Consider the following 72089-nt stretch of genomic DNA (forward strand, 5'->3'; position numbering starts at 1 on the left):
ATGCTCCAATTCTTTCTATTAATTTTAAATTTTGAAGTCAAATTTAGAATGAAAAAAGTCAAAGGTTTTATTCATCGTGAAATTAGAATTCGTTTTGAAGTTTCTGGATCAATTGATGATACAGAAAGTTTATATGAATGAATTAAAACACAATTCATTTTGTAATAATAAACTAAAACGCTTCAAAATTTAAAATTTGATTTAGTGTTCATAACTTCCTTGACTGTGATGAGCATTAGATCGAAATCGAATGAATCTTTAAAATGTAAAAATACAGATACATTAGGAATCTTTTAGTGAAACTTTCTGCAAAATTGCAAGTTCCAATTCCTCAAAACGAATTCGAATTTCGAAGTCAAAGTTTTAGTTTTTAAAAGTCAACTAAAGTTCTTCAATCAAATTCGTGTTATGTGTTATGATTCCAGTTAAATTGGCAATTGAGAAAGTTTCTAGGAGTAATTTTAAACACAATTCGTTTTATAACCTTTGTCTAAAACATTCACAAAATGGAATTCATTATTTATTTTTTTATATATAGCAGCGAACTGCAACAGTGTTCTTTTTTCTTTATATTTTTTTTTGATTATTTAATTTAACAAAAGTAAATAACACTGATTAATTTTAATTTAAGGATAAGTCCTAATTCGAAATTTTAATTAATAGTAATGATTTTGATTCGTTTATGTTTATAAGAAGAAGATGAAGAATCTGAAACAGAAACGTTTTATAAGAAATTTGGGTTAGATTAATCTCACAAAAACAAGGCAGATGGGTGGGTTAAGGCGTTGACAGTTTAGCGAGGGGTCTCGGGTTCAATCCCCATCTCCACCATTTTCTTTGGAAAAACTAATTAAGGTAGTTTTTCTTTCTATTTTATTTACTATCATCATCATCATTATTATTATTATTATTGTTATTATTATTATTATTATTATTATTATTATTATTATTATTATTATTATTATTATTATTATTATTATTATTATTATTATTATTATTATTCTTATTATATTTATTAATGTTATCCTTATTAGAATTATAATTATTATTATTATTATTATTATTATTATTATTATTATTATTTTTATTTTTATTATTATCATTTTCATAATTGTTATTATGATTATTATTATTAATTATTGTTATTAAATACTATTATTATGTTAGTTATTAGCATTAATTATATGATTATTATTATTATTAATGTAACTTATGATATTATCATAATTATTACTAGTATTATCACTTAAGAATTATTAGTATTATCATTACAAAATTTATTAATATTAGTGCTATTATCATTGTATTATTATTGATAGTATTATTATTATTATAAATATTATCATTTATATTTAACATGAGTTTTCAATATTAGTATTGTTACTACTAAAAGTATTATCATTAATATTAATTTTTACTAAAGTTATCTTTTTGTAATTCTTAAAAACTATCATTTTTATTATTATCAATAATATATATGTTATTATTATTAAGATAATTATAATTATGAGAATAAAAGTTTAAAAGACATGGTTAAGACTATAAGTATAACAATTGAAGGTTATATATATATATATATATATATATATATATATATATATATATATATATATATATATATATATATATATATATATATTATATATATATATATATATATATATATATATATATATATATATATATATATAATGATATATTTAATATATGCAACTTAATTATATTAATATTATTATGTACAAAAAATAAAAATATATAATTAAATAATGAAACCTACAAATTAATAAATATAACAATTGCAACATTAATAATAATATATAGATTTATAAGAGTACAAGAATATATTTTAATATATATACAAATGATATAGGTTCGTGAATCCAAGGCCAACCATACATTGTTCAATGTCGTCATATGTATTTTTACTACAAAATACAGTATTGTGAGTTTCATTTGCTCCCTTTTTAAATGCTTTTGCAATATATATTTTTGGGACTGAGAATACATGCGCTACTTTTATAACTGTTTTACGAAATAGACACAAGTAATCGAAACTACATTCTATGGTTGAATTATTAAACCGAATATGCCCCTTTTTAGTCTGGTAATCTAAGAATTAGGGAACAGACACCCTAATTGACGCGAATCCTAAAGATAGATCTATTGGGCCCAACAAGCCCCATCCAAAGTACCGGATGCTTTAGTACTTCGAATTTATCATGTCCGAAGGGAGTCCCGGAATGATGGGGATATTCTATATGCATCTTGTTAAGGTCGGTTACCAGGTGTTCACCATATGAATGATTTTTATCTCTATGCAGTTTGCGAAATGCCTAATATGAGAATGATGTTTATGAAAATGAAATCATGAGGTCTATTAAAATGATGGAAATGATTGTTTATGATAAACTAATGAACTCACCAACCTTTTGGTTGACACTTTAAAGCATGTTTATTCTCAGGTATGAAAGAAATCTTTCGCTGTGCATTTGCTCATTTTAGAGATATTAATTGGAGTCATTCATGACATATTTCAAAAGACGTTGCATTCGAGTCGTTGAGTTCATCAAGATTATTATTAAGTCAATTATAGTTGGATATATTATGAAATGGTATGCATGCTGCCAACTTTTGATGTAATGAAAGTTTGTCTTTTAAAAACGAATGCAATGTTTGTAATATGTATCATATAGAGGTCAAGTACCTCGCGATGTAACCAGATGTAATGTATTCGTCCAGGTGGATTAGGACGAGTCACTTTATGTGGTATCAGAGCAGTGGTCTTAGCAAATCAGGTCTTGCATTAATGTGTCTAACTGATAGTTGTTTAGATGCATTAGTGAGTCTGGACTTCGACCGTGTCTGCATGTCAAAAGTTTTGCTTATCATTTAGTGTCGAAAATTATTTGCTTATCATCCTTAAAGTCTAGACACGTCTTACTGCCTCTATTGCATAGATAGTGTATAGATAAATTCATATCTTAGAGCATTTGTTATTGTTACCTTTGCCTGACAGCTTCCGTAGATTCCTCCGTAACTTATGGGATTTTAGTATTATATATGCATATGTAAATTATGTATTGCAGGGTACTAATCTACATCCTATAATCTATTTCTTATCGAAAATCCTTCATCTGATCGTACAAGATGAATCCCTCAACCAGTTCGAGTCCCTCAGATTCCGATAGCTATTCCGATAGTTATTCCGACAGCTATTTCGACATGGATATTCACCTAAGCTCCAAAAGCAGTGTAAATGAAATGGATCAACCAACTAGTCATCTTCAATTCTGGATGAATTGAGGATGGGTTCGTAGTCAACTTAACCGATGGAGATGAGAAGAAGGCGATCCCTTCCACCCACCAACCTGCACTCTTGGCCAAAAACCCAAAACACTTACCGGCGAACCTGTTCGGAACACCATTTTCTCTCTCATTTCCAGAGTATCTCACCACGATTATATCATAAATCAGAATCTAAACCTTATTCATTCGCTCGTTTCTACCAACAATCATCCCGTAGTAATAAGTTAACGAGCTTCGCGCCCTAGTTGTAGCCCTGGAAAATATGGTGCAAAACGTACCAGCTTCAGCAACATCACCGGCACCAACATCAATACCAGTACCATCAACAACCACATCCACATCACACACCTCAACATCACAATCTATACCTCAAGCATAATCATCGTTATACATGACGTTCTACATCATTTATCTTCGTTCGACATGGCAATTATGTAATCACTAATGTTTTAGAGATTATATATTCTTGTTCTAACGGTATATCAAATGAGTTTAATATCATATTGACTCATTAAATCCATTATTACATCTGAAGAAAATATATATGTATATATATTTTCATAAAGATTGTAATTAAAAATTCTTTCGTACAAACTGTTAATGGTGAACATATTTTAACGGGTAGGTAATACCCGAGGAATATTTAGTTTTCACATTAGTAAGTTACACTGTACATTCTTCGAATCTGATTCGACAATCATTTACTATCCTACTTACACCCACAGCTATACGAATCCGTTCACCACAGAATAACCATTTTCATTCAATTTCATATTTGGATTTTGACCTATCAGAATCCAACAAGTGGCATAATGAAGAAAACATTGGACAAAATAAAATTTGTTAGAAATAAACAAATTAATTATGAGAAATTTTGTTAAGAATCCACGCTAACAAAATCCTAGCTAACTGTTCCTAGCTAACTGTTAATTCCCTATTACATTATCGCAACTTTAATTATCGCAATTTAATTATCGCAATTTATATTCTCGCAATTTTATTTATCGTCATTTAATTTCTTTTATTTATTTTACGCACTTTAAATATCGGGACACGTATACAAGGTTTTGACATATCATATCGACGCATCTATATATATTATTTGGAATAACCATAGACACTCTATATGCAGTAATGTTTGAGTTAGCTATACAGGGTTGAGGTTGATTCTACAATAATATATATACTTTGAGTTGTGATCAAGTCTGAGACATGTACACGGGTCACGATCCGTATTAATTAATTCGAATATTATATATTAAGCTATATATGAATTATTGGACTGTTAACTGTGGACTATCAACTGTGGACTACTAACATTGGACAATTAAAATGAATTAAAATACTGATTATAACATATGAAACTAAACAATTTTTCAAGTTTGCCACTTGATTTCATCTTAAACCTCGTTTGTATCTTGACGATTACAATTTGCGTTCAAACCTTTCATGATTCTTGAAAACACCTCAATCGAGAGGATGAACCAACCGCACTTCATCTACGGAAGAAAAGATTAATGCATATAGTTATGCACCTAAAAATACTCGGAACCTGAGTAAACGTTTAACACGTAGCTATGCTAATTCCTTTAGCGTTATTATTACCGAAAATAACTTTACAACCCCTTTTCAAGGTAGCAAATTTTGTCACAGCTCCAACAAGTCAACCTCGACTCTTCAGTCGGATTAGCCTTATTATAACCTTGTTATATAAGTTGCCTTTCGTCATCGTTACCAAAGAACCGTTTATATTCCACCACATTAGCAGTAAACTTACCAACAACTTCATTGATCTTTGACTTTCCAAAAAATCATTATATTCATTGAAACCCTATCATATACTTATCCGTATCTTGGAACGAGAATTTCCATACCAATTGCTGGTAATCAGCAATCAGCATTTTAAATCTCGCAGTGTTTCTACATCAACATTTATATGTATACATATAACATTTATCTCTTAGAATTATGATCTTCCATTCGAAAATTCTGAAGAGCACCCAGTCTACGTATCAATACTTCAAATTTTGAAAATTTCTGATGAAGCAGCAAAAACTGTAAACGATCTTAACAGTCGAAAGTTTGATGATAAAGAATGGTGGCTGAAGAAGCTCTAAAGATGAGAAAATTGGTACCGAAAAACGGATTAAGCAAACCATGAAGGAGGCTGTGGACAAATCACAAATACTAAACATGCCTTCAAAGAATCCAAATGATTCAGTGTCTTTTGAAGTCATTAACGAATACCTTACTTCTGACTCTAAACTCTTACGGACAAATCTTCTTCAACATGTTTCGATCTTAGAAATTCTAAGATATCATCGTATCTTTCATTATAAATATCCTTGATATTTTTGAAGATATTTTCATAACTATTCTTATCCGAAATCATTTATCATCTCGCGTTATCAGTGTTACATCAGAAAGGAAACTGTTTTAGGTTCTAAATTCTGAAAAAGTCAAATTTAAAATATGAATGATATTGAAGTAGTGTTGGGGACTGAAGCATAAGTTAGTATAATATAATGACACTTGATCAACGTGATTATATTACAGTAAGTCATGTTGAGTTTCTAATGAAATGTGATGATTCACAGACCATAACATCATCATGTGCCATGTTACATGACTCTTACATTCTATCTAATCTATAAACATATTAAGAACATATCATCATGATAGTTCTATCTTTCTGGTAATTTAACCAATCAAAATCGTGCGATTAAAATCTCTCTCTTAGAACATTAGTCATGTTCATTAGAGACTTCGTACTTACGAATTCTGGGCCATTATTCATTTGACTCAAAGTCGGGAAGAGAAAACAAAAGTATGGAACTCTAAAATATAAAGGAAACGAAGAGAATAGATTTATAGTGAAATATCCGACAAGGCAATCGAGACACATTATCGCATTTAACTGAAGAAAATCCTAATTTCCTTACTTACCGAAGAACCAAATCTTATTACGAAGATTTCCTCTAAATCTCTTAAACTCTGAAAATCAACCGTGACTACGTCACCGGTTAAGACGAACCTGCATTTAATCATTTCACTCTTTTGTGATAGCTTCACTTGTACTCTTCACATAAATGAATAGTTTTATCCATATTACTTACTACTGATAAAAACTCTAATTTCTAGCTCGTATGCATCACGAAAACATACTTATTGTCAGTCATGACCATCCTAATCAAATTTCGGGACGAAATTTCTTTAACGGGTAGGTACTGTGACGACCCGGAAATTTCTGACCAAATTTAAACTTAATCTTTATATAGTTTCGACACGATAAGAAAGTCTGTAATGTTGAATCTCAAAATTTTGAACTGTTTTCATACATTCATTTAATCTCAGACTATTCGTGACGATTCACAAAAATTGTTAATATATATATATATATATATATATATATATATATATATATATATATATATATATATATATACATATATATATATATAGGTTTATATTATAATTTGAAATAATAAAAGACAAATTAATCATCAAAGTTATATATATATATATATATATATATATATATATATATATATATATATATATATATATATATATATATATATATACAAGATAAAATGTTGTTAATAAAATAAATCTATATAAATATATATGATTTTTATACATGAGTAATATTATATGTATATTGTAATATATGTAAAATATATAGAAATATAATAATCAATATATATTATTATATATATTAGATAGTTAATAAATATTACATAGTTAATAATATCAATATATTAAACTTACTTACAAGATAAATTATAATTGCTATATTAATAATTACTTTTATTAAAATCAATTTAAATATCAACATCATTATTAATAACATTACTATATATAATAAATAGATATGAAATTTGATGCATTTGATTTGTCATATTTATTAATATTATTGTTATCATTATTAATACCATTATTGTTGTTATTAATATCATCATAATACTATTATCATTATTTTTTTATGTACTATTATTATTACCTTATAAATAATATTATGATTTTAATTATTAATATTATTATTAATATAATTATTATTAATTAGTATTATTATTATTATTATTATTAATATATTTATATTATTTATAAATTATAAAAGAAAGGAAATAGGAAATAAGTACGATTCTGTTTAACAACCAATCTTTACTGTAACTAATTTTTGTATTTGTCGAATTTGTTACAAGTAATTCTCAATCACGATTAAAAGCAGTAATTCTTCTTTATATACATCATACCCTGCAAATTATAGGTAAATTAAACCAAAAACAATTACAAACGAACACCACTGCCCTGTTCTTCATTACTCTTAAACAACAGCTCAATTTCAAACGAAATTTCAAAATGTAACAATGAGGTTCTGTTAGGAATGATCTAATAAAACTATCTGTAAGTTTTCATGCTCCAATTCTTTCTATTAATTTTAAATTTTGAAGTCAAAGTTAGAATGCAAAAAGTCAAAGGTTTTGTTCATCGTGAAATTAGAATTCGTTTTGAAGTTTCTGGATCAATTGATAATACAGAAAGTTTATATGAATGAATTAAAACACAATTCATGTTGTAATTATAAACTAAAACGCTTTAAAATTTAAAATTTGATCTAGTGTTCATAACTTCCTTGACTGTGATGAGCATTAGATCGAAATCGAATTAATCTTCAAAATGTAAAAATACAGATACATTAGGAAACTTTTAATGAAACTTTCTGCAAAATTGCAAGTTCCAATTCCTCAAAACGAATTCGAATTTCGAAGTCAAAGTTTTGGTTTTTAAAAGTCAACTAAAGTTCTTCAATCAAATTCGTGTTATGTGTTATGATTCCAGTTAAATTGGCAATTGAGAAAATTTCTAAGAGTAATTTTAAACTCAATTCGTTTTATAACCTTTGTCTAAAACATTCACAAAATGGAATTCATTATTTATTTTTTTATATATAGCAGCGAACTGCAACAGTGTTCTTTTTTCTTTATATTTTTTTTTGATTATTTAATTTAACAAAAGTAAATAACACTGATTAATTTTAATTTAAGGATAAGTCCTAATTTGAAATTTTAATTAATAGTAATGATTTTGATTCGTTTATGTTTATAAGAAGAAGATGAAGAACCTGAAACAGAAACGTTTTATAAGAAATTTGGGTTAGATTAATCTCACAAAAACAAGGCAGATGGGTGGGTTAAGGCGTTGGCAGTTTAGCGAGGAGTCTCGAGTTCAATCCCCATCTCCACCATTTTCTTTGGAAAAACTAATTAAGGTAGCTTTTTCTCTCTATTTTATTTACTATCATCATCATCATCATCATCATCATCATCATCATCATCATCATTATTATTATTATTATTATTATTATTATTATTATTATTATTATTATTATTATTATTAATGTTTTCCTTATTAGAATTATAATAATAATTATTATTATCATTTTCATAATTGTTATTATGATTATTATTATTAATTATTATTATTAAATACTATTATTATGTTAGTTATTAGCATTAATTATATCATTATTATTATTATTATTATTAATGTAACTTATGATATTATCATAATTATTACTAGTATTATCACTTAAGAATTATTAGTATTATCATTACAAAATTTTTTAATATTAGTGCTATTATCATTGTATTATTATTGATAGAATTATTATTATTATAAATATTGTCATTTATATTTAACATGAGTTTTCAATATTAGTATTGTTACTACTAAAAGTATTATCATTAATATTAATTTTTACTAAAGTTATCTTTTTGTAATTCTTAAAAACTATCATTTTTATTATTATCAATAATATATATGTTATTATTATTAAGATAATTATAATTATGAGAATAAAAGTTTAAAAGACATGGTTAAGATTATAAGTATAACAATTGAAGGTTATATATATATATATATATATATATATATATATATATATATATATATATATATATATATATATATATATATATATATATATATATATATATATATATATAAAAATATATTTAATATATGCAACTTAATTATATTAATATTATTATGTACAAAAAATGAAAATATATAATTAAATAATGAAATCTACAAATTAATAAATATAACAATTGCATCATTAATAATAATATATAGATTTATAAGAGTACAAGAATATGTTTTAATATATATACAAATGATATAGGTTCGTGAATCCAAGGCCAACCCTGCATTGTTCAATGTCGTCATATGTATTTTTACTATAAAATACAGTATTGTGAGTTTCATTTGCTCCCTTTTTAAATGCTTTTGCAATATATATTTTTAGGACTGAGAATACATGCGCTACTTTTATAACTGTTTTAAAAAATAGACACAAGTAATTGAAACTACATTCTATGATTGAATTATTAAACCGAATATGTCCCTTTTTAGTCTGGTAATCTAAGAATTAGGGAACAGACACCCTAATTGACGCGAATCCTAAAGATAGATCTATTGGGCCCAACAAGCCCCATCCAAAGTATCGGATGCTTTAGTACTTCAAATTTATCATGTCCGAAGGGAGTCCCGGAATGATGGGGATATTCTATATGCATCTTGTTAAGGTCGGTTACCAGGTGTTCACCATATGAATGATTTTTATCTCTATGCAGTTTGCGAAATGTCTGATATGAGAATGATGTTTATGAAAATGAAATCTTGTAGCCTATTAAAATGATGGAAATGATTGTTTACGATAAACTAATGAACTCACCAACCTTTTGGTTGACACTTTAAAGCATGTTTATTCTCAGGTATGAAAGAAATCTTCCATTGTGCATTTGCTCATTTTAGAGATATTACTTGGAGTCATTCATGACATATTTCAAAAGACGTTGCATTCGAGTCGTTGAGTTCATCAAGATTATTATTAAGTCAATTATAGTTGGATATATTATGAAATGGTATGCATGCCGTCAACTTTCGATGTAATGAAATTTTGTCTTTTAATAACGAATGCAATGTTTGTAAAATGTATCATATAGAGGTCAAGTACCTCGCGATGTAACCAAATGTAATGTATTCGTCCAGGTGGATTAGGACGGGTCATTTCATAAGAATACTTAGATGATCTGAAATCTTTGAACCCCCATCCATACGCAGAGTATGTAATTGTTCTTTAAGACACAATCGATTTGAGATGCCCTTGCCCTGGTACAACTGCTCTAGTTTAACCCAAAGCTCATTTGCCGTTGATAACCCGTGCACATTTGCAAGCACGTTCTTTGCAAGACACAAATGAATCGCACTTGCTGCCCTCAAATCCATATCATCCCATTCTCTTTCATCGAACTTACTGCTAGAATCACTGCCGGGAACAAAGGTGGGTTTACCTTTCAATGCCTTGTGTAACCCGGACTGAATCAACACATCCTTGACTTGAACCTGCCATAAGCCAAAATTGATCCTCACATCAAATTTCTCTACATCAAACCTCATTAGACTGAACTTCGACATCATATCCGTATCCTATAAACAATACTTTCTCTGATTTTACTCACGTTTCGACTGGCCGACAGATGTAGTGGAGTGGCGCACAGGATCCGTTAAATTGGAAAATCCAACACCCGGTCCACTACAAATTCTAGACACCACTTACTCCGAATCATAAAAAATATTGTCTAACCAGATACCCTATACGATCAATAGAACTCGTTTCTGATGTGGACGATCCACTCCCGTGGCAACCACAGAGCATACTTCGACTCCTATAACCGAGACCCTTGTCAAACCTGACGCTCTGATACCAGTTGTTGGGAAATTAAGGCCTCACTAATCCCCAACAAGCGCCCAATAAAAAACAGTAAAGAAATAAGAACAATACACAACACAAGATTTAACGTGGAAACTCCAAAACAGGAGAAAAACCACCGGCCCTCAAAGAGAGAAATACACTATATCACAAATTGTTACAATGATATAGACGACTCTCTTAAGCCAACTACACACTCCAAAATATTTAACTAATACAACTTTCAAACAAGGGTAAGAAAGAAAGAAAGAAATAATCAAATACTTAAAGTGTATTGATTGGTGCAATTTGGAATGAAGACTTAACCCCTCTTTTATAACCAAGCAAGTCCCCTCTAACTTTTTCCTCCCACCTATGTGGGATAACATCCTTCACAAATACTATGCAACCATATCCAATTCTTCTAACCAAAACTATATCCAACAATTTGAAGGCAAGCACAACGATTAACACTTATATTGATGACTACACAAATAAGTGATTGATCTTATATTACTTAACTTACTGATTAACGGAATTGAATTAACGAACAGAATTATCACCAATATAGCTGACATGGAAGTATACCAGGAAGGAATGAGGAAGGCATAACAATAATAATAGGCGCTAGTGTTTTTAGTATTTTCTATTAAGTATTTTTTTTATTATAACGAAAATATGATATATATATATATATATATATATATATATATATATATATATATATATATATATCAATGGGGAAGTAACCAATCGGGGAGAAGCGGGAGGAAGCAAATTTTTTTTTTTTCGTTTTTTTTTGGATTTTTTTTTCGGCATTAAGATCACACGAAAATATGAACATTTAGAAAAGACACTTCGTGATGAATGTTATTATTTAGGCGGGAAAACGATCGACAAAAATAACATTCAAGATAATATTGTTCGTGAAGAATATGAACGTTTTTTTCATGTTTTGTGAAGTAAAATTTAGCCCGATTTAGAGTTTAGGGTTTGGTGTTTTGGGTTTATTCCATAAACCCAAAACACCAACACTAAACCCTAAACCCTAAATTCTAAACCATTCGTGCTAAAAAGTCAATCTAAATCCTAAATCTAAACCCTAAACCCTAAATTTCTAAACCCTAATATCTAAACTCTATAAACCCTAATATCTAAACCCTAATATCTAAACCCTAATATCTAAACCCTAATAGCTAAAACCTCAACATACGCTCGAAAAACACGGTAATTGTTATATATTACTTCTTCGAGCGTTTTTCCACCAAAATAAAAACATTTATCACAAAGTGTCTTTATTAAATGTTCATATTTTCATCCCATCTATAATGTTCGTGAACAAAGTTTTTTCAAAAAACGAAAGAAAAAAAGTTTTTGCTTCCCCCCGATTGGTTACTTCCCTCTTGATCCTACCACTATATATATATATATATATATATATATATATATATATATATATATATATATATATATATATATATATATATATATATATATATATATATATATATATATATATATATAGGAGCAGGATCAATGGGGAAGTAACCAATCGGGGGGAAGCGGTGGAAGTAAAAAAAAAAATTTCGTTTTTTTGGAATTTTTTTCAGGCATCAAGATCATACGAAAATATGAACATTTAGAAAAGACACTTCGTGATGAATGTTATTATTTAGGCGGGAAAACGATCAACAAAAATAACATTCAAGATAATATTATTCGTGAAGAATGTTAACGTTTTTTTTCTTCATGTTTTGTGAAGTAAAATTTAGCCCGATTTAGAGTTTAGGGTTTAGGGTTTGGTGTTTTGAGTTTATTCCATAAACCTAAAACAACAAACCCTAAACCCTAAACTCTAAACCGTTCGTGTTAAAAACTCAATCTAAATTCTGAATCTAAACCCTAAACTCTAAATTTCTAAACCCTAATATCTAAACCCTATAAACCCTAATATCTAAACCCTAATATCTAAAACCTCAACATACGCTCGAAAAACACGATAATTGTTATATATTAGTTCTTCGAGCGTTTTCCCGCCAAAATAAAAACATTTATCACAAAGTTTCTTTATTAAATATTCATATTTTCATCCAATCTATAATATTCATGAACAAAATTTTTTCAAAAAACGGAAAAAAAAGATTTTGCTTCCTCCCGCTTCCCCCCGATAGGTTACTTCCCTCTTGATCCTACCACTATATATATATATATATATATATATATATATATATATATATATATATATATATATATATATATATATATACCATTCCCATTCATGACACCATTCTTCATATTAACACATTGTCACATCAACACCACATCATCATTTTCACTCCATTTCCTTCCTATCACTAACCTATCACATTTCACTCCCAATTATGACATACCATTAAATTGACTCACTTTTATTAATTTAATACTAAAATTATTATTCTTGTTATTAATTACTACGTATTAATTATTAATTATTAGTTTTGCTTATATTAAAATACTAGTGAACTGACCCGTGAAATCACGGGTTTGTTTAAATAAAACAATTTAATATCATGTTTTAGGTATTAAGTGAATGTAAATGCTAAAGTCATTTATTTTAAGGACCCGTTTGATTAAGAAACTTGTCGTTGTTTTTACAAATATATAGAGACATGTATTTTCGCATACATATGTAACGTAATTAATTTCGTAAAAAGAATCCATATTTGAATATTAATAATATAATAATTATAATTATAATTATTATATTAAAAGTAAATAATAATTATATATTTATATTTTTAGTAATAATAATAATTATTAGTAATAATAAATGACTTTTAATTTTTTTTAGAATATTAAAACTACAATTTAGGAGAGATTAGTATTTCCTTTTATAAAAGATTTCATATTATTTTTTTAATTAAATCAATATATAATTATGACATCATCATTATGAAAATTAAGCTTAATGATGACATCATCATTTTATAAATTTATATATAGATAGATAGATTATAAATAATACTCCATATATCTATACTCGTATTACTCCTATTATGTATTACTAGTTTATAACCCGCGAATTCGCGGGACTTTAGCATAAATGAATATAAAAATGCTTATTAGTTTAAAAAGCAATGTATATGAAAGAAGGTACACACTTCTTTGGTGTGACGATCGCTCCAAATCCATATGGACGAATACGTCATTCATCGATTTTATTGCGAGGTATTTGACCTCTATATGATATTTTTTATAAACATTGCATTCTTTGGAAAAGGTATACCATAATGAATATTTAAATCTAAGGTTTTTGACATCTGATGATTTCTACATATAGACAATCACCGTAAATAATAGTTTACAATAATACTTCCGTTGACAATGCAGTCAAAATAGATACATGATGATGATTTTGTGAATGCAACGTTTTCTTGAATAAAGCATGTATAACTCCATGCACAAAGCTTGTCTAACATATAAGCAAACAGCGGAAGACTTCTAGGGAACCTGAGAATAAACATGCTAACAAGTGTCAACACAAAGGTTGGTGAGTTCATAGTTTTAATGTATCATATAATCTGTATATAAAGGTGGATCACAAGATTTCAGTTGTTTCATCCAGAAACGTTTATCAAAATATTCTACGAAATTGAGCACCCTGGTAACTAAACTTAACGTATATATAATTTGTACCCTTTGTATAATCATCTTAATAATACACGCAAACCAACGTGTACGCTTCTCAAATAGCATACGTCCATTAAAAGGCTAGCGCTCTAGCTCGGACGGGCATATCAAGCCCTATGGATCCATATACTACTACTCGCGCCCACCAGTTCTTATAACCGGCAGTTACTAGTTACCAAAGCTAAGGGATTTTCGGTTCAAACTCAGTATAGAATTTAGTATGTACTTGTATCCATTATTTTTAACATAAAGTGCATGTATTCTCAGCCCAAAAATATATATTACAAAATCATTTAAAAAGGGAGCAAATGAAACTCACCTTAGCAGCACATAAAGTCGTTCACCGAAATGTGACCGAAACTCGGAATACCAAATAACTGTAGATCTCAACCTAGAGAACATATGTTGGTCAATAAATGTCTATCAAGCTAGGTCAGGTCATAGTGTATCACAATCCTAATGCTCGAGACCGACATGCAAAAGTTAACAAAAGTCATCTCAAAAGTCAACCTGACCCAATATGATCTTTAAATCTATACATGTTTATTATATTAACATAGTATAAGTCTTGATAGTTGAACGAATTTATAGTTTATCAAACTCAAAACATTATTTATTTCAAGAGTTATATTGTATTTGAATGATCATGGCAATTGAATATATATATATATATATATATATATATATATATATATATATATATATATATATATATATATATATATATTAACATTTCATATCGTTTTCCAATACTTATAAAACCAGATTATAATATTTATAAAGCTTTAAAACATGATAAGACAGTCAACTTGACAATTGGTCAACAAAACAAAACATACCTTATTTAGAAATTCATTTACTCGATTAGTAATATCTAAAAATTCACTTTATCAATCTCATAGACAAGTTGTTTAAATATTAATTTATAGTTTTAAACACAATTTCAATTAATATTAATCATAATTCAGTTGATCATAACTTCTAATCTGTTCATCGAAACCATTTGATTTCTAAATGAAAAGTTATTGATTTTTCAACAGCTTTCCAACGACATGCATATCATATACCTTTTATCAATAACATATGTACCAAATTCGTGTTTCATCATAAACTATCTAACGACAAAATTAAAGCATACAATCATGCATAAACATATATACTCGAGTACTAGACATGGATACACTACTAAATATATAAAAGATAAGATATGAATGCTCACGTATCAATATTGTGATTCAATATTGCAGGAAAGTACGTAGACGCGACGGATATGACAAACACTAGTTTGACTCACGAGCAATACCTCTGAACCATACCCATAACCTCCATAGCTATAACCCATAATTTTCTTAGCTCTATCCCGCTCGAAAAACCATTTTGAAATCATTTGAACATAACCTCGTCGTAGTGTTTTATGTATAGTACTAATAATGCTCCTAACTATAAGATTAATAATAATAATAATAATAATAATAATAATAATAATAATAATAATAATAATAATAATAATAATAATAATAATAATAATAATAATAAATTAATATGCATGTAGATAGAGCAGAGATTGAGAGAGATTGAATTTGTGAAAGAAGTGAACTGAAATTGATCGAGTTTTATAGCATATTTCCTGACTTTGTTGGCCATGCGATCGCATGGCTTCTCCATGCATTTCCCATGCGATCGCATGGGAGAACTTTACAGCCCATCTTCTTTTGATCTTATTCTGCCGACACATTTGATACATATAAGATATATATATATATATATATATATATATATATATATATATATATATATATATATATATATATATATATATATATATATATTATTTAATATATAATATATTTAATCTTTAGAATTAATTAAATATTATATTATATTCTCGTGCATAGTTGATTTGTAATTTTTACACCGATGTATAGTACGTTGACCCTCGACTTAAGTACCGGTTCCGGTTTTTCGAACGCCCTTTCGTACGCTTAGAAAACTTGTACTTTACGTTTCGCGACACGTACCTTTATCAATATTTAGACTTATATCACCAATAATTATACTAATTGAAATGTAACTTATTCATTTGAGTGTTATGGTCATTTGCTTCTTAAAATCATCGTCCTAATATATATAAAATAATATTATTTTAAATCTAAACGTTTTATGACTAAGTTATTATTATATTTTATCACATTATAAAATACATATATTTATATATATTTTTATTCATGTCAAGTTACAAATATTTGTTCGTGAATCGTCGGTCAAAATCATATAAATTTTAAATTTAAATTTGGTCAGAAATTTCTGGGTCGTCACATTTGGATTATGAGAAATATTCTTGTGAGTTACGAATTAGAAATGTTATAAAATGACACGGAAAGTAAAACATGTAAATTTTTAGACGAAGTCGCGAAAAATGTAACAAATCATTGTTTGTTTTTTACATTTTTTGCATCTTATCTAAAGTTTTTTTAAGTAATTGATTAATTGGTGCTAATACAAAAGTGGTTGCACATGTGGTAAACTAAACCCATATCTCATAGTTACTGCCCAAACGCATACACACAATTTTTTATTTTCTAGTTTAGTTTCACACACAGGTGGAAACCCAAAGGCATATACTTGATTTTGTGAATATACGAGTGGCAAACCAAACCTAGGTATGTTTTTATTTCAGCTGCACACACACAAATGAATCCTTTTAGAAGTAAAAAATGCTATACTCTTATTTTCAATTGTATTAAACTGATACACAATCTTTATGAAATAGATATCATAATGCATACATTAATTTTATCCGTAGTAACACAGTCAACTATTTCTGTTCACTTGTCAACTTCAACAAGAACCCCTTTAGATTGATTGGATGTCTTCATTCCTGTAAATGATGATTTCAGAAAAGGAAAAGAAATCGTAATCATTCTCGTTTAAAAAGACTAACGGGTAAATTGATGCATTCTAGCTTCTAACTGACCTAAAACTGTATGATTCCTATAGCAAAGGATGCACTTCATTCTGAAGGCTAAAGCTTTTAGTTAATGCAACAACATCTGTTGGACATAACACATGTTATAAGTGTGCACCATAAGTAGGTAAAAGATTCAGGGCTTGAGAATTTATCTCTATAAAGTCCAAAGAGAATTAAATGATGTGTGCAAACAACTAACAATTATAAGAGCTAAATAACCAAAAAATATGGTGTACCTGTGTATTCACGACAACCCCTTAGAACATATATGTTTCTTGAATAGAAGGAAAAAATTCGACATTTGAATAAGGAAAAACAATTCAATGTATCCAATTATGCAAGAGGTTCAATATCAAAATAAATTCTTCTCATGACCTATCTTTCTAGTTCAACATGTTGCAACCAACCATGATTCCTAAGCCAGTTCAATCATTAATTAATGTTTTATACAACATTACTACAATTTATAACAAAAACTTTGAAACATGAAAGTAGTGGGACAGCTAGTAATCCATTGCATATAAGTAGATAATGCTTCAGAAAAATAAAAAGGATAGTACTTCAATTTGGATGCAGTAAATTTAACATAAAATTTGTTAACATCTAAGGAGGTTTTCATAGTGAACCCTTAATATTGTTATTGTTATCCCAGATAAACTAAAGATAAAAACTTTTACTATAAATTCACCATTTTTAAGTTCAAAGTATTGAGTCAACTAAGAACAACATTTCTATAAACATTGATGGTGTAAACTTTATAATCTAAACTGAATTGAAGTTACATAAAAGTAATATAAATGGGTACTTTTGTGTAAATTTATGAAAAGGGAAAGCTCACCTGATTGCATTCATGTGTTGTAGTTACTAATATGAACCATGGACAAGACGGTGTAGATCTTGTTGATGTGGTAATCTCCAATGAAACACCTAAGTAAAGTGTTTTTGCTTTTTAACTATAGCACCATAACACTGTTGCATATATGTAAGTCTTCAACTGCACATAAATACTCAAAAATTCAATGAATTAGAAATATAATGGGTATGGAAAGTAGGGGTATGCAATAAGGAGCTTACAAAAATTAATAAGTTCAATTATCACATCCTAGCTGCATATATGTATATTTATCTGTAAATCAAAAACTCTAAAATAATAACCATATCGATATCTAAACACACGATAACATTTAGATGCTGATTAGCATCGATAAATTAAAATGGGTTAAATAAAAGCCCATTTCATATAAGGATCAGGATCAAGATTAAACTTTAAGCACCCAATTTTGCAATCTTTCTATACCAAAAAAGTATTTCTCCTCAAAAACTTATAAAACAAACTAATTTTTTTTATCAAGTGAAAAAAGTAGCAAACATCATTTAAAAGATAATCCAATTCACATATCAGTTATAACTCTTTATACTCTCACAAGTCACAACCATATATAAGCAAACACACATCTTTTATTAAGTTTTGATGTTTAGCTCAATTCAGACACCAAAAATGCATTGATTAGTCTGTTATGTCAACAAACCAATGTACAAAGTCAATATAGAATCTAAGAGCAAACACAAGATTTCGGCAACATCTTCAGACATCTCCAAAGTGATGTTCACGTAGAAATATACCAGCAAAAGATTGAGATTACATACCCAAATTTGAAAACAAAAAGACCAACCTTAATGAAGTCAAGATATAGGTCACTAATGGCTTTGTCTTCTGAAGCTCTCTTTTTCCTAGGTGCAACTACCAGTTTTTCAAATGACTCCATTGGGGATGGTGGGAATTCTGACAACGTTTCAATTTCGCAGCTACACGTTTCTGCAAGACCTCCTTCTGATTCTAATTTCCAAGTTGTTAGTAAAATTAATATAGCCAAGCCGTAAAATTAAATTGAGTAAAAGTATTATAATTGCTATTCATGAACACCTATATGACAAATAAAGAACATAATAACACAACAACAAAACCCTATGCTAAAAAAGGTTGTATGAAAGCTTTAACTTACAGCAAGTGATAATAACCCTTAATAGCCGTCTAAATCAGAATCAAATCGTAAAGTTATCTGCAAATTCATAACCCCAAAATTTTAGTATCGACTATTACAACAATTGAAACGAAACCTATACTAAAAATATTATATTATGATTCCCAAAATTGAGTTCTTAAGAATTATACACAACACAAGTGAATCTACGGTTTCTTCTTCAACACGATAAATGACGGTAAAGTATTAAACTTGTTGATTTGAGAATCGATTTCATCGTGATTTTCCAATGAACACCATTTTTGTAATTTAATGGTTTCATCGCCAACGTTTCAGGGTTTTTTCATCAAGGGTTCCGGGATTCGTGATGATCAATCAATTTTTTAACAAAAAATCATAGAAAGGAACAAACAAATCAAACAGAAATAGATTTTTACAACATAGAACAATTTTTGTAGACCTTATTTAAGATACGGTGGATATGAGAAGACTTGATTTGTTATGAAGAAGTGGAAGAAAATTGCAGAGGTGAAGGAAACCTCGTATGGTTATGGCATTTTTTAGGGATCCACCTTCGACTTATTAAGCAGTTGAAACCTTCAATTCAAACCGACGTGGGCACTATTGTAATTAGGAAGCGTAACTGACTATTAGAAAGCTAAATGATGCCATCAATAATTTAAATGGCTGTGATTAAAATTTAAAAACTCATATAATGGATGAAATTTTGCCAGGTAGATTTTTAACAAAAAAAAATGTCATCATAATATTTTCTTATTAAGGATAAGAGAGATCTCTAGAAGAAATTAATAAAAATAAAATCATATTTACATGATATGGAGTTATGGACCCATTTGGAAAAACCAAGTCCCCATCTTCTTTCTTTCCTGTATGCTATCTATACATATACATCTATATTGTTATAAAATATCTAGATTGTGTTATAAAATATCTAGATTGGATGTTAATTTTATTATTATTATATTTCTTGCATAGTAATATTTTATACTATAAATAGACATGTATGGTAACCATTTAAGGTGTACCATTTCTCTTGAAATATCAATATCAATATTTCTTCTCTCCTTCTTCTCTCTTTTCTCTCTTTGTTCTTATAACCATTAAAGGTAGTTATAAGCCTACTGAATTATAACACGTTATCAGCACGAAGAGCTTAGTGTAATCAAAGGATATCTCAAACGATCACGAGTCACTGATCAAGGTATGAAATTATTAATAATTTTCAGACTCGAATATATCAAACTTTGGACTACTAACATTTTGAACTACTAATTTTTATTAAGTTCTTATTGTTCTTATTATATGGTTGGCTCTGCCACCTAAATTATATATGGTCGACACTGTCGCCTAACTATCATTTATGTTTACTAACTTTTATTAACTTCACTAACATTTATATTTATGTTATTTAAGTTATATATGGCCGGTTATACCGCCTGAATTATATTTTCTGTAATCTAACTCTTATTAACTTCACTAACATTTATATTTATGTTATTTAAGTTATATATGGCCGGTTATACCGCCTGAATTATATTTTCTGTAATCTAACTCTTATTAACTTCACTAATATTTATATTTATGTTAATAAGACCTCATGATTGTACGCAACACGTCATTTGACAACATGGTACTTTATGTACGCAACACGTCATTTGACAACACGGTACCATGGGTCGAGATTAATTCCGATCAATACGAATACGATGGGGTCTTTATATGTTATCTAACATTTAAGAATAAGAGACGAATAAACTTAAATATAAAAATATATATAACTATATAAATGTCCAGGGTCTCCTAAAGTCTATATAAATGCTTACAACTATTTAAATTAATATTAGTAATAATATGATTTAAATTACGTATATAACTACTAAACTTTACATTTACAGAAAAAATATAAATTGCTGTTGAAGTTGAAGTATTACGCACCCGTTTTATTAGACTAGAAATATAAATATCACTTGGTTTTGACCCTAACTAATAAAGATCACTTACCTACCTGCCCAATCAACCCATTATCCTACCTCTATTTAACAAAGATTAATTCCTTATAAATGTAAGCCTTCGATGGAGAAGGTATGTAAATTAAATACTATTAAAATATTTTTCAAGCCAATTTTAGTTAACTAGGCTTCCAAATTAGGTATCGGCTCATCTTAAAGGAAACAACGTCAGTTTGACTTAAAAGGTATGGAGTACTAAATAAAATATACTTTTCTACCCAAATTTGGAGATAATGTTTCAAATGTTTCAAGGAAAAACTGATATAGTTACCTAACATTAATTAAATAAAGAAACATGGAGCTAATTCCAAAGTTAAGTAAGCTACTGAAATAGTCCCTCCGGCCCATATTGATAGTTCAATATTCCATTTTGGGTTGTCCCAAATTAAGTCCATTCACATAATTAGACAATAATTGTAAAGTAAAGTTTCTTAATACCCTTAACCTTTGCATATAAGAAAAAAAAAGATAGGGAACTGTAAAGTAAATAAAAAGAAACGTGTCCTGATGAGATTTCTTAAACTGTGTATCGGGACTGTTAATATGGGACGGAAAGAGTAGCAATCAAGTCAAACGAGACACGCCAATTGACTTTGAGGTCCAAAGAACCTACTCTCAAATTTTCAAATTGTCAATTAGTTCTTCAAGTTTCAAGGTTACTGGACAGTTGCCATTAATTTGATTATAAAGCTCTTAAATTCCATTTGAAAGTTTAAAACAAGAGTAATTGACCTCGATGGTCAAATAGTGCTTTACGAACATACAAAATAGCTAATGACTTTGTATACTAATGTTTATTTATTTCATGCATACTAATGTTTATTCTTAAATTTATAATCTTAAAAGTTAAAATAAGAAAAAGTAGTTTGTATTTTTATTAAAAGTAAATCTTAAAAGTTAAAATAAAAAATAAAAGAATGGTAAAATGGAGTAGCTTTTTGTCAAAAATGAAGTATTGAAAATGAAGTGGTCTCCTTCTATAATTAAAAAAAAAAATACTTTCATCAAATGAATTTTTTTTTGTGGCCGACAATTCCAAACACGAGTCAATGTTTAGTTTATCAAGAATATCTCTTGCTTTGGTGAAAGGTCACGATCACGATATAGGGTGTTGTGAAAGAATTAAAAAATTGGTCAAGTGGCCTTTTTTTAAAAAAAAACTAGAAAGTTTTTTTTTTTTTTTAAACAAAAAGTTTTTTTATATATATTTATAATTTACGGGTAACGTAAAAAAAAAGGAAAATTATGGTATCAAAAAAAAAAAAACAAATTCGCGGGTACGGGTGATGGTTCCAATGGATCCGCATCCACGACCCGCGGGTGTTACCCCTAATTGTGACAAGTACAAATCAACTAAAAGTCTAAAAGATAAATGCTCTTATAGGGACCAAATGTTCACAATATTTTCCTAAGCTAGATATGAAACAAATAGTTCATCAAGAAAAAAAAATATGCATCTAAAGCTTCTACTAAAAATTAATATGCAAGGTACAACATATAACTATATGGTCAAATTCATTTGAGCCTTCGGAGTCACAAGTATATGATGTATATATATTACTCAATTAACAAAATAGTAAATCGAAATTAATTCATATGAATAGTAAAACGAAATTAATTAATTTACTATTTACATAAAAAGCGCATATTATAAAAGCGCATATGATGAAAAACGCATATGATGAAAAGCGCATATGATGAAAAACGCAGCGCATATGATAAGCGCATATGATAAAAAGCGCATATGATGAAAAGCACAGCGCATATGATTAAAAGCGCATATGATTAAAAGCGCATATGGTGAAAAACACAGCGCATATGATTAAAAGCGTATATGGTGAAAAGGATATATGATGAAAAAGTACATATGGTGGTTTATGAAAAAAAAAAACACATATGGTGATTAATGGAAAGCACATATGGTGATTAATGAAAAGTATATTGTGAAAAAGAATCACAAATATTCCTTGAAAGAATTCAAGGTAAGATATATGAACCAATTCATCCATCATGTGAACCATTTTGATATTTCATGGTTCTAATAGACGCATCTAGCGGATGGTCTCATATTTGTATGTTATCAAGCCGTAATATGGCATTTGCAAAGTTTCTTGCACAAATTATTAAATTGAGAATACATTATTTTGATTACACCATTAAAAGGATGAGACTTGATAATGCTAGTGAGTTAACATCTCAAGCATTTAATGATCATTATATATCTACAGGGATTGTTGTTGAACATCCAGTTGCTCAAGTGCATACACAAAATTAGTTTAGCTGAATCAATAGATAAACGCTTGCAGCTAATAACTAGACAATTGATAATGAGTACAAATCTCTCAATATTTATATGTGGACATGTAAATTTACATGCTGCGACATTAATTCGCATTATACCATGTGGAAGTCATAAATATTTTCACTCAATACTTGATTTTGGCCAAGAGCCAAATATTTTCCACCTTAGAACATTGGTTCCAATTGTATCACCACAACACAATAAAATGGTTCTTCAAAGAAAGATGGTAATATATTTTGGATATAAAACATCTTCAATCATAAGATATATTGAACCCATGATGGGTGATGGTTTTACAGCACGTTTTGCTGATTGTCATTTTAATAAAACATTGTTCCCTAGATTAGGGGGAGAAATAAAAATAAAAAATAAAATGATGCTTCATGATGTGAACATCAATTAAGGTATATTGAACTCGCACAAAAGAATGTGAAACGAAAGTTCAAAAATAATGCATATGCAAGAACTTGCAAATTAATTACTTTATGCATTTACAGATATAAAAAAAAAGTGACTAAATCATATATACCAGCGATAAATGCTCCAGCTCGAACTGAAATTCCAAAAAGCTGGTAATAATGTCACTGTTGAGTCTTTGCCACGCATCAAACGTGGAAGATCAATTGGTTCCGAAGATAAAAATCCTCGAAAAAGAAAATCAGCTGATAATGAGGTAAAAGAAAGTGTTCAAGAAGAACCACAAATCAATATTCCTTCTGCAGAGGATATTGATAAATGTAAATACTAAAATTGCGATAAATTATGCAATATTATGGAACCGAAATGAAATTAAAATCTCTATGAGATATTTTCATATAATGTTACAATGACATCATGAATAAAGATGATGATCTGGAACTAAAATCTGTCATTGAATATACAAAATGGACATGATTGAGCTCAATGGAAAGGAGCAATACGAGCTGAATTAGAATCGCTCGATAAAAGAAAAGTTTTCGGATCAATCGTTATCACTTTTAAAGATGTGAAACGTATGGGATACAAATGAATTTTTATCTGAAAAGAAATGTGCAAATGAAGTTACAAGGCAAAACTAGACTTGTAACTCAATATTTCCCACAAAGACCAGAAATGAATTAGGAGGAAAACTTATCCTCCTGTAATGAATACAATTACTTATTAGATACTTAATCAACCTGGTAGTTATTTAAATGCATCTCATGAATGTTGTTACTACTTATCTGTATGGATCACTTAATAGTGATATATATGAATATACCTAAAGGGTTAAGGTATCATAAGCATCTAATGTAAAACCTAAGAGAATATATTCCATTAAATCACAAAGATTTCTAAATGGGTTTATACAAACGGGACGTATGTGGTATAACCGATTAAATGACTACTTGATAAAAAAGGGTATAAATATAAACTTATTTTGCACGTATGTTTTATAAAAACAATGTTCGGATATGAGATCGTAGTTGTTTATGTCAATGTTCTTAACATCATATGAACAAATAAAGAGATCTATGAAATCATTCAACTTCTAAAGAATTATTTTGAAATGAAAGATCTTGAAAAAACCAAGTATTACCTTGGATTGCAAATTGAGCATATGCCTAATGGTTTACTTGTACATCAAACAACTTATACCGAAAAGATTTTAAAACATTTTTTTTTAAAGACAAACTCATTGTTGTTAGATCACTCAATATTGACACTGATCTATTTCATCCCTACGAAGATCATGAAAATCTTAACAGATCGGAAGTTCTATATTTTAGTGCAATTGAGGTTCTTATGTATCTTATAGATTGTACAAGACCTGACATTTCTCTTGCAGTTAATTTGTTGGCAAGATTCAGCTCAAATGACAATGGAGCGGGATCAAACACATATTTTGATACCCTTGAGAAACTGCTGATTTAAAATTATTTTATTCTAACGTTTCAAAACAAGATTTGGTTGATTATGTATATGCAGGTCATTCATCAAATCCTCATAAAGATAAATCTCAAACTCGATATGTATTCCTAAATGGAGGTACCACAAAATCATGCGTTCTTAAAACAAACACTTGTTGCAACATCATCAAATCATGACGAAGTGATTGCATTATATGAAACTACTCGAAAATGTGTTTGGTTGAGATCAATGACACAAATCATTAATGATTCTTGTGGACTAGAACGCTATAAAAGACCAACAACTATCTTCACCAATAACTATATATGAAGATAATGCAGCTTGCATAATACAAATGAAAGAATAGTATCAAAAGTGACTGAACAAAATATAAATACTGACGAGGCGCCAAAGCCATAGACGGTCTTAACGGTCATAAGTTTGATGGAAAAGAATGGTATGTTGGTAAGGTTCAGAAAAGACTACAAGGGAATAGGAATTGAAACAAGGGTTTGAGCAAATCATGAAGGAGACTGTAGACAAATCACAGGGGCTAAACTTGTACATAAAAGATTTAGATGATACAGTTTCAGATGAAAACCTCAGATTCTTCTCATATACTCAAGATCTCGTAAAAGACAACCAAATTAAAATGAGATACGTTCAATCAACAACTCTGCTGATCTTTATACCAAAGCACTGCCAACTGCTATTTTCAGAACACACGTTCATAATATTGGCATGAGGCATGTTCAGAAGATGTAACAACTCAGGCGTTGCCTACTTGAGGGGGAGTCAACTCTATACTGCACTCTTTTTCCCTTAGCTAAAGTTTTATCCCAATGGATTTTCTTTAGCAAGGTTTTTAACGAGGCAGTACTAGTTATTCTCTAATAAAATTGTCATTCAAGGGGGAGTGTTATAAAATATCTAGATTGTGTTATAAAATATCTAGATTGGATGTTAATTTTATTATTATTATATTTCTTGCATAGTAATATTTTATACTATAAATAGACATGTATGGTAACCATTTAAGGTGTACCATTTCTCTTGAAATATCAATATCAATATTTCTTCTCTCCTTCTTCTCTCTTTTCTCTCTTTGTTCTTATAACCATTAAAGGTAGTTATAAGCCTACTTAATTATAACATATATACATCTTCCATTTTTTTTTAAATAATCAAAGCAAAATAAAACGCAAAAAAAAGAAACTCATGCGGCTCTGCTTGCTATGGATTCACACCTTGCTACTAACGGTGCTACTGTACACGCTGCACCGCCATAAAAATTAACGGATTTTCTTTCTATATAAACATCCGCAACCCTTATATATATTTATTACTCCTAAAATACAGATCCGATTCATTGTTCGAGTTTCTTTCGGAAGGGGAATCTGTGATAATCGGTATGTTCTGATCTAATTTCTTCGTCCTTATTTTATGTAATTAGATTGATGATTTGTAAATTGTTTTGCTTCCTTTCGTCTAGGGTTTATAATCTGGAAATTTTCGTCAATTTCATTACCAATTCAAAACAATGGTGGCTGAGGTATCGTTTTCTTCTTTCTTTCTTATGATATATATATATATATATATATATATATATATATATATATATATATATATATATTTATTTTTTTATTTTTTTTTGAAAGGCAAAGTTTTATTAATAACTCAAAAAGGATACAATCTGGAACAATTACAGTACATAGCCATCGACGAAAACAGAAACTCACTGGACCAGCACTAAATTCGAGCTGTACATGTACAAAATGGGCCTAATGTTGCCAAGGTAGTAACTTATAGACCCAAGCATTAATAAACCAATTGTGCATGTTCTTCGACGTACATCTCTTCGCGACCCAATCAAAGCTCACTATTTGGATTTCACTAAGTGCTACCGGTGGGTTCCAACACTTATTTTTAAAAACTTTTTGGTTTCGATTCTTCCAAATTAGGTAGCCAAACACCCACTCAACCGCTCCCAAAGCTTCGCACCCATATCCGACAATACTCTATTCGCATTACCACAAAATAATTCACCCAAACTCAAATTTGTCACATTACCAAAGCCACACCAATTAAACATCTTGGACCAAATTTCCAACACTTGGGGACATAAGATTAGCGAGTGATCAACCGACTCTACTCCGCCATCGCATAATGGGCAACGAACGGAGTGGAGATCAATGCCACGCTTATCCAATTCCTCCAAAACCGGAATACGACGGCGTCTAGCTTTCCACACAAAAACCTCCACTTTATTGGGAACAAAATTATTTCGAAAAGTCTCGATACGGTTACTTGCATTAGGAAACAGTTTAGAGTTGATAATACCAGTAAGAGACTTGGTTGAGAATGACCCGTTTGAGCAAAGCTTCCATGACCAATGATCTGCTGCCCCATTGCTGTTGCATACATTCGACGCCATGAACTGTTCCAGCAGACACTTTAACTCGAGCAGTTCGCTGCACACTCTGCCAGTTGGATCCCGTACCCACGAACCAATAAAACTGCAGCCTGCACCATTCCCGCTTAATCTGTCGCATACCCTCGCTGCTATATTCGAATCTAACCTCTAAAGCCTCTTGAATTTGTCTTTTAATGCGCCATCAATTAGCCACGGATCGCTCCAAAATGAAGTGGAGCAACCGTCACCAATTATCTTGCAAAACGAATTCCTGAAACTGATGCCAAGAGAGTCTATATATTCTCCAACACAAACAATTTTAAGCCATGTAGTACTACAAGAATGTGGATTCGAAAACCCCCGACCCCAAATAACCCGAAGACTCATAAATACTCGAAATAACTTTGACCCACAAGGAAGTGGGCTCGGTTTTAAACCTCCACCACCACTTGCCGATCAAAGCTAAGTTTTTGGTTTTTAAGGAACCGAAATTGAGACCACCTTCCTCGTAAGGAAGAGTGACCTCATCCCATTTTACCCCCACAATTTTTGACTCACTTCCCGACCGTCCCAAAAAAATGACCTTCTTACACTCTCGATTTTTTTAATACGCAAGACGGAGCACGGAAGAGCGAGAAGTAGTACAACGGTAAACTATTTAACACCGAATTTACAAGAGTCAAACGTCCACCGAACGACACCGTACGCGCTTTCCAATCCGATAACCTTTTCTCAAATTTGTCAATGACTGGCTTCCAACTACTATATTTGTTCATGTTCGCACCAATCGGAAGCCCGAGATAAGTGAAAGGGAGTGTACCAACATTACACCCGAAATAATTTGCCATTTCTTCAATTAATCTGTTTTCAATCCCCACCCCGAATAAATTGCTCTTGTTATATTTTACTTTTAATCCTGAGGTTAACTCAAAACATTTGAGTAGTGACATGAGGTTTTCTATGTTCTCTTTACTCCACGACCCGAAAAAAATAGTGTCATCGGTGTATTGAAGGTGAGAGATCGCCACCTTTTCTCTTCTCTACCGATATGAACACCCTCGAAAATATTACATCTGAACGCAGCTTTCGCAAGCAAATTAAGTCCCTCCGCCGCATGGATAAACAAGAACGGAGATAACGGATCCCCTTGACGAACTCCCCTACCAATTTTAAATTCTTTAGTAGGCGACCCGTTAACGAGGACCGAAATGCTCGCGGTTTGAAGACATTCCAATATCCACCTCCTCCATTTTTCGCCAAAACCCATAATCTCCGTAATTTCCATCAAGAATTCCCAACTCAAGCAGTCAAACGCTTTTTGAAGGCCGACCTTAAAAACCAAACTTTTCTTCTTTTTCTTGAGAAACTCAATCGACTCATTCGCGATCAAAGCACCATCGATAATATTTCTTCCTCTGATGAAAGCACTTTGCTCGAATCCCACAAGTTTCGGAGCAACTTTTCTGAGACAGTTTGATAGAAGCTTTGACACAATTTTATAGAAACTCCCAATTAGGCTAATCGGCCGGTAATCATTTAAATGAATCGAATCCTGTTTCTTAGGGACTAAAGTAATAAAAGATGCATTGCATCCTGCCGATATCTTTCCTTCAAGCCAAAAATCCTCGATGGCAGCCACCAAGTCAACTTTGATTACCTCCCAAAACTTTTTGTAAAACCTTAAGTTAAACCCATCCGGACCCGGAGCTTTCGAGCTACCGCAATCCCTTACCGCTTCCCAAATCTCCGTTTCGGTGAATCTTTCTTCAAGTGTGGCAGCTTCCTCTAGTTGGAGTCGCCCACATCGCAGGTCAGCATCATCAAAATCAACCAATTCAGGCCTGACTTCGGTTGCTGCTTTAAAACAGTTGGCATAAAACTCGAATATTTTGTTTTTCACATCACCCGGATTCTCGTTCCATACCCCATTTATGTTCAATCCACAGATATTACATTTGTTATACCTTCGCCGAATAGACGCGTGGATATACTTTGAGTTTTAGTCCCCTTCTAAAGCCCACCGAATTCGGGCTTTTTGCTTGAGCATGCTTGATTTGATTTTCTCCTTTTCGATCCGACTTTTTCTACACTCTAACCACTTAGTTCGCTCAAAATCAGTTAGCTCTTGTGATTCGGCTTTTAGCTCCCAATTTGTCGCCTCCCTTTTAAGCTCCTTGATTTCGCAATCAATCTTACCATAAGTCTCCTTGCTCCATACCCTTAACACGGATTTGACATTTTTCAATTTATCTCTAAAAATACAATCTTTCTTAATTAAACCCATGAACCGGAACCAACCATGCTTCACGAGCCTTATCTTCAATCCCATCTTTTTCGAGCCACTCATCGAATATTTTAAACGGTTTTGGCCCATAATCTATCACTTTATCGACTAGAACTAACGGACAATGATCCGAAAAATTCTTTCTAATGCAATAATCGAGAGATCATCCCAAACTTCTTTCTATATAGATATAGATAGATTTATAATCTAATCAAACTTGGTTGGTTGATATTGTAGGAGGAGTCTATTATGATTGCTAGGGACAATTCTGGATCTATAGATCACCATAGATATAAATTTCAAATTCTTTGTATTCGATCCTATTGCAGAGCTAAACTCAAGGTCTTCTTTTTTTTTTTTTTTTTAACAAATAATTGTGTTGATAAATATGTACCTGCAATTATCCTAATCAGAATCATATATTGGTGTGTATATATATATATATATATATATATATATATATATATATATATATATATATATATATATATATATATATATATATATATATTTGATATTTGATTGATTTACTCGTGAATTTTGTTAAAACCAAATAAAAGAGAGAGCCCTAATTAATTCGATTTGGATCCAATTGTTTATCAGGTTATAAGTTGTATGTGATAAGTAGTTCTTTGTATGTTTCAATTATTTTACTGTTTATTGTGCTGTTGACATATCATCACCAAATGTTGGAATTGTTTTCTTACAGTCTAATCCGAAGAATGAGATAGGCCTAATGACAATGGGTTATACTGATAAAATTCCTGCATATTCCGATCATATGCTTTATCCTACTAGCGATATTAAGAAAATCCTGAGTTGCCTTCACTGTTAGATTCTTACTCTTGTATTTTTTTTTTTATTTTTTTTTTTTTATCATCACTAATTTGTAGAGTAGGATCATCATTATTTAATCAATTTCAACTTGTTCTCTCAGATACAGAACCTATGTTGCTTGGTAATTTGAGCTTTACTAGGGGGCTCTTATCTTGTTATGCGGGTTTGGATCCCCTTGAACCAAGTAATAAGTTGAAAAGGAAAAGAATGCTTTTTTTATTGGAAGGTATGTGTATATATATATATATATATATATATATATGTGTGTGTGTGTGCGCGCGCGCGCGTGCGCGCGGAGAGAGGGATCAAATGATAACCATTTTGAGAATGAGAACTCTGAGAACTAAGGTAGTCGAGCAAAAAGTGGGACGCGGCCGAACAAAAATTGTTCTAGTCGAACAATTTTTATTTTTTGTCTTTAGATGCATTGTTTGCTTGGTTCTACATTTTATGTAGAACAGGATGTAGAACAACATGTTCATGTAGAACATGCTGTTCTACACTTGTTCTACATCAATTTTCATCAAATTAAGTTAGGGTTTAGATTTAGGGTTTAGATTTAGGGTTTTAGGGTTTAGATTTTAGGGTTTAGGGTTTAGAATGAGTTTTTTACACGAACGGTTTAGAGTTTAGAGTTTAGAGTTTAGCGTTTAGGGTTTACGAAGTAAACCCAAAACCCTAAACCTTAAACCCTAGGTGATTTTGGATTAGCTCCTGGGATTTCTCTAAATCGGGCTAAATAAAAAAAAAAAGTTGATTTTGATGTAGAACGTGTGAAATTCGAACAAAAATGGTGAAATTCGAACTAATTTCGAGAAATTTGAACTTATTTATGTTCTACAAAATTATAATTAGAAGAAAATCAGGTCCAATTTGAAAAAAATTTGAAAATTCGAACGTATTCTACATTTTTCTGTTCTACCTTATGTGTTCTACATTGCATGTTCTACATTTTCACCAGCTCAAAAATTGCTCGACCATGAAAAATTGTTCTGCCGTCTTTTTTTTTTTTGTTCGACAAGCTCCATTTTTGTTCGTCTGTGTGTAATTTTGCTCGAATTTCGGTGTAGGAGTTCTTAGAGATCTCACACTAAAAAAGTTCTCACTGTGTGTGTGTGTGTCCCTACTACCTTTTTTTTTTTCTCCTAATATATATGTTATGTTTGCTCTTGCCAACCAGTCCTACAAACTTACGTATTGAAGTAGCAGAGTCGGTTGGAACAAATTTAAAAAGGTAGCTGTTGATGTTTTCTACTTCCCTCGACCGAAACGCCGCTTCGATGAGTTTGAGACGTTTAAAGCACTTGTTAAAGCTGCTAATGTTGATGGCAACAGCAACATTGTACTCTATGAAGCTAATCCTGATACACGTCTTTCTGATATCCTAACCAGGTTATAATCATTATATATGTGTGTGTGTGTTGATTACTAGTTTTTTTGAACATTTACATCTACTTTCAGGCATCCAGAGATTTTCCCAGGTAGCGATAGTGAAAGTGAAAGTGAGTCAGAATCCAGTGACACTTAATATTCTGATATCTCTGGGAAATATATGAAGAGGGGGGTGGTGTTTGATCCATGTCCCCTGATAAATTGTGTTGTTTGATGGCAATGTCTCTTTTATTCTGTACTTTTATTTTATTGGCAAAGTCTTTTATTTCAATACTTCTATTTTTTTATCGGATTGATTTTGGTGTCATTTGAATTCAATCTTGTTGCAAAACATCGTTTGTAATTAACATGTCTCTTTTATTGCAATCTTGTTTCTCTTGCATTTGTTGTATTGTACCTTGCAAAACATGGTATCTGCTTTTTTTTTTCTTTTTCTTTCTATCGTATCATCTTCGTGCCTGGCGATTTTGGCTGTACACCTAGGGTTTCATTACGTTGCTGCTCTTTACTTCGGTTTCCACTGTAAGTATGTAGTTTCGTCTTGCGTATGTTGTTTCGTTCGTAAATGTTTTGATTCGCACATGAACTGTTTGATAATATGCTTGAAAGAAAGTACAATTCAAAAACGCTAATTTCACTTTTTATTTGCTTCAGGCTGCATCTATTTGTCTCTAGATTGTGGTTTTTTTTGTTTTTTATTTCTAATGTCATGTGTTTGTTAATCTGAAAAAATAGTTTTTGGTTGTGGATGGTGAAGTTTTGAATGTAAACATATGCATGAATATAAATATATGTTAAAGTTTTGGATGTTAAATGGCTGCTTCTGTTTGTCTCTACATTGTGGTTATTTTTTAGTTTTTACTTCAGAAGTCATGTGTTTGTTAATCTGAAAAAATTACTCTTTAGTTGTGAATGGTGAAGTTTTGAATGTAAACATATGTATGAATGCAAATATATGTACAAGTTTTAGATGTTAAAGTTTTGGGTGTAAACATATGTTTGTTGATCTGGGAAAAAAAGGAATTCATTGTTATAGCAAAATAGCAGATACATAAAAAAGGTAACCAAACATAGTGAATAGGTAAAAAAAAGTTGATATCTTTGAAAGCTTGATTATAGATTTCGGTATTAATCTCCGTTACAACTCAATTTATGCACCTTTTAAGATGCCATTATCCAAATATTGCAAATGATATGGTAAAGTTTTGTAACTAATATGTGCAGTTCAGGTATTTTTATATTTGTACTTTGCGGAAACAGCTCAGTACATCTATCACTTTCTCTCTCTTTTTAGTAATCCCTCTAAACCTGGCTTTCTTCTGAGTTATAAATGCAGTTTGATTGTTACCTGCCATATGCGAGAAGAAATGTTCAAGAGCTTGGAGGTTTGCTTTGGATCACAAGGTTGAATTTGCTTGTTTATCGAGTATATAGGTAAAACGGTTTCTGTTGATAATTTTGTATGTCTTTGTAGAAAAATGTGTTTTAACGGTTGTAAGAATCGTGTTATTGGGCCTCGTCACGTTGCTCCTCCTACTTAGGCGATTGATCCGATCCCTGATGCTGCTTCTGTCGGTTCACCTTTTAAGGAATTGTTAGTTGGTTCCATGCCAATTCGTACCCCGATAGTGGTTGATAATGAGGTGGCTACCACCCCCAGTTTATTTAAAGATTCTTCTTCGTCAATGGGGTCGATTGGTTTGATTCCTCCCGACTCCGGTCCAGTGGAGGGTACTAGCAAGGGTGCTCCGGTTGATTTCGGAACGGATGCTTTCAAATTTGGTAAACCTTCGGATACCTCGGCGTTGTTAACCATGGATTTGGCTAAGTGTGATGGTGACTCGGATTCGGATCAAACTTTAGCTGCTTTTGTGACTATGATGAATAATTTAGTGGCCGAGTCCGATAATGTTGAAGCCAGTCCCACCTCTTCTAGTGTGGTTTCCTCGAGGACGACTAAAGGGAAGAATTCGAGAAGAAAACGCCGCGTTCAAGGGTCCGAGAAGGAGAAGTTTGGAGAATTCATCAAAGACGCTTAAAGGGTCCCGGGCGAAGATGGTTGCTAATCGTTCGTCCTTCATTTGATTGGTCAACCTCTTATTTCAGCCTTGTATGATTATTTTTGTATCTTTTGTGTTTCTTTTATTTTGTTACTTAGGTCTTTTGGTTCGGTGTGGGCTTGGTTAAGTTGTAGTTCTTGTAAGCTCGGTTATCTTTGGTTGTACGTTTATTTGGAGCTTCAATTTTTGTTGAAGTTTCTTTTGTTAATCAAAGTTCTTGTTTTTTCGCAAAAAAAAAAAAAAAAAAAAAAAAAAAAATATATGAAACTGTTGTAATTTAGTAGTTTATAACTACCTTTGGCTTATTTACTAATTAGAGACTTATACATGTAAGTAAGAAAGAGAGAGTTTATAGATATGAAATATATATCAAAGTGTGTATATTGAAGGCTAACATAGAGGCCTTATAGTGTAAAATATTACTATGCAAGCTATACAAAGTTGACTAAAATTTATCATCCATATGACTTTTTGTACTCATATTATAACACTCCTCCTTGGATGATCAATTTTATTAGAGTGCAACTAGTACTGTCTCATTAAAAACCTTGCTAAAGAAAAACCCAGTGGGATAAAAACTTTAGTCAAGGGAAAAAGAGTACAGTATAGAGTTGACTCCCCCTCAAGTAGACATCGCTGAGTCGTCACATATTTTGAACTTGCTTCATGCCAATATTGTGAACGTGTGTTCTGAAAACAGTGGCTGACAGTGCTTTGGTATAAAGATCAGCAGAGTTGTTAATGGAACGTATCTCATTTTAATCTGGTTGTCTTATATGAGAAGAATATGAGGTTTTCATCTGAAACTTTATCATCTAAATCTTTTATGTACACGTTTAGCCCTTGTGACTTGTCTACAGTCTCCTTCATGGTTTGCTTAAACCCTTGTTTCAATTCCTATTCCCTTTTAGTCTTTTCTGAGCCTTACCAACATACCATTCTTTTCCATCAAACTTATGACCGTTTAGACCGTCTATGGCTTTGGCGCCTCGTCAGCATTTATATTTTGTTCTGTCACTTTTGATATTCTTCTTTGTATTATGCAAGCTGTATTATCTTCATATACAGTTGTTGGTGAAGATAGTTGTTGGTCTTTTATAGCGTTCTAGTCCATAAGAATCAATAATGATTTGTGTCATTGATCTCAACCAAACACATTTTCGAGTAGTTTCATATAATGCAATCACTTCGTCATGATTTGATGATGTTGCAACAAGTGTTTATTTTAAGAACGCCATGATTTTGTGGTACCTCCATTTAGGAATACATACTGAGTTTGAGATTTATCTTTATGAGGATTTAATGAATGACCTGCATATACATAATTAACCAAATCTTGTTTTTAAGCGTTAGAATAAAATAATTTTAAATCAGCAGTTCCTCAAGGGTATCAAAATATCTGCTTGATCCCATTTCAATGTCCTTTTGTAGAAGTTGAGCTGAATCTTGCCAACAAATTAACTGCAAGAGAAATGTCAGGTCTTGTATAATTTATAAGATACATAAGAACCTCAATTGCACTAAAATATGGAACTTCCGATCTGTTAAGATTTTCATGATCTTCGCAGGGATGAAATAGATCAGTGTCAATATTGAGTGATCTAACAACAATGAGTTTGTTTTTTAAAAAAATGTTTTAAAATCTTTTCGGTATAAGTTGTTTGATGTACAAGTTAACCATTAGGCATATGCTCAATTTGCAATTCAAGGTAATACTTGGTTTTTTCAAGATCTTTCATTTCAAAATAATTCTTTAGAAGTTGAATGATTTCATAGATCTCTTTATTTGTTCATATGATGTTAAGAACATTGACATAAATAACTACGATATATATCCGATCATTGTTTTTCATAATAAAAACACATGTGCAAATAAGTTTATATGTATACACTTTTCTTATCAAGTAATCACTTAATCAGTTATACCACATACGTCCCAATTGTATAGACCCATATAAAAATCTTTGTGATTTAATAGAATACATTCCCTTGGTTTTTGCATTAGATGCTTATGATACCTTAAACCCTTCAGGTATATTCATGTATATCACTATCAAGTGATCCATACAGATAGGTAGTTACAACATCCATGAGATGCATTTAAGTAACTACCAGGTTGATTAAGTATCTAATAAGTAATTGTATCCATTACAGGAGGATAAGTTTTCCTCATAATTCATTTTCGGTATTTGTGGGAAATTTTGAGTTACAAGTCTAGTTTTGCCTTGTAACTTCATTTCCACATTTCTTTTTCGGATAAAAATTCATTTGTATCCCATATGTTTCACATCTTTAAAAGTGATAACGATTAATCCGAAAACTTTTCTTTTATTGAGCGATTCTAATTCAGCTCGTATTTCTCCTTTCCATTGAGCTCAATCATGTCTATTTTGATATTCAATGACAAATTTTGGTTCTAGATCATCATCTTTATTCATGATGTCATTGTAATATTATATGAAAATATCTCATCAAGATTTTTCATTTCATTTCGGTTCCATAATGTCGCATATTTTATCGCAATTTATGTATTTACATTTATCAATATCCTCTGCGGAAGGAATATTGATATTTGGTTCTTCTTGAACACTTTATTTTACCTCATTATCAGCTGATTTTCTTTTCGAGGATTTTTATCTTCGGAACTAATTGATCTTCCACATTTCATGCGTGACAAAGACTCAAGAGTGACATTATTGCCAGCTTTTGGAATTTTAATTCGAGCTGGAGCTTTTACTGTTATTATATATGATTTAGTCACTCTTTTTGTATCTTTAAATGCATCACGTAATTAATTTGTAAGTTCTTGCATATGCAACATTTTTGAACTTTTGTTTCGCATTCTTTTATGCGAGTTCCATATACCTTAATTGATATTCACATCATGAAGCATCTTTTCTTTATTTTTCATTTCTCCCCCTAATTTAGGGAACAATGTTTTATTAAAGTGACAATCAGCAAAATGTGCTGTAAAAACATCACCCGTCATGGGTTCAATATATCTTATGATTGAAGATGTTTCATATCCAACATATATTTTCATCCTTCTTTGAGGAATCATTTTAGTGCGTTGTGGTGGTGCAATTTGAAAATACACTCCACAACCAAATATTCTAAGATGGAAAATATTTGGCTCTCGACCAAAATTAAGTTGGTAACGGAGAATATTTATGACTTGCACTTGGTTTAATGCGAAGTAATGTCGCATCATGTAAATTTACATGTCCCCATATAAATATTGAGAGTTTTGTACTCATTACCAATTATCTAGTTATTAGCTGCAAGCGTTTATCTATTGATTCAGCTAAAACAATTTTGTGTATGCACATGACCAACTGGATGTTCAACAACAATCCCCGTAGACATATAATAATCATTAAATGCTTGAGATGTTAACTCACTAGCATTATCAAGTCTCATCCTTTTAATGGTGTAATCAGAATAACGCGTTCTCAATTTAATAATTTGTGCAAGAAACTTTGCAAATGCCATATCATGGCTTGATAACACACAAACATGAGACCATCCGCTAGATGCGTCTATTAGAACCATGAAATATCAAAATGGTCCATGATGGATGAATTGGTCCATATATATAACCTTGAATTCTTTCAAGAAACATTGGTGATTCTTTCTCAATATTTTTTTTCATTAATTATCATATGCGCTTTTCATCATATATCATTTTCACCATATGCGCTTTTAATCATATGCGCTGCGCTTTTCATCATATGCACTTTTTATCATATGCGCTTTTAATCATAAGCGCTCTTAATCATATGCGCTTTTTATCATATGCGCTTTTTCGGTGCTACATAGGTATTTCTTATTTCCGGTTATCATTGACTGATAATCATATCCATTATGATATATTTCAGAGAAACTTAACAAATTTATTTTTGATTTGAGAGAAAACAAGACTTTATTTATCAGAAAATTCGTACCATTTGGTAATATGAATTTTACCTTTCTCGTTCATTTTATCAAGTTTGCAATACCTGATATAGTATTTATAATTCCTTCAGTTGATTTCAAATTAATGAAATATTTCTTAGATTTGATCATAGTATGTATGTTACCACTATATGCAATACATAGATTTTTACCATTTAATTAATGTTGTATTCCAGCAGGATTTATACTAAAACTTCAAATAAGATAAGCAAATAATGAGTTATATTTCAGCAAGATAATCAAATTATATTACCTGCAAACAAGTTACAATCTGAAGATAACACTTAATAAACATATATGTGTTATGTTCTAAAATTATTTATTTAGGAGTGACATATAACAGGCTAGGTATCTTAGAAAAATCAGATTATTTAAGTTTTAATTTAGCCCAATGTCTATTTAATCAAGGTTATTCACAAGATTCATCATTCATCACATCATTAGTAGAGCCCTATCTTCATTAATCTCCTTCTTATTTCTACACTTATCATGTATCATACACTTTTAACATTGTGACCATCATCAATTCATACAACAAGATAATAATTATCATCTATATATATATATATATATATATATATATATATATATATATATATATATATATATATATATATATATATATATATATATGAGTCGTTAGATTGAAAACTTTGATTGAAACGAAAGATAAAGAATTACACCTATTTAAAATTTTATATTATTAATCAAAATTTAAATTAAAATTAAATAATATTATAGGCGAGATTTCCGCAAAGAAACAAGGATGATTGTTTAGTGACCCCAGCTTTCCTTTTTGACAAATTCATTAACTTTACAAATATTCTCAACTTGTCAATTAATTTTTCCTAATCATAGTTACTACTGTACTAGTTATTAAATTAATAATCCAACTTAAATTATAAGTAAGATGAATTATGTAAAACTAATAATATGGATTTAATGGTTATAATAAACAAATTAATCAAATTTTGGGATAAGACTAAATGAGAGTGCATGTTGGCATATTTGAAAAAGTCAAAAGCTCGTTTTAATAAAGTGATCCTCTAGTACCGTAATTTATGTGATTAAATGCATATGTAGTTTTGAATTATTGCAAATTATTCCGTTACCAATATTAACATTATTCAAATTATATCTTTTTTTTTAAAATACGTAATCTACCTATAATAATCTATAATACTCAAGGTTAGTACGTATTATTTTATTTTTGATAACAAAGGCGTTTATCAATTTAAAACAAATCATATGGAGTATTAAAATTTTTCATATTCATTTTTTTTTTCTTGACAATGGTTCTGCATATTAAAGTATGATGTAAAGATAGTGCAGTTTGAAAATTGGTACATGTATGGCCCACGATCATCGAATTGTAAATAAAATAAGTCTTTTTCATATACAAGCAATTTTGCCCGTTTAAGGAAATATTTTACTAAAAAAAAAAATTTGCTTCACAAAGGAAGTCTCGAATTCTGCTTCTTTGTTAATTGAAGCCCAAATATGTTTGGTCTTTGTTCTCTTACTTCCATTCATTACCAAAACTGCTTAAATTCAAAATGAGTAACAACTTTTTTTTTTGATCTATCTATTTTAAGGACACTAATTTAAAGGTGGTAAATTTGGCACATTCGTCACTATTGTAATAGTCCCAATTAATCCCTTTTAGGAGGCCAATTAAATTTCCCAAAATCCGTTTTGTCCATCAGTCAATGTGGATCAAAAAAGGGATTTAGCTCGTAAAAGTCGGATTTAGTCAGTCAAATTGGTTAAAGTCAAAGTTGGTCAATATTTTTTCATAAGGAATTGGTATATTGTAATTACAAAAATATAATTCAGGCGGTATAACCGACCATATATAACTTAAATAACATAAATATAAATGTTAGTGAAGTTAATAAAAGTTAGATTATATAAATATAATTCAGGCGGTATAACCGACCATATATAACTTAAATAACATAAATATAAATGTTAGTGAAGTTAATAAAAGTTAGTAAACATAAATGATAGTTAGGCGACAGTGTCGACCATATATAATTTAGGTGGCAGAGCCAACCATATAATAAGAACAATACAAATGCACTAAGAACTTAATAAAATTAGTAGTTCAAAATGTTAGTAGTCCAAAATTTGATATATTCGAGTCTGAAAATTATTAATAATTTCATACCTTGATTAGTGACTCGTGATCGTTTGAGATATCCTTTGATTACACTAAGCTCATCGTGCTGATAACGTGTTGTAATTTAGTAGTTTATAACTACCTTTGGCTTATTTACTAATTAGAGACTTATATATGTAAGTAAGAAAGAGAGAGTTTATAGATATGAAATATATATCAAAGTGTGTATATTGAAGGCTAACATAGAGGCCTTATAGTGTAAAATATTACTATGCAAGCTATACAAAGTTGACTAAAATTTATCATCCATATGACTTTTTGTACTCATATTATAACAGAAACAATAATAACAAGGAAATAAAGAGAGAAAATGCTAAAGAAAGCAGAATTCTAGAAGTAGCATATTACATCTCATTTTTATTTTATAGCAATTTGAATATAAACAATAAGAACAGTTGTGCATTCTTCAAGCGGTTCATACTCGCACCGTAACCTTATGTCCTTATCTTTCATATTCATGATAAACTTATAAGTCCACATATTCGACTCATACACTGCACCGAAAACAATAGTAAGTTAAAAAAATTTGTTTGCTACAAAACCAAACACGGCTCAACATCATCAGATTCGTCCTTAAGCATATTGACCGAATAGAACACTGGGCAACCAACCAATATATCCTTATAGAGTGGTCTAGGCTTCACAACGCCCTTTACAAATGCTTCATTCACAACACCCTTTAATTTACAAACTGGGCCACAAGGGCAGGCCGACCCAAGAGAGGGAACAAAACTCACATCATAACCAATACCCACAGTTTCCTGGCCAAAAACAGCAACATGAGTTTCTTGGCCCAAGACAGCCACAGGTTTTTCCTGGCCCAAAACAGCTACTGTATTTTCTGGTACGATACCAGCAGAGCTCGCAACAACCACAGTTTTTTTGGTGATTACAGTGTGTATTTGCACAACATTCATACACCGATCACAATGATTCCAAAGACGTCATCATTGACCGACCCATTTCTACTAAAATCGGGCATGTAACCATACAAGTTATCTTGGTTTGTGTTACTTTAATTTGTAAAACAATGAGTGTTTGATTGTGAATGTTAAAGTTTTGAATGTAAATCTTTGTATACAATGTTAAAACTGAATTACATATGTATTAAAGCTGACTTACGTATGTTAAAACTGAGTTACATATGTAAACTTATGTGTTTGTTTTAAGTTTAATATTAATCAATATGTATTAAAACTTAGGTACATTATAGTGTTTTCACTTTTTTTTCCCCCTTCAGTATGCTTTTACTTTGTGATATGAATGTTGCAATTTTGAGTGTAAAACTATGTATTCATTTATGTATAGCGAATTTGTTTCTAATGTATTTGTTGGTGAGTATAGTGTATAATGTATTAATTGATGTATCGCATAGTTGTTTGTAATGTATGTGTTAGTGCAGTTAGAACTTATTAGTTTTTTTTAAAGAATATTTGATATTTTTAGATGTTGATATTTTGTCTTTCTTTTGTGATGTAATTTTGTTGCAGGTTTAATTGTTGTTGGCATTTTAGTCTTGTGCATTTAGTCTTCTTCACGCATAAAGGTATTTTTATTGTGTTTACGATTTTTTTTTTTATATTTAAGAGGATGTATGTTTTTATTGTGGATTGAGTCTCCTGCTTCTACTTTTGATCCAGCCACTATAGATCAATATATATATATATCAGCCAGCTGAGTTGCCAAATCCAATTACTGATCCTCTCGGTTATAAAGTCGTTTCAGAATTTATGATGCATGGTCCATGTGGGTTAATTAATCTTGCAGCTCCTTGTATGGATGGGTATGTTTGTACAAAAAAAAAAAATTCCCAAGACCAATAGGATAGTTATGTAGTACCAACGAAGAAAATACTGGGGTAACAACTAAGAGAGGTGATGCTGATCTCGATAACAGTTATGTAGTACACCTTATAATCGTACTCTTTGTTTGATATTCCATGCACATATCAACGTTGAGTATTGCGGGTGGACAATGTTAATAAAGTACTTATATTTAAGTACATTTCAAAGGAGGGAACTGATAGAATTGTCATGCGTATGTCTCGACCAATAGGACAATCAAACTCAGAATCAATCAAATGATGCTTCTGCTAAAATAGATGAAATACAAAATTTTGTAGATGGTCGTTTTATTTGTCCATATGAGGCATGCTGGAGAATATATGGGTTTCCCATTCACCACAGGGAACCAGCTGTTCAACTTTTAGCTGTCCACTTAGAGGATCAACAACTTTTAGGATTTCGTTCCCGACAGAGTTTGCAATCCATAGTAAATAATCCCGTTTCTAAGAAAACTTCATTAACAGAATGGTTGCACTATAATAGTAATTTCTCTGAAGGGCATCACTTGTATCTAGATTTTCCTAGAGAGTTTGTCTGGAACGCAAAAGATAAAGGATGGACTCGCAGAAGAAATCTAAATAAGCCCACAACTGGCGGTCTTTTATTTGAGGATGCTATTATGTAACCAAAAAGATGTAAATCCTCTTGAGTATCAAGTTGCAGTCAAAAGTCATTGTGTGCCCTAAAAACGACAACGCCGATATGACTCCTCCTAACCGCCGTTATAAAAATATATAAAATATGGTACAATAATTTCAAAAACATGATTGCGTAACAAATATGGTAAGAAACGAGCATATACACTAGACGGTACACACTGAAGGTTATTAAAATACATAATCTGACCTATCAAGTGTGTTAGGTTTCTTGGTCATGCCCATATATACAAGCAATCAATGTTTCGGATGTTTGGGGTTAGGTTGTTGTTCCGAGTTCTGTGAATTACAACGCTTGATAAACGAGTCCAATGTTTTCTGCTTTCCAGGGCTACTTCTGTTAAACTGTTGATCCAAATTCGGCGAATCATAACGCTTGATATGCGCGTCCAATGTTTTCTGCTTTGCGGGGCTACTTTTTACCGGGTTGTATGAAACTTCCAGTGAATTCTCATGGCCGTCGAGCATCTATTTAATTATATGACCATGATAAGGCAGTTGTAAACACAGTCCTAAGACAGAATAACTGAATTTTAGTTGTAACGTCTTCAATAAAAATCGAGGGAAATAATTACCTGTCCCAGATTTTCCAACTTGCTTTGTACGACATCCCTGAAAGGAAAAGTTAACTGATTTAACTACTTGATACTCGTATTCAAGTAAAACCAAGGTTGGAAAAGGCACGAGACAGTGTTGAGACGGATGTTGACTTACGTTGACCTTTAAATATATACACATATATACACATAATTTAAAGCCAAAAAACTTCCGTTAACCAGTTTGTCATTGTCCTATAATCGCTATTACAGCTAATATAATACAAAAAGTAATACTAAACTACGTAAATTTTGATTAATTTGACCGACTTTTGACAGACTTAAACCGAACTTTCGACTTTAGGCTGGCGTTGACCCGACCTCTCCCGTCTTTGACCCGACTTTTGACCGTTGTCTGACTTATTAGACGCCGAGAAGGGGTCGAGACGGGCTAGCCACTAAAACACCGCAACGGACGCCGTTCGCAACCATGAGTACAACTAATAATATGAGTATTTAAAAAGGATGCTAAATATGGGGCATACCATATGATGTCATCAACTGTGTCATTTGCGAGGAGATAATACACATTCACTGATGACACCTGCATATATATATGGCAATCAACAATTACGTATTTCAGTTAGCACAAATATTATATTATCAATAAGTTAAAAGCATGTAACCTGGCCAATTCTGTGAGCGCGATCTTCAGCTTGAATAATGTCACCTGGAGTCCAAGACAGCTCAGCAAATATAACTGTGCTAGCCGCAGTTAACGTTAACCCAACACCACCAGCTTTAATTGATAGCTAGAGAACAAAATCAATAAAATAGACATTTCCCCAGAATTAGTCAACAAGTCAAACTTTTCATACATAATTGAAGGAAGATTTTAAATGTATAATTGTAATACCACTGCAGCTTTGATAGTATCTTTTTCTTGAAAATCTGTAACCAAAGATTGTCTCGATCCAGCTGGAGTGCCACCATCTATACGAATACAACCAACCTTCTTTTTCTGACATTTGGAAAAGGTCATACGAATCTAAATTTAGAGGTGGCAATATGAACCCGTTTACTTGTTAGTGGGTTGATTTGAGTCGTGTTTTATCTCAAATAGGTTGAGTTAAGTGTACAACCTCCTACCTCATTCTACTGTAATAGCTCTGTTTTTTTCTTAGTTATAAACACAAACTATGTAATAGTTTTTAGGAATTACAAAAATAATGAACACAATAACATTGGATGTTTAATCCAACCTGGCTGAACCTCATCTTGTACACTATACTAAAGCCTTACCAGAAGAAATTGATGTATTGAATCAATCATTGGTTGATGATGAGCAAACACGATAAACTTGCACCCTGCCTGCATCAGAAGTGAACAATGTATTACATAAACAATTGATGACAACATGTCAATATCTCCCATTGTAATAAAAAAAAAATATAGACATGCATACAATTTCAATAAGGTCTGCAAGCCTACACTTTGAATAAAGCTACGTACCTCGATGACAGTTCCCAGGTAATCAAGAACGGCAGGGATTTTTGCTTCCGCAGACTCATTATAAATCTGGGTCCAAGATACCATCAATATTATAAACAAAAAAGAGATGGGATAAAAGGATAACATAAAGTTAAAACTGTTAAAGAAAGTTGCATATACGGGATAAAAAAAAGACTAGAAATTTAAAACTTAAGGATTGCACTTGCACCTTATTTATGATGTGCTTCTCTTTAAATTTGAGTGACTCGCCTTCTTCTTCTGACTTGCAGACCTTGATTTTACCTTTAACCACCTCCAACTGTACAACAAAAAATTCATAAATAAGCAATAATATTAATATTAACTAGTCATTGGGTCAATGGGCCAAGGCCCAATTTTACATTCAGTTTCCTACCTTTGTTGACTAATAAAACGACAATTGAAAAACCAAGTTTTAAGACTTAACGACAAAGGGACCTTGTGCTATTATTAGTAATAGTAATATTCCAACAAGATATGATGATATCCCAAATTGAGATGAAAGAACATGGTAAACTTGATGCATAATACCGGGAAGATATCACATATGATATAACTTAAAAAACTGCAAATTATCCTTTGTGTCAACAAAATAAGACACCCAAACTTAAGATACCTCACAAAATAAAGCATTGATTTGCTTCATGTCCTTGTCCGCCAAGTCCAAGAATACCTAAAAACAAGGAATACAGTAGAATAATAATAATGATGATCACCACTACAAAATACAATAATTAAATATTCCTTTAGGTCTGAAATACACGAGAAAAGCATATAAAGATCCATTTTAGAATTGCTCGTGCCATATATGGACAACACGCAAGCAACCCGTATGAACATAGATGCATTAATTGGGTACCTGTTGCCTCCGCTTCACAGGCAACTCAGTTAGAACTTCCTTTTTTAGCCTTCGAATCATCACAGTTGCTTTCATTAAATTGTGCAATTCTTCATGATTACTTGCACCTTGATACATTCCAAAAACACCCTGCAATAGCATTACACGTATCAAAGTAAACTTTAATCAATTGTTCAACTGAAAGAACTGTAATGGAAGAAGGAACAGGATCAGAAAGTTCATCTTACACCCTGGCAATACCGGCCTCCATATTCATGAACGTTCCTATACACTTTAGGGTACAATGCTTCAAGCTGTCATTAAATATTAAATATAAATGTTTGATCCAGAAATGAATATAAATTTACTATTAGAATCAAGACTACTTAAACTTGAAAGAACTAATGACCTGCTTATATAGCTCAATTGGTCGAGATAAAGCTGGAGTACCACTAAGCAACATTGTGTATTGAGCTTTCTACATTTCATTAATCATGAATAAAATAAACATGTCAACAAGAGTATGATGAAAAAAGAGTAAAAGGATGAGTTGCATACTATTTGTTTAATTTGATGCCTAGATATATGTTGTTGAATAAAACATTTTTTATCATCGAAATTGAGGGGTGTTAGGATGCATATAATAGATAGGATGTGCACGAATATGGTGTATTCTGATCAAGATGTACATTTATAAAATGTACTTTTGACTATTATAAGGATATTATTTCTCATTATCATCATATGATCATAAAGAGATGTGTGTGTGTGTGTGTGTGTGAGAGAGAGAGAGAGACCTTTAATATGGGAAGAGAAGCAGTAGTTCGCTTCGCTTGTGCATTCTTTAAAAAATGTGACTCGTCAGCAATCACAACCTAATCAAATAATTCATCAACACAACAAAAAACATGTTAAGGAACATAAACCAAGGCAAATAGTAGTCATGTACTAGCTGCTTATTATCCTGAATATATGTATGGACGAAAAGTGTGACACTTGCAATCACGATCTAAATAAAGAATTCACTTCAAAAAACTTGGCTATGAACAAAAAAACATTAGTAATACAACACTTCTTCCTTACAATAAAGTGTATGTATATGTGTGTTTGTGTCTAAATATATATTTCGTATTGATCAAGTACGTCTTTCATATTAGAATATAAAATATACTATATATATGGTCAAAAACTTCTGTATGTTGGTTTAAATACTGGCAATTCATTTATAATACAACAACAACAACAACAACAACAATACCCAATCCAACGAAAGTGGGGTATGGGGGAGGTGAGTGTAGACAATCATTCCTCGTACCCTAGATTAGAAGGAAGTCACTACTCCACCCGCGGGTATAGAACCCGCGCCTAGATAAGGTCGTCCCTCCCTCTACTCTAGCGCAAAAGAGATTGCTTCCTAAAGGACCTCCGGCCCGAAAAGCTCATAAGAACGAAATAGAGAGGGCAAATGATACGTACCTGTACGAGTAATGAGCGCCTAGCAAGAAACAACCATACACAGTAACCATAAAGGGGACACATATAGCAGTAATGCACAACAGTAGGGCAAAGAGCATGAATAAAATAGTGCACATAACCATTTAATTTCAGGTACACATATACACACACACACACACACACACACACACACATATATATATATATATATATATATATACCCACCCACACAGACACACACACCGATATAAATATACCACACGAAAGCATGAAAAAAAAAAGAAAAAAAGAAAAAAAAAAAAAAAAGAAACTCATGCTTAAACATAAATACATATAGATACATTCGTAGATATATATACCTAGGTACAGATACAAGACAGACAAACATACATACACCAATACATGCACTTAGATACATAGATACATATATAGATACAAACATATACATCGGTACATATATATAGCCTAAAAACATATACACAGACACAAAGGCATATAAACCATGTAGAGGGGTATAAATAGTGTGGTTATTGAATATCTAGTTATAGTTATACATGTAGTTGTATAATAAAAGTAACTAACACAATGAAATGAAAAAAAAAAAAAAAAAAAAAAAAAAAACCTACTCAATAATTCTAATTCTACTCCTCCACAGACTCCTATCAGAAGTCATGTCCTCCGTCAGTAGGAGCTCTTTCATGTCGAGCTTCAATCTATCCTCCATCCTACGTCTAGGTCTACCCCTTCTCCTTACCCCTTCTCATGACAAATATTTTTTTATAATTAAAACTCTTGAAAGCAATCAGTAAAAGGTAAAATACACCGTCTGCGAGTACAAGAGTAACAAGATACAACTTATTGGTACAGCTTACCTTAAAATCAGACTTCGTTAATATGTCTTGAAGCTTGGGCACAGCATCATATGATACAATGTTGAATACCCCATCAAGACGTATATTTCCCTTGGTATTTGATCTTATTATTGTATATCCACTCTTGTTTGACCCATTATAACTAGACAAAACCACCTGCAAAAGAAATTTAAAAGAAATGTTAGAGATGGAATATCTGACTTCTGTATCTTTCATTTGTCAGTAGGAAAAGAACATTGTTAAAGCATCTTCTGTACTATATATCCATGGTTCTACCTTGTGTAATTAGACATTACTTCTATATGTATACGCCATTCAAAAAAAATGAGAACTTGGGTAAGAAAAAACATTGTGGGATGTTCTAATGTAACATACATTTAAAATGAAAGAAGTAGCAGGAAGAAATAGAATGGAAATATCATACAAGTATATCTGATGCAGGGATGTCTAGCCATTGCTGAATCATCTGTGTAAAGTGTGAAACTATAACTTGCAAGTGCATGGTGATAAAACACTTCACATTTTCAAGAAAACAAGAGATTAAAAAGAAAACTAACAGAAGCCCACTGAAGTCGCAATGAAGATGGCGTAAGAACAAGAACAGGCCATGAGTCACGAACACAAGCAGCTACAGCAATTGCCTGCAAAAAAAAAAAAAAAAAAAAAAAAAAAAAAAAAACATTTCTTCATTGCACACTGTAGATTTAAAATAATGTAATTCATTCGTTTTCAAGTCATTCTACATATCTAACAGATAATACTGAGTAAAGAAACGTATGTTCATTTTATTACCTGAAGAGTCTTTCCAAGACCCATTTCATCGGCAAGAAGGACACGCCCTCCATGCTTCAATATAAACCTGCAAAATTAAATAATTAAATATTATATAGGGTCATAATCAAGAGCGAAGCACTTTTTTGGGGAAAGGGGGAAGTAAAAATTTTTCTTTTTTATTTTTTTCGAAAATTTTCTTCCCAACATTAAGAGCACAAGAAAATATGAACATTTAAAAAAGACACTTTGTGATGAATGTTATTATTTTGGTGAGAAAACGCTCGGAAAAAAATTGATAACATGCATCATGCGTAATGTTATTCCTGAATGTTATTCTTCGAGCGTTTTTTTTCCATCATATGTGAAGTTTTTTTCAAGATTTAGCCCGATTTACAGTTTAGGGTTTAGGGCTTAGGGTTTTGGGCCCTAAACTCTAAACCGTTCGTGTTAAAAATTCAATCTAAACCCTAATTTCTAAACCCTAAACCCTAATTTCTAAACCCAAAACCCTAATTTCTAAACCCTAATAACTAAACCGTAATTTCTGAACCCTAATTTCTAAACCCTAAAAAAAACTCAGAAGCAAAACATTCATTGCAATGAATGTTATCATTTATTTCTTCGAGCGTTTTCCCGCCAAAATAATAACATTCATCACGAAGTGTCTTTTTTTAAATCTTCATATTTTCATGTGATCTTAATGCCTGAAAAAACAATTTAAAAAAAAAACAAGAAAAAAAATTACTTCCTCCTTCCCCCAAAAAAGTGCTTCCCTCTTAATTAAAACATGCGAAAAAGTGCTTCCCTCTTAATTAAAACATGCGAGAAGCTAAATTATACGAGTATTGGTCAGTAATATCAGACATACCTAACACCCTCTCGCTGAAATGGCAAAAGCTTTGATTCAAGGCTACTAGGCATCCAGTCATAACGGTCTGAAGAATAACAGAACCAAAAACATAAGACATATTCACATTGGATTATCTGAAAATGTATGGAGCATTTTCAAGAATTTTACCTAGAAGATTTGGAACCGCAGAGGCAGCATCGATCGCACGATGCAGCAATGGATCTAAAGTTTCTAACTGCACAATCACAATCAAAAAACTAGAAAATTTCACAAACGCTGAGTCAAACCATCTGATGCATTAGGATATAGATATTCCTAAGAACAAAAATTTCAAATAATATTCTATGTTTCGTATTGAGTTGCAATGGTGCATTGAAATGGAATAAGATAATAGCAACCGAATTGGGAGCATAAGGGCATAAGGAACTTCATTTAAAAAAAACACGTGATTATTTTAGGAGGAAGTTGACACAAATATAAATTTCCACGTTAATACCAGTGTTTGTTAACCAATATTGACAGACAATATCATTTACATACAGTATAACTAGAAGAAAAAAAGACTTTTATCTTCACCTCAATGTTAGAACCAGCTAATTCCCCAATAATTTTCTCCGCTGACGATAAAGATGACATCGGGAAAATCCATAATCTGCATTGACAGGAAAAACAGATGAACTTTTAAAATTACATCAAAATCATGTGAAATGCACTTGAAAGAAGAATAAAGACCTTTCGTTCGCATTCCACGTTGCTTTTGGAACCTTACGTATAGATCCAACAAGTACCTGAGAATAGATTGACATAATTTTAAAAAGCCAGAGTAGGACAAGCATCTACCATAAAATATAAAATATATTACGTGATAAGGCAGAAAAAATACCTCGTTATATACAAACTTTGCAGCAATGTTCCCAGTAGAATGTAGAAAAAATTTAATAGATACTTTCGGTCGAGACTTAGAGCAATCATCCCCTAGATAAAAAAACCCACAAATCTTGAATGAAAACCACAAATCTTGAATATAACATTACAACACAGTCAAACACGAAACAAATCTGGGGACACGGCTCACCTGAAAGTTTTGGCGTTTGGCCTGATGCGGGATTCGATGAAGCAGTTGGCAAACAACTTGGCTGTTTAATTAGAAGTAAATAGTCAGAACACATGAAAGTTATCAGCTAAGCTATGCAAATGAAGGATGATGAAACAATTGAAAAACAATAGGGTTTTATAAGAGATATGCAAACAGATAATGCATCCTTGAATTAAAGAAGCAGGGGTTTAATTAGTCACATAATCGCATTATGTTAGAAAATAGGGTTGTAATTGATAATCCGATTGGTTCTTGAATCGTGCAATCACTTTCTCGATTAAGTATTTCGACCCTACAAGCCTCGGGTATCACGAAATCCTAATCAGGATAAGACAAGAACAAGATTTGATTCCAGGCAAGAAGATTCAAATCAAAGCGTATGTGAGAGTGTATTTTCTGTATTTTTTTCGTATGAATAAAAGCAAGTATGCCAAAACAGAAATATAAAAATATTAGTTCGGCAGTTAAAATTGAAGGGATACAACCCTTCAATTTGGCGGGAAAAGCTATTATAAAACCCTTCAATTTCGCGACAGTGTCTAGTCAACTCTCACGGGCATGTACTCCACCCTCTCCAAACAAACCCGTTGTTAAGTATAATTAGCTCACTCTTGCTTTCACATAAATCCCAATTAACCAAAATGATGTTGGATGACACTAAAATCACCAACACATTATTACTTGCTACTAAAGTTCCATACTAGAGGTTTAATTACAGTAATCAACAACAACATATGAAGCAAGATATATGTATATGAAACTAAAGCATTAAAATTTACTAAATATATACAGAATTCGAACGGAAAAATTGACCTTGTTGTCGAAACGAGAGGGGTAGACTGGCTGCGCAGATGAAGGCATAGAGTGTGATTGTCCGGGATTATAAAACGTCGTCGGAGCATGAACGCCGGTGCCGGTACTGGTGCTGGTACTGCCGCCACTGGTTTTTCGTTGAGCGATTTGATTAATGGCATCTTTTTCAAGAAATTCGAGTTCTTCTGCACTGAATCCCCAATCGTCCGGTTCCATTTTTGTGTCGTTTTTTTCTCAATTTACGAGGGTTTTGAGGTTTTAAAACGAGGGTTTAATGCGTTGATCACCACATTGTTATGAGTGTGCTCAATTTTAGATGATTTGAAAATACTCAGATCCACCTTTTAACTTTTTAATCATACGATTTTTTATTTAGGGTTCTTACCTTTTTTTTCCTTATAGGTTAAGTTAACTCAATAGCATTTTCAATTTCATTTATCTTTATAAAACGTATTATCAATTATCAATTTAAGACAAAATTAAACGCATAATTTGTTATCCTTGTTGTATGTTGTATGTGTGATTGTCGTTTTTTATTTTTCGATGAAAGCGTTTTATTATAAAGTTAACGTTATTTTGACAACAACAAAAAAGATTTGTTAAAAGTTAGTAAGCGATTGTAAAAAAGTTAATGGTTTGGAAATCACTCTAGTTTATTTAGGATTTTGTTAACGATAGTTATTAAAACTCGTTAACACGTTTTAAAATGTTATACATTTTGATAACCGCTTTTATGAAAATAACTAATACGGAGTAACCGTCATGTATAATAATTTAATTCATGTTAACAACAGCCTTTACAGATCGCAATAGCAACTCCAATTCACTAACAGACTCCAATTCACTAACAGACATTAGAAAAATTCGTTAAATCCCTCACATGACAAACATGCAAGTTTAAAGTGGTTTTTAGCTTCCATTCTCTTTTATTTCATCATCTACACAATTCAATAAACTCAAATCTAAATAAAAACCTAATATCGTTATAAAAACCTACGATTCAAATTCAGTTACAATTCTACACAATTCAATAAACTCAAATCTAAATAAAAATCTAAAATCGATATAAAAACCTACGATTCAAATTCTGTGACGACCCGAAAATTTTCGACCAAATTAAAACTTAATCTTTATATGGTTTCGACACGATAAGCAAAGTTTGTAATATTAAGTCTCAAAAAAAAAATTGAACTGTTTTATGAAATCATTTGACCTTGATTACTCCCGACGATTCACGAACAATTGTGTGTAAATAAATATGTAATATATATACATACATATATATATATATATATATATATATATATATATATATATATATATATATATATATATATATATATATATATATATATATGTATGTATGTATATATATGTATGTATATATATATATATATATATATATATATATATATATATATATATATATATATATATATATATATATATAAGTGTATATATAATTGGGAATTAATAAAGTACAATAATTAAGTTACTGTTAAAATAAATAAATATATATATATATATATATATATATTTATATATATTTATTTATTTATTTATTTTAACAGTAACTTAATTATTGTACTTTATTAATTCCTTGTGTGTGTGTGTGTGTGTGTGTGTGTGTGTGTGTGTGTTATTAAGAATCTATATATGATTCCTATTGAATATATAAAATATATAAATATTAACTATTCAATAAATGTCATCATATAATATAATATTACATCAATAATAAATGGTATTATACAAGTTTGAATATAATTGATATATTAATAGTATCATTACTTTCATCATTATTATCTATTATTATTGTTAATATTAATATTAATATTTGTATTAATAATATTATTACTTCTAATATAAAGTATATATATAAAATTTGATATGTTTAAGTTGTATTATTATTAATGTTATTATTATCATTAATAATATTAATATTATTATTATTAGTAGTATTATGAATATATTATTACCATTTTTATAATTAATATCATTATTATTATCTAATATTATTATAATTATTATTAAAATAATTATTAGTGTTATTATTAATATTTATTAGAAAATAATACATTTTATTGTTATTAACACTAATAATAGGATTATTATCATTTTTTTTGTTTTATATCATTATTATTTATTATTATTATTAATCTAATTATTAATATTAATAATACATTTAATAATTATTAGAATTTATTTTATAAACTATAAATCATAACAAAAACGTATGAATCTGTTTCTGGTAGCTTTCAAACTGTAATTGATTTGCAAAATTCGTACAAATCACTGCTTAATCACTAGAACAAGTCCAAATTTTGTTATCAATCTAAATCAACTTTTAATTTTTTTATATGATAAAAAAAAGCCTGTTGACTCAAAATCTGCTATAAAACGAACGAATTACTTAGGGTTATTACCACATTCAACCAACTTCACACCCTCATTATCAATTATCACTTTTACCCGTTTTTATTTGATTGAATTTAACAAAAAAATCAAAAAATAAGCTTACGACCTCTGTTCTTGTTCTAATTTTCCAAAAACTTCGATTCTTGTTAAATTTCAAAATGTGTTAATGCTGCTGTGTTAGAAATATTCCAATTAATCTATCTGGAAAGTTTCAAATCCCAAATTTTCATATCGAGTTCGAATTTGAGAGTCAAAGTATATTTCTAAAAAGTCAAACTTTTTGTTCATCATAAAATTAGAGTTCAATCCAATGTTTTAAATTCAATTGAGGTTACATAAAGTTTCAAGGAGGTATTTGAAACATATTTCATGTTGTGATCGAGGTCTAAAACACTCTAAATTATCGAATGTGATTTGGACTTTGAAAACGGGTTTACAGGTCTGTTAAAACGAAATTCTTTTATTTTTTTTGATGTTTTAATTAATCTCATGCATCTCTAAATGTTTCTGAGTCCTAAAACTAAATAGATATAAGGTTATTAGTCTGATTTGAACCTTGATCGAATTAAAATTCATGATGAAGAAGAAGGGAAATAGAACAGAAAATAAAATCGGGGTAAATAAATAAATGTGGGTTTTTAATTCAGAAAAACAGAACTGGATCAATGGTTAAGGTGCGTGTCGGGTTAGCGAGAGGTCTCGGGTTCGAGTCCCGTCTAGAGCATTCCTTTTTAGGAGGGTTTACACTTTTATTCCCATTTCCATTATTATTATATTTATTATTATTATTATTATTATTATTATTATTATTATTATTATTATTATTATTATTAATACTAATTATTATTATTATTATTGTTATTGTTATGATAAGTATTATTGTTATTAACAATATTATTATAATTATTATTATTGTTATTATTAGTATTATTATTAAGTATTAGTGTTATTATTGGTATTATTATTATTATCAAGTATTATGAATATCATTTATTATTAGAAATATCAATTAGTATTATAATTATTATTATTATTATTTATCACTTATTATTATTTTTATGATTACGTAAGTATAATTATTATTATTATTATTATTATTAATATTATCATTAGTATTATAAGTATTACTAAAAATATAAATTTTACCAGTTTAGTATTATTATCATTATTATTATTATTATTATTATTATTATTATTATTATTATTATTATTATTATTATTAAAATAATATAAATTATCATTATTAGTATTAGTATCATATTCAGTATTATATTATTAATATTGACATAAGTATTATTATTAATATTATCATTTTCGTTAATATGAATAACATTAACAAGTACTGTTATTATTAAAAATTAATATAATTGATAATGCAAAAAACAAACATATATTTCGTAGCATTATCCCTTAAGAAAGACAAGCTTTTAGTTGCAATTGTTCTATTTACAAGTGATATTCGTTTAAATAATAAAATGTGAAGACAAAAGACAGATTCAACGATTTGAAGACGCAAACGACCAAAACGCTAAAAAGTACAAAGTACAATCAAAGTGGTTCAAATTATTGATGAGAAACGTCTAAAAGTTACAAGAGTACGAGCCACGAAACGCAAAGTACAAGATATTAAATCGTACGAAAGGACGTTCGAAAATTCAAAACCGGGACATGAACCAACTATCAACGCGTGACGCAACGGACCTAAAATTACAAGTCAACGATGCACAAGAATATAATATAATATATATATAATTATATAAAATTATATATATTATATTATATAATATATTAATGCGCAGCAGCCCACGTTTTTGGAATCATTGTGACCAGGAAAAGGAGGCCATGTTAAATCCATGCGATCGCATGGCATACTGTAGCAGCTCAGGTCCTATAAATTTCGCGAGTTCTAGCTGAATTTAATACATCTTTTTCTATCTATCAATATATATTTATATTTATTTTATAATTATAATTTTAATATTAAGTTAATAATAATAAGGTTATGGTAGCGAATGTTGTAAGTTTGTAAGTCGAAACTCTGTCCGTGTAACGCAACGCGATTAATACTCATTGTAAGTTATGTTCAACCTTTTTAAATTAATATCTCGTAGCTAAGTTATTATTATGCTTATTTAAATCGAAGTAATCATGATTTTGAGCTAAATATTAAAGACGGGGTAATTGGGCTTTGTATCATAATTGGGGTTTGGACAAAAGACCGACACTTGTGGAAATTGAACTATTAATGGGCTTTATATTTGTTTAACTGAATGATAGTTCGTTAATTTAATATAGAGATTTACAATTTGACGTATCTATAAATAACCATATACACTCGATCGAACACGATGAGCGGGATATTTATAAATACTAATAATCGTTCATTTAACCGGACAAGAGAATGGATTAATAGTCAATGGACTCATTAAAACAGGGGTGAATTATGTACAAGGACACTTGGCGTAATTGTTAACAAAGTATTAAAACTTTGGGTTACACGCAGTCGATATCCTGGTGTAATTATTAAACAAAGTATTAAGACCTTGTTACAGTTTAAGTCCCCAATTAGTTGGAATATTTGACTTCGGATATAAGGATAATTTGACGAGGACACTCGCACTTTATATTTATGACTGATGGACTGTTATGGACAAAAACCAGATGGACATATCGAATAATCCAGGACAGAGGACAATTAACCCATGGTAATAAACTAAAATCAACACGTCGAACATCATGATTACGGAAGTTTAAATAAGCATAATTCCTTTATTTTATATCTTATCGCACTTTTATTTACTGTCATTTTATTTATAGCACTTTTAATTATCGTACTTTTTAATTATCTTAATTTTAATTACCGTCATTTTATTTATCGCACTTTAATTTATCGTACTTTTATTTATCGTTATTTACTTTACGCTTTAAATTAAGTTATATTTATTTTTAATATTTTACATTAGGTTTTAATTGTTACTAAAGTTTTAAAATCGACAAACCCGTCATTAAACGGTAAAACCCCCTTTTTATAATAATAATAATATTACTTATATATATATATATATATATATATATATATATATATATATATATATATATATATATATATATATATATATATATATATATATATATATATATATTCAATATAGTTTTAAAATATAGCGTTAAACTTGGCTAGTTCCCTGTGGACGAACCGGACTTACTAAAAACTACACTACTGTACGATTAGGTAAACTACCTATAAGTGTTGTAGCAAGGTTTCGGTATATCCACTCTATAAATAAATAAACAACTTGTGTAAAATTGTATCGTATTTAATAGTATTTCGTAGTAAAAATATAACTATTTCGTATACACCTCGCATAACATCAAGTAATTTTTGGCGCCGCTGCCTGGGATCTCATCAACGCCGAAAGAGAAACGCTATATAAAAAAATACATTTTAAATATTAAAAATACAAAAATATAAAAAGAAAAACTGATATTGCTCTAAATATACATATTATTCGACGCAATATCACTCATATTTTATAGGCTTTTATCAATTGCGAAGACATTCTACGTATAATATTCAAGAAAAACGACAAAAGTGGACAAGAGTTGCTATTTGAAGATTCGACGATAAAACGATAGTTTTTACCAAATTTTATATCAAGAAAACGTTTATCCGAATTCAAGAACGAAGAAGTCTGAAGAAAAAGGTTACACACGTCGTCCAAAATGATATACATTAACACGAGATCAACAAAGAACAACTGAAGAAGAAAAATGAGAAATCTGATATTTACTCTTACACGAATCGTGTAATGTTACACGAATCGTGTGACATATTTGGTCATACACGAATCGTGTGACCATACACGATTCGTGTAATGTTAGGCCAAAAGCACTGTTCGGTTATCCAGAAGGTCGGCTGACTTTATGATTTTTAAAACACTTCTTTTCTCAAATGGAGTGACAGCAGGATTTCAACAGAGTTTTTGACTCAAATACTACTTCAAACTTCAATTATAAAAGGAGTACGTTCAGAGAGAGACAAAAAAAAAGAGAACAACACAAATTTATATTTCAATTACTATAGTTAAAATTATTGTTAATTTTATTACGCTGTAAAAATAGTTTCAGTTATTAAGGGGGTATTGTTCGTGATTAAGGGTATTATTGTACGCGTGAAAGGGGTGTTATTATTGTAATTTTTCTACCATTTGAAGTTAATGCAAGTGAAGATATTTTAGTAAGTTTACTCTGTTAAAATTAGCGTTGTTATTATGTTTGCATATCTATATTTTTATGTCTATCTTAGTGTAATGGATAGCTAAATTTCCCTAGTGTTTGCTTAAATGTAGAGCCCCTAGTGAAATGGATTGTTACCATTAGTAAAGTTAAAATGTAACTTTAGTATTTTTAATATTGAGCCTAGTTAAAAGAACCATTTTTATGTAATTAGGTATTTAACCCTTGCCACTTAATTTAGTAAATTTAAATAACGAAAGTTGTTTTTATTTACCTAAATTAAGCTTCAACATTAAAAATGATCTAGACGAATTTATGGATAAGTTATTGACACCAATTTAGAAATAAACTTCGGTGGTTTGGGTGATATCATTAAGTTATATGAAGGTGAAATTATAAAAAGGGAAACCGTTATAATTTGGGTATTGGCGAAGGTCAAAACTAGGCTAGGTCTCAATTTAAATACTTAGGGAATAGTAGCTTTCTAAAAAGAATCCAATGAAAATTAGATTTTATTTAGTTAAGTTGTAACTTTATATTTATTCGAGAGAAAAATGTAAAGTTTGATACTAGAACATTTTAATAAGGCGTAAAACTTAAAACAATCCATGGATCTAGGGGTGACACAATTAAGTAAACACTCCCTTTTATCTTATTTTTACTTCTTATAAAAAGTATTATTGTTATTATTCACGAATTACCATTTTAAAATATAAAAATTACATAAAAACATCTATTTTTCGTAAACAGTTAATTGTCACATAATTTAAGCCATACACGAATCGTGTAGCCTCACACGAATCGTGTAGGCCTTGACGCGGCTACAGTACCAGCTAGGGTAAAAATTAGGGTTTTGATTAATTAATTATATATAATTTAGGTTATTAGTTATTTTTATTATATAATTAGTTTTAATTAATATAAAATACTTAAATATATGTTTTAATCCTAAAATTAGCATTAATTAGTATAAGTTTATAAATTGTAACTAGTTTATAATTAGTAAATTAATTAATTTCCTTTTAATTTATATAAGTTTTATAAAAAATGCATTTTAGTTACTTTAAATAAGTTTATATAATAATTACTTAAAATAAAATTATAAACATATAGTTTTAATAAAAATTACTATTTTACTAATTACCATCTAGTAATATAATTGTCGCATAAAAATTAGCATAATTTCATTTAGTTCCCTTTTAAGTTAATTATTGTAATCTTGTAATTTTATTTTGTGATTTACTTAAGTTATTATCTTTTACTGTTATGTTACAATTGCCTAATCCAAAACCCTCTTTAATTAAGTTTGACATCAAAGACTATTAAAAAACCATTAAACGCTCCATCTCCCTGTGGAACGAATCGGATTTACCATCAAACTAAACTACACGGATAGGACTAGTTGCCTATATATATGTGTGAAATCAACCTAAAATCTATAAAATACCACATATACAATAAATCAATTCGTGTAACAAAACAACTCAAATCCGTTCAAAATAAAGGTCTCGATCCAGCACATCAACTTTTTGGCGCCGCTGCCGGGGAGTTGGCAGTTAAATAAATAGATAATTTTTCTGATTCGTAGTAGTAGTTGGATTTGTACGTGGACCGGGTTGTTGGATCACCAATTTTATTGGTCTTTGAAGGATCCTGCCCCTCTGCTGCATCTTTTGGCTATTCAAAACGTGGGCAAAATCAGAAGGAAAATCTGTTTGTTTAAGGGTTTTTATCATTGTTTTTATGTTATTCGATCCTCTCGAGGAAATTAATTTCCAAGAAAGTTCAAAGTTTTTGAATAAATCCTTTAGTTCTTTGTACAATTTCCCAAATTGTATGATCCGTTCAATCCTAAACTCGTTAAACTTAAATCCGGAATCTCAAAGAATTAATAAAGGACAAAAACAACAAAAAGAAATAGGAAGTACTTTTAAAACACCGAAAAACACTAAAAAAGAGAAACAAATAGGTAACCCTAGATAAACCTTTAGTGAAGTGATCTCATAATAGAAATTAATGTATGAACTTACGTTCCTCCAACGCTGAATTAACTCCCTCACATCCTGAACCCGAAAGAAAATTCCACGAACGCTTAAGAACTCAAGAAGTAGAATCTCTTGCTAAAAATTTAGAGTCACTTTTCTTAGAATCCGACTCTGAACCAATAATTCAACCAATCATAGAGCCGATTATTAAAGAAGAAGAAGAAATGGCTGATACAAATCAAACGATGGAAGCATTAATGAAGGCCACAAGAAAAGGTCAAGGCCACGCAATCATCCAACCCCCGATGACTGATGGCTTTGAAATAAAAGGTCAATTTTTACACATGGTAACTAATACATGTCAATTCGGTGGAGCCCCAAATGAGGATGCTAACGAGCATCTTCGTAAGTTTGTAAGCATTTGCAAGCTTTTCAAAATCAAAGATGTCACCGATGAAGTTGCATGTTTAAAAATCTTTCCATGGTCATTAAAAGATGATGCAAGGGATTGGCTAGACTCATTACCAGAAGGATATATTGAAAACTGGAATGATATGATGGATAAATTTTTGTCAGAATTCTTTCCTGCTTCAAAAGCAGCAAAATTACAAAGTGACATAAATCACTTTAAACAAAAGCCTAATGAAACTCTTTATGAAGCTTGGACCCGATTCAATAAAATGCTTCGAATATGTCCTCAACACGGGTTGAATACATTCCAAAAGGTCCAAATATTCTATAAAGGAGTCAATGTGACAACTAGAAAAGATATAGATGTTGCAGCCGGAGGTTCGATCATGAAGAAAACACCTGAAGACGCTCACACAATCATTGCTGATTTAGCTTCCCATTCTCATAATTGGCATCAAGAAATAGAATTTTCTAGATCATCAAATGTTGCTAGTATTGAAAGCAATGATGAAATTGCTTCTTTAAAAGTTCAAATAGCAAATCAAGCAAGGCAAATCGAGAAAGTAACCAAGGAAATGCATGCTATCAGAGTAGGATGTGAACTGTGCCAAGGTCCCCATCTTACTAGAGATTGTGATCAAAGTACAATGGAAGAACAAGCAAATTTCTTAGGATACTTACGAAAAGGTGAAATGAACTTCAGTGATTTTCCAGCTATAGAAGCAAACAACCGAAAATATCCTCCTATAAACAGCTATCAAGTAGGAGGACCTTCAGGATCAAATAATAATAACTATCAAGGAGGAAATCCAGGTTACCAAAACAATCGGAATTTTCCAAATCAAAATCAAAGAAATCCACCACCAGGTTATAATAACCGAAATCAACCTCAACGAAATTACCAAAATAATTTCCAACAAAATCAACCACAACCACTAGCACTTATGCAACCATAACCATTAGCAATTATGCAACCTCAACCCGAGAGGAAATCTGGTTTAGAAGATCTCTTAAGAGATTTTATGGTTAATCACGAGCAAAATGCAGAACTTCAAACTCAGCAAATCCGAAATCAACAAGCCACGATTCAGATTTTAGAAAGAGATGTTGGAAGAATCTCACAGTTACTAGCAGAGAGACCACCAAGTGCAAGTAATCCTCCGGTTATACTAAAGAAGAAGGATCCTCAAGATCCAGCATATTCACAAGTGAATGCTATTTATAGTTTCTGTGAGGATGAAGCAAGTTTCAAGACACCGGAGCATAGTCCTATTTTTACTCTTGGGTGTGAAGATGATGATGAAGAGTGTGATGAGTTTATATTTTCTGATTTATCAAATATGGCGGATTACACTCCTTATCAAGAGATTGATGGTACCCGAGTTGAAAGTATGAAAATTATAACATGTGAAAATGAAGAGATCAGAGTTGGTGACATAACTCCCGAGTATGCTGATTATTTGATGAGGCTGATGTCGGGAAATCATGCAGAAGTGCAGAAAATAGAAACCACCAAGCCTTCCGAATTTAGGGTTGATGATGATTTGAAGGTGATCAAGGAAGAAGTGAAAGATACGGTGAAGCAAGCACCTAAAGTGGAAGACTATAAAGAACCCATTCCATACCCGCATGCACTTTTATCCGAAAAACCAAAGGAGACTCATTGTAAGCCTTTAAATACAGATAATATTTGTGTAAATGTACCTTTGGTTGATGTTATTGCAGGTATGCCAAACTATGGGAAATTCTTGAATGATTTGAAGGCAAAAGAAGGAGTGTGTGAGCAGGCATCATCTGCGTTTCTTAAAGAAGAATGTGCTGCTATTGTGAAAAAGAATGAATTGCCACCTAAGTTAGGTGATCCTGGACCGTTCATAGTACCTTGTAAGCTTAATGAATCTGAAATTCTTAGATCATTAGCTGACTCAGGTGCAAGTATAAATCTCATGCCTTATTCCATTTACTCGCATTTGAACTTAGGTGAACTTAAACCCACCAATTCAGGCATTAGATTCATTGATCAGTCGGTTAATAAACCTATAGGGATTGCTGAAAACTTAGTAGTAAAAACAGGTGAACTTGAGTTTCTAGCTGACTTTGTAGTTGTAGACATGAAAGAAGATAAGTTTGTACCTATTATTTTAGGTAGACCATTCTTAGCAACTGCATGTGCTTTAACAGATTGGAAAACAGGAAAACTAGTTTTGAAGGATAGAGGCAAGAGTGCAACCTATCAAACTGAGTTTAGTATGAACCCACCACCCACACCGATAGTTTCAGTGAATATTGTTGACCATGTCAAACCCATTAGTCAACAAGCTAAGTGTGGGGAGGGTGATGAGGAGAAACTAGATAGTAAACCGCCCAATGATAGTGTTGTTGAGAAAACCATGAAGAAGTTATATGGTAGGATTAGAAATGCTATGTCGAAAAAAGATAAACATTTGAGAGAGAGATTGATTTCAAACCTATCAAAACTTGAGAAATATAAGTTGAAAAAACTGGTTGAAGAGTCAAGATTTTCGGACTCTTGGTTATTATCAAAAATTAGTGGTAAGAATGGTTGCAGTAATGGTTCTATTGGAGTAAAGAAGGGTGATGTTTATCACCCCGACGTTAGTTAAAATTAGGGTGGAGTCGCGTGAACGACTCGCTAATAAACTTCACAAATTGTAAATAGTCCCATTCGTGTGTCTCGTTTTTATTTTAAATTCCTTTTTATTTGTATTTCTCATATACTTGTTTTAAAATTTAAAAATGTTAATCTTTTTAACACAAAAATAGAGTGTTCTTATTTTATTTTAAATTTGTTTTCGAAAAACATTAAAAACTTTAACTTTTAATGGATTAAATTTTATAAATTGAAATTAAAAATGTATAAACGGATTAAGATCAGGTATAACAACCGAATTTCCGTTACAAATATAAATCTATAAAAGATATTTTAAATTTAATTGATTATAAGTTATAAAAAAATATAAAATGAAAAAAGTAAAAAAAAAAAATTTAGTTTGTAATAACATAATTTTTTGGTGTGTATTGAAACTTATTATGTTTTTATTTTTTTATATATTAGCAAGAAAATATAGTGTGGGGTAAAAATGTGTTGTACGATTGAATTAAAACCCCATATTTTGTGTGTTCTTAACATGGTTTGACAGGTACAGATGAAAATGCAATTAGACGAAACGAAACATCAAATTACATTGTGATACAAACGTTGGATATAATCATAGGTAAAACAATTTGAAAATCCAAAACGGTTAACAAAGGAAGTTCCAAATACTCTACACTTTTTGTCCTCTCAAATTTATACATTATTATCTGATTTTATGTAATGAGGGCATTACATAATCTTAAGTGTGGGGTGGGAATATATAAATTCTCGAGAACTAATAAGTTATTGGTTTTTATGAAAATTTGAAAATTTTTAAACAAACGTATCTAATCAATTTTTAAGGTAACTACGAGCAATTAAAGATCAGGTGTAAAAACCGAAATTGTTGTCTCCATACATTAAAAATACATAAGTTTATTTGTTTAAAACTTATAAAAGAAAACCATTTATAACAAGAATTTATAAATCCTTATATTGAGAACCATTTATCACATTTTTCTTTGAAGTTTATTGCAGATATCATTGCTACAGAATGTATAAACCTGAATATTACATTATCACGAGTAATAGAGGATGAATCAAATCCATCCCGTAAGGAAGTAAAGTCTTCCGAATTGACACACTTGCTAACTTATGTTAGAAGATGTAGTCCAGAACAGCTGTAGGTTGACGAAAAATCTTGAAAAGTCATCCCTAAAATCGGCTGGAAATCCACCTAACCTCAGCATCAAACAGGGTTTTTGGTGGTCAGACTTATCCTAACCATGAGATGGATCTGTCTCGTACAATGGGGGGGCACAATGCAAATTAGCTTTTAAGACTAATGAATCTAATCCCCAGATGGATGATCTCCGTAAAGATCAACTGCATCTATGTTTGACCGCGGTCAACATACATATGCCATAACAAATTGAGGTGTGCAAACTCATGGTTCACCGATGATATTTGGACACGATATAATTTTGTTCTAAAACTTATGCTATTTTATGAATTATATTTGTGTAAAACTATTTTTGGACATTTGGCTTCAAGTTCCATGATACTACAATCATGGGGGCGAATAGCTTGCTAATCGCCGACTGAGACTTCGGTTTTCAGTTACCCTCAACCGGAATTTGAGGTTAAAACCGGAAAACGTGTCTAGTGTAAAAACTAGCATGACATTTTATAAAAATTATAAAACGTTTTCACAAGGTCCAATTTTCCCTAAGGATCCAAATTTTTAAAACCCTAATCACGAGTTTCATGTTTGTTTCTGTTGTCAGAATTTCATTTCGTGTGGTGTGTGTGTGATTCAATAAATACTGTGTTGTGTAATAAATTTCATATAGCGTGTGTTTCATTTCGTGTAGTATGTGTTGTGTAATATATAATGTTCTAACTCTGTTAAAAGATGTAATTGCTTGAGGACAAGCAACGTTCTAGTGTGGGGTATTTTGATATTGCTCTAAATATACATATTATTCGACGCAATATCACTCATATTTTATAGGCTTTTATCAATTGCGAAGACATTCTACGTATAATATTCAAGAAAAACGACAAAAGTGGACAAGAGTTGCTATTTGAAGATTCGACGATAAAACGATAGTTTTTACCAAATTTTATATCAAGAAAACGTTTATCCGAATTCAAGAACGAAGAAGTCTGAAGAAAAAGGTTACACACGTCGTCCAAAATGATATACATTAACACGAGATCAACAAAGAACAACTGAAGAAGAAAAATGAGAAATCTGATATTTACTCTTACACGAATCGTGTAATGTTACACGAATCGTGTGACATATTTGGTCATACACGAATCGTGTGACCATACACGATTCGTGTAATGTTAGGCCAAAAGCACTGTTCGGTTATCCAGAAGGTCGGCTGACTTTATGATTTTTAAAACACTTCTTTTCTCAAATGGAGTGACAGCAGGATTTCAACAGAGTTTTTGACTCAAATACTACTTCAAACTTCAATTATAAAAGGAGTACGTTCAGAGAGAGACAAAAAAAAGAGAACAACACAAATTTATATTTCAATTACTATAGTTAAAATTATTGTTAATTTTATTACGCTGTAAAAATAGTTTCAGTTATTAAGGGGGTATTGTTCGTGATTAAGGGTATTATTGTACGCGTGAAAGGGGTGTTATTATTGTAATTTTTCTACCATTTGAAGTTAATGCAAGTGAAGATATTTTAGTAAGTTTACTCTGTTAAAATTAGCGTTGTTATTATGTTTGCATATCTATATTTTTATGTCTATCTTAGTGTAATGGATAGCTAAATTTCCCTAGTGTTTGCTTAAATGTAGAGCCCCTAGTGAAATGGATTGTTACCATTAGTAAAGTTAAAATGTAACTTTAGTATTTTTAATATTGAGCCTAGTTAAAAGAACCATTTTTATGTAATTAGGTATTTAACCCTTGCCACTTAATTTAGTAAATTTAAATAACGAAAGTTGTTTTTATTTACCTAAATTAAGCTTCAACATTAAAAATGATCTAGACGAATTTATGGATAAGTTATTGACACCAATTTAGAAATAAACTTCGGTGGTTTGGGTGATATCATTAAGTTATATGAAGGTGAAATTATAAAAAGGGAAACCGTTATAATTTGGGTATTGGCGAAGGTCAAAACTAGGCTAGGTCTCAATTTAAATACTTAGGGAATAGTAGCTTTCTAAAAAGAATCCAATGAAAATTAGATTTTATTTAGTTAAGTTGTAACTTTATATTTATTCGAGAGAAAAATGTAAAGTTTGATACTAGAACATTTTAATAAGGCGTAAAACTTAAAACAATCCATGGATCTAGGGGTGACACAATTAAGTAAACACTCCCTTTTATCTTATTTTTACTTCTTATAAAAAGTATTATTGTTATTATTCACGAATTACCATTTTAAAATATAAAAATTACATAAAAACATCTATTTTTCGTAAACAGTTAATTGTCACATAATTTAAGCCATACACGAATCGTGTAGCCTCACACGAATCGTGTAGGCCTTGACGCGGCTACAGTACCAGCTAGGGTAAAAATTAGGGTTTTGATTAATTAATTATATATAATTTAGGTTATTAGTTATTTTTATTATATAATTAGTTTTAATTAATATAAAATACTTAAATATATGTTTTAATCCTAAAATTAGCATTAATTAGTATAAGTTTATAAATTGTAACTAGTTTATAATTAGTAAATTAATTAATTTCCTTTTAATTTATATAAGTTTTATAAAAAATGCATTTTAGTTACTTTAAATAAGTTTATATAATAATTACTTAAAATAAAATTATAAACATATAGTTTTAATAAAAATTACTATTTTACTAATTACCATCTAGTAATATAATTGTCGCATAAAAATTAGCATAATTTCATTTAGTTCCCTTTTAAGTTAATTATTGTAATCTTGTAATTTTATTTTGTGATTTACTTAAGTTATTATCTTTTACTGTTATGTTACAATTGCCTAATCCAAAACCCTCTTTAATTAAGTTTGACATCAAAGACTATTAAAAAACCATTAAACGCTCCATCTCCCTGTGGAACGAATCGGATTTACCATCAAACTAAACTACACGGATAGGACTAGTTGCCTATATATATGTGTGAAATCAACCTAAAATCTATAAAATACCACATATACAATAAATCAATTCGTGTAACAAAACAACTCAAATCCGTTCAAAATAAAGGTCTCGATCCAGCACATCAAAAACAATATATATATATATATATATATATATATATATATATATATATATATATATATATATATATATATATATATATATATTAAGAGTTTGTTTAAAATATATAAAATTATAAAGTATTTTTATTTAATTTTTAAATATAAGTTTTATTTAATTTATATAAATATTTTATTTAATTTAAAAACAGAAAAAAAGTAAAAAAGTAAAAAAATAAAATAAAAAAATACACGTTGAACCTGTCGATTTTGAACCTGCATGTGAACTGAACCTGACCCTCATGCGATCGCATGAGTATTCAGTTATAAAGCCATGCGACCGCATGAGCCTGTCTGACAGGTCTGATCCCAGAGCTGGTACGGATTAGGGTTGTTTTAATTATTATTATTATTAATTAATTAGATTAGGGTTTTATTTTAATATTAATTAGTTTTAGTTTTATTTAATTTGTATTTTTAAGTTATAATTAGTTTTATTAAATATATAAACTTACTACTTTTATAAAATAATAATATAAAAATATTTTTTTTATAAAATTTGTATTTTTATCATTCTAGTTATAAATTGTATATTTTTATCGTTTATTTCGTAATTTGTATTTTTTTTCGTTCGTAACTAGTTTTAAACTTAGTATTTTATCATAATAGCTCTAGATTTTTAGGTTTTGCCGTAAAATCCCTTAAGTACTTTTTCTTTAGATTAAGATTTAGGCGCTTTAGAATTTTACGACGTCGCTTATCGCTTTTATATTTAATAAGTTTTAGTGCCTTTTTAAGTTATTGCCGTTTTGGATATAGAATTCCTTTTAAGCTTTAATACCTTTGGACGTAAGTTTTAATTTTTTAGTTTTTAGACTTTTAAGTTTTGACGCTGCATTTTATTATTATTATTTTTCGACTTTTATTTTTCGACGCTCTCTTTTTCTTTCTTATTTCTCGACGCTCTAGTTTTTAGGACATAGAATTTTCTTTATTTTCTTTAAAACTTTGACAAAAAATTACTTTAAGCGGTTAAATTGATAGACATCCAAAATTTTATGGTTCGTAGTAATAGTTGAATTTGTTAGTGGCGAGTTGTGGGCTTCCGATTTAAAGGGTCCTGGCTACCTGCTGCATCTATTGGCTATTCGAAACGTGGGCAAAATCAGAAAAAGTCTATTAATTTGATAACTTATATAATTTTTATCTTTTATAACTAATAGGATATTCAGTGAATGCACCGAGCAAAACGTTCACCGCCTTTCATACGTTCACCACCTGTAACTCGATCAAGACATCTAGCCAACATTGTCGCCGTTGATTTTTCTTTAGAATCGTCATCTAGTCGACCAAGTACTCCAATTCAAATTTTCGATAATCCATTTTTTGAACCCGACCTCACAATTGAGAATCCGGAGGATATTCAGGGACAATTCAGAGATCCTGAACCACTAATCATTCCTCCTGAACCACAAATCACTCATCCAGAGATTGTCGAGGAAGAAACCATTAAGTCAGAATCCTCTAGTGATTCAGATTCTACAAATTCAATCATGGAAAATCTGGAACCTCTAAGTATGGAAGACCGAATGAGAGCTAAACGCACTGGCCAAGGTTATGCAATTACTCAACCAGACATTAATGCGCCAGATTATGAAATCAAAGGACAAATCCTACACATGGTAACTAATCAATGCCAATTTAGTGGTGCGCCGAAGGAAGATCCAAACGAACATCTTCGAACCTTTAATATAATTTGTACTCTATTTAAGATCAGAGAAGTTGAGGATGAACAGATATATCTCATGTTATTTTCCTAGACTTTAAAGGGAGAAGCCAAAGATTGGTTAGAATCATTACCTGAAGGGGTGATTGATACACGGGATGTCTTAGTTGAAAAATTTCTTAAACAATTCTTTCCAGCATCTAAAGCCGTGAGACTTTAAGGATAAATTGTTACGTTCACACAAAAGCCAAATGAAACTCTATATGAGGCGTGGACAAGATTTGGAAAGTTATTGAGAGGATGTCCTCAACATGGTTTAGACACTTATCAAATAGTACAAATATTCTACCAAGGATGCGACATTACTACACGCAAAGACATCGATATAGCAGCTGGTGGTTCCATTATGAAGAAAATCGCAACTGAAGCTTATAAAATTATTGATAACACTGCTTCCCACTCACATGAGTGGCATCAAGAAAAAGATATCGTTAGATCATCTAAAGCGGCTAGAGCCGATTCTAGCCATGACTTTGATTCCATTTCCGCAAAGATAGATGCTTTCGAGAGACGAATGGAAAAGATGACTACAGATATTCACGCTATACGAATTAGTTGTGAGCAGTGTGGAGGACCACATTTAACAAAAGATTGTCTCAGTATTGAACAAACAATGGAACAGAGAGTGAATGTTTCATACATGAACCAAAGGCCTGGAAATAATTATCAGAATAATTATCAACCGCCAAGACCACACTACAATCAAAACCAGAATTATAACCGAAATGTTCCATACAACAACCAACAAGGTCCTAGCAATCAACAAGTATCCAACAATACTTACAATCAGCAAAGACCTATTTTTCCAATTAAACCACCACAAATCGATGATAAAAAGCCAAATTTAGAAGACATGATGTCGAAGCTAGTTGAATCTCAAATGCAATTTTTCACATCTCATAAACAAACCAATGAACAAAATGCTCAAGCATTTAGAAATCAACAAGCTTCTATTCAAAATCTGGAACAAGAAGTGAGTAACCTAGCAAGGGTGATATGTGAAAGAAAACCGGGGAGTCTACCTAGCGATACAAATGCTAACCCCCAAAATGAAACAGCTAAAGCCATTACCACAAGAAGTGGTATTACACTTAAACCACCTGAAATACCTGTAATTTCTGATGACTCTATTCCTACTCCACAAGAACCACAATCTGAGCAAGAGAAGGAATCAGAATCGGTAGTTGAAAAGGTTAATGAAGATAACACAGTTAAGGCAAATCCTTATGTTAAACCATACCAACCACCACTTTCTTACCCGAGTAAAATGAGAAAAGAAAGGCTTGAAACCGAGCAATCCAAATTCTTGGATATGTTTAAACAAATAAATGTCAATCTTCCTTTCATTGATGTGATTTCAGGAATGCCAAGATATGCTAAATTCTTGAAAGATCTAATCACAAATAGAAAGAAAATGGAAGAACTCTCGGCTGTTACTATGAATGCTAATTGTTCGGCAGTGCTGTTGAATAAACTACCAGAAAAATTATCAGAGCCAGGAAGTTTCACAATTCCATGCTTTCTGGGTAGTCTTAGTTCAATAGAAGCATTGGCAGACTTAGGTGCTAGTATAAATTTAATGCCGTATTCACTATACGCTAAACTAGACCTTGGAGAATTGAAACCAACAAGAATAAGCATACAACTAGCCGATCGATCAGTAAAATATCCTAGATGGATAATGGAAAACATGCTAGTTAAAGTTGGTACTTTAGTATTTCCAGTAGACTTTGTTATTCTGGACATGGAAGAAGATTCTCGAGTTCCTCTTATACTAGGAAGACCATTCTTAAACACGGCTAAAGCAATAATAGACGTGTTCGGTAAGAAATTGACCCTAAGTATAGAGGACGAGAGTGTTACCTTTTCTGTTGATAGAGCCATGCAACAACCGCAATCTGTAGATGATACATGTTATTACATTCAAACTATAGATTCACATGCAGAATTGTTAGAAGAATTTCCAGAATTACAAGGAACAGGAGAATGTTCTTTAGGAGAAGGAACTGAACCAATTGATGAAATTGAAATGTTAGCCGCACTTATGGCTAATGATTACGAACCAAAAACAGAAGAACTTCAAACGCTAAAAGAGGAAGACATATATCGATATAAATCATCGATAGAAGAACCACCGACATTAGAGTTAAAGCCACTTCCAAACCATTTGGAATATGCT

The 72089-nt window shown here is 30.6% G+C and overlaps 2 protein-coding genes and 1 long non-coding RNA gene across 3 annotated transcripts; 2 read left to right on the plus strand and 1 right to left on the minus strand.

Annotated features, from left to right (window-relative positions):
- The first annotated feature begins 27077 nt into the window (after positions 1–27077).
- Positions 27078–32464, plus strand: LOC139859307 (26S proteasome non-ATPase regulatory subunit 4 homolog). The gene is made up of 6 exons (XM_071848102.1): positions 27078–27291; positions 27375–27434; positions 30817–30921; positions 31289–31409; positions 31517–31648; positions 32439–32464. The coding sequence occupies exons 2-6, from the start codon at positions 27423–27425 to the stop codon at positions 32462–32464; spliced, it is 396 nt and encodes a 131-aa protein (XP_071704203.1). The 5' UTR covers positions 27078–27291; positions 27375–27422.
- Positions 32465–32657: 193 nt separating this feature from the next.
- LOC139858259 (uncharacterized) lies at positions 32658–33188 on the plus strand. Its single transcript, XR_011762867.1, has 2 exons — positions 32658–32808; positions 32878–33188. It is a non-coding gene; the product is annotated as an uncharacterized lncRNA (long non-coding RNA).
- A 10363-nt stretch (positions 33189–43551) lies between these two features.
- Positions 43552–52658, minus strand: LOC139860596 (uncharacterized). Its single transcript, XM_071849342.1, has 24 exons — positions 52269–52658; positions 51435–51495; positions 51243–51334; positions 51092–51147; positions 50936–51011; positions 50528–50594; positions 50378–50444; positions 49528–49594; positions 49293–49376; positions 49160–49201; positions 48736–48891; positions 47206–47283; positions 46818–46886; positions 46657–46722; positions 46430–46558; positions 46187–46243; positions 45761–45850; positions 45553–45618; positions 45343–45411; positions 44957–45061; positions 44727–44852; positions 44586–44644; positions 44080–44116; positions 43552–43972 (listed from the first exon to the last, which is right to left on the minus strand). Exons 1-24 carry the CDS (start codon positions 52482–52484, stop codon positions 43742–43744), a joined length of 2166 nt encoding a protein of 721 aa, XP_071705443.1. The 5' UTR covers positions 52485–52658; the 3' UTR covers positions 43552–43741.
- Positions 52659–72089: the final 19431 nt, after the last annotated feature.

This window comes from Rutidosis leptorrhynchoides, chromosome 7 (genome assembly GCF_046630445.1).
Source record: "Rutidosis leptorrhynchoides isolate AG116_Rl617_1_P2 chromosome 7, CSIRO_AGI_Rlap_v1, whole genome shotgun sequence".
Taxonomy (NCBI): domain Eukaryota; kingdom Viridiplantae; phylum Streptophyta; class Magnoliopsida; order Asterales; family Asteraceae; genus Rutidosis; species Rutidosis leptorrhynchoides.

What these genes read in the sequence shown, in the direction of transcription:
- LOC139859307 (XM_071848102.1), top strand. An exon ending in ATTGCAGAGCTAAACTCAAG is followed by an intron (nt 30,922 to 31,288) that starts GTCTTCTTTTTT and finishes GTTTTCTTACAG; the next exon opens with TCTAATCCGAAGAATGAGAT. An exon ending in AATCCTGAGTTGCCTTCACT is followed by an intron (nt 31,410 to 31,516) that starts GTTAGATTCTTA and finishes TTGTTCTCTCAG; the next exon opens with ATACAGAACCTATGTTGCTT.
- LOC139860596 (XM_071849342.1), bottom strand. Translation starts at nt 52,484, where the DNA reads ATGGAACCGGACGATTGGGGATTCAGTGCAGAAGAACTCGAATTTCTT. An exon ending in CAATTGAGCTATATAAGCAG is followed by an intron (nt 46,723 to 46,817) that starts GTCATTAGTTCT and finishes ATTTAATGACAG; the next exon opens with CTTGAAGCATTGTACCCTAA. An exon ending in ACAGTTGATGACATCATATG is followed by an intron (nt 44,117 to 44,585) that starts GTATGCCCCATA and finishes TTTTCCTTTCAG; the next exon opens with GGATGTCGTACAAAGCAAGT.